Raw genomic sequence first — 70,891 nt, forward strand, 5'->3', positions numbered from 1 at the left:
TGTTATACAGAACCACAACGGCTTTTGTTATATAGTTAATTATTTTTCAGTGACTTAACTGTCATGCAAACAACCAGAGACAACCAGACACAAAAACGCAATTTCTAAAGAAGCGATAAGACGAAGATAACCAGAACACGAGGGCTTTGTTGTTTTTGCTCGCTGTTACGTTTTAACGCAACTGTAAAGTTCAGGTGACTTCAAACGCACGGGAAGAGCGCCTCTGATTGGCTGACCTATATTCCAGACGTCTCCGTCTGCGTTCTGATTGGTCAGCTGCGGTTTGTTTTGCGCCACATGACGTATAAGAAACTTCCTCACTAAATACAGTAAACAAATCTACGCATTATATTCGGTTGCGAGATATTGCGCACGGTGGCTTGATTGAATTTCGAAAATTACGAAGCTTTCGGCTAACACCAGACGTTTTGGTCATTAGAGCGGTTCGACAGGAGGGACACAAAGGAGGGAATTGCAGGAAAAGCGCAGCGTGCCGCACGTTTGTTTGGTTGAGTGCGCTCGATTAGCAAACGCTCAGGCTTCATGTCGTTGAGTTGAGCACGCTTGTCTTCTGGCGACAATACCGCGAGCAGCGTTTGCCTTGAAGAACTCATATTTTATATTTAGGTGAGTCTATTTTCATTGTTACGTAGCATATCAAATGGAGGCTATAGGCAGTTGTAATGTAAAACGGCTCTATTCATAATTTAGAGCCTGTATACCATGTTGACATTGATAGTTGTATATGTAGACGGTGTCGAAACGTAAATTCAGGTAACTGAAATACGTGCAACCAGCCGCGTTCTTTATTCTTGAGTATTGAAGGCTAAATGATTCATTTCCGCGAATCGGTTCTTTCGAGCAGTTCATTTCAGAAAACGATTTGGCGGTTATTTTAAGCTGTGACATTATTACCCTGGCCTTTGACATCCCAAAGTTTTTTTTTTGTTTAGTTACTTGGCATACATAGAATGTTATTATCGCATTTTCGCGTGTCTCGCCTTAGTTTAGTTATTATAAAATAGTAATTCAATTTTACATTTAAATAATACAATGCTATCACGCTTATTTGTTGATTAAAATTAACATACAGTGAAGCAAACTAGTTTACCGTAAGATTTGTAACATTATTTGCTATTCTGCTATTTATTTTGCTCTATCAGTCAAATCCTCACTACTCCAGATTATCCGGGTATCCATTACGAATCGGTTCTGTTCAGCGAATCATATGAGCATCCGACTCCTATGAACGATTCATTCACGATTTTCCAGCTGCATTGTGGTCTGTGTTGTAACATTGTAGTCCATATGAACCGAAACTAGAATCGTGAGCACGTCTGCGCAAAATTAGTAACTTTTCAAAAATGTAATAACCCAGTAAAGCTGTTATTTATTACAGCATGCCATAGTTATTCATTACCTCTCACCTCTGTTTACCCTCATGCTTGGCATGCCATATATGGGGTAACTACAGTGTGGGCAGCCAAGCAAAGTAGGTCATGTGGATGTTTCCTTTTTCCCTGCTATATCTCTGAAACAGGATACAGCGACATTAAAACGCTTTTCAAATGCACAATTGAAAAGACTGCCATAAATGTCACGTCCAGCATGCATAAAATCTCATAGCATTTGGTCTGCCTTGAAAATCGCAACATTAATAGCTGATGATGTCAATGCCATGCTTTCTAACTACGCATTTGGCAACCCCGCTAGGAGCTGTTTTGGCTGTCAAACCTGCTTTGTAGCCTTTCCCTCAAGTTTTCATGGTCATATTTAGACATGAGAAGCCATGTTGTCCTTGCAGATATGATCTGACACGGTTTTTGTTTGTGTTTTTCAAAGACATGGTGAAGCAGACCAAGGCCAAAACTTTCCAGGCCTACCTGGACTCTTGTCACCGGCGCTACAGCTGCGTCCACTGCCGTGCACACCTGGCCAACCATGATGACCTAATTTCTAAGGTGAGAGTTCCTTTACAGCTAGATTTGTGAATTGTGATGCTGTTTGCATTCAAGACTCACGTGTCTGTCTATTTTCAGTCGTTTCAAGGCAGTCAAGGACGTGCCTACCTGTTCAATTCTGTGTGAGTATCACTTCTGGAAAAAATAGCAGAGCTTGATTCACACTGTGATGGAAGAAATAGTTTAACTGTCATTTTGTGATTTCAGGGTAAATGTGGGTTGTGGCCAAGCAGAAGAAAGGCTGCTGCTGACCGGTCTCCATGCTGTGGCTGATATTTACTGCGAGAATTGCCACACCACACTGGGCTGGAAATATGTATGTATCTATCCTGTAGTATGACTGACTTTTTTTTTTTTTTTTTTTTTTTTTTTTTTTTTTTTTTTGCTAAAATGTAGGGATGTAACTATATCAATTCTTCTATCTAATGCACTTTGAGAGTCCAAAATTAAGAGCTCCAGCCCATGTTCTTAACAAAAAAAAAAAAGTCAGTGAATTAACTTGTACCTGAACTTTATAGTGGACTCAACCCTCTTTTTATTTGTGGTATACTGTCTCAGTCTAACTGGTGTTTTAGAAGCCAAAATTTTATATTATTGTTATTCCTATGAAGGTAATAGCCATATATTGTAAAAATTAAACTGTAAAATAAATGAAAATGAATATTTCATAGGTATATTATTTTTGCTTTACACTACATTAGGGAAAAGCAATACTTCTTTCCTAATCTCTACACTTGAAAGAGATATTTTGAATTTGGACTGCAGTAATGTTACCCATTAAACCGCTAACTGACAGCAACTCATACTGCACTTTTAAGATTTTAATTTGATGGAAAACTCCAGCTTCAGTGAAAACAGGCTTACAAAAATGTGTCTCACTACAAATCTAGTGAAATTCTGTAATCATCTGCCACGAAAATAAAGCATAACTGGTGGCCATTGTGTTTCCAAATGCATGCTAAACTCTCATCACAAGCAATAAATGAGTTCACTGCATTTATTGTGAACTGAGCCGTTCTGAGGCGCAAAAAACACAGAATCACGAGCTGATCACCTGAGCGACTTGCTGAAGGGATTAAGCCATATTTTGCTTTCAGTTTTAGTTCGTTCGACAGATACTGTGCCAAAGCATAATGGCCCAAAACACAACTTTAAAGACATTTTATGTTAGAATATTTTAGAAATCTACACTTTTTGCTCGAAGACCTATCGTTTCATATCGTCATGTGACCATGATAATATCGAGAGAGTTTTGCTGTTGCGATGCCATGATATTGATAATATCGTTACATCCCTACAAAAATGGCTTTGTTTACATTATTATCCTACAGTCTGATCACAATTCCTTTTTTTTTTCTTCTTTCCTTTACAGGAGCAGGCATTTGAGTTAAGTCAGAAGTATAAGGAGGGGAAGTTTATTATTGAATTATCTCACATGATTAAGGATAATGGCTGGGACTGAGGCCGTCAGCCTTTGCTTTAACTTGCTGTCACCGCTTGCAGCTTCTCCAAGAACGTCATGAGATATGCTTTCTTTTATATATGTATATCCATCTATGATCTACATTTATTATTGTGAGCACCTTTTTCACACTTGTATCCCAATGCACCAGTTTTTTTAGGGGGGGGGGGGGGGGGTCTTGGGTGATTGATTTGTGCGTTTGTCTCTTTTATATGTACTTGGTGGTATGTTTGTGTGTAAGAAACTGTGCTAAAATTATCAACCAGACAACCACTTAAATCCAGTTTCAAAGAATTTGTGATTTTTGTTGGGATTTTGACATAAGCCCTCAAATTCTCCCAATTAAGTGCAATTCATGAGGTTTGGACAATGTATGATCAGAATGCCAAGATCAGATGTGTTTTTATTCAGTTAATTTTTACTTTAAAGAACGAGGTATTTGTGAACGAGGTAGTGTGAGTGAAATTCTTTTACTGTTTGTGTGTGTGTGGCTTAGAGTGGATCATGTGCAATATGTGTGTATATGAGAGAGTTTGCATAAAGGATGATTCATGCCTCCAAATTCTGTTTTTTTGGTTGAATTCATCTTTTACTTTACCAAGTCACTGAGGAATCCCAACAGATGAACATCTGCTCATATGTTTGTGTGTGAGTGAACAGCAGGCTTGTTGCTATACAGTTGTCCACAGTTGACTGACATTCTTAAGACACTTCAATTACAGCTTATAAGGTGTAACTGGGATATTAATTTTATGTTTGTCTTGTTTCTTGCATTGTCTATGAGAAATGTTCTAAGTGTAGTCTAACATTGAGCAGCATGTACAGAGATGTTGATCTGATTATGTTAGAGCAGTCATGTAAATGTGTTTATGATTGTGTAGCAAATTATTTCTTTGAATGCTAAACTATTAAAGTGTATTACATTAACCTGAATTCTTTACATTAAAGTATGGGGTAAATGAAAACTGTTGTTGTGTTTGTTTGTTTTTTTTTTAAGTTGTGTAGTTTCTAATATTCTTTAATGTCAGAATGATGCATTATAAACTAAATACAATGGACAAAAATAAACATGGAAGTGATACATGGACATTTTAATGCACAAATCTTAAGTATGATGGACTTATATAATAGAACTTTTACGCGTAAGTCGTACACCTTGCAGAATCTGCAAAATGTTAATTATTTTACCAAAATAAGTGGGATCATACAAATGCATGTTTTTTTTTTTTAATTAATATGATTAAGATATTTCACATAAAGGGTGTTTACATATAGTCCACAAGAGAAAATAATAATTAAATTTATTAAAAAAAAAAGACCCTGTTCAAAAGTTTACATACACTTGATTCTTAATACTGTGTTTAAAGGTTATGAGTGTTTGTTCTGAACAGTTAAACTGTCCACTGTTCTTTAGAAAAATCCTTCAGGTCCCACAAATTCTGTGATTTTCCAGTATTTTGTTTATTTGAACCCTTTCCAACAATGACTATGATTTTGAGGTCAACCCTTTCACACTGAGGACAACTGAGGGATATGCAACTATTACAGAAGTTTCAAGTGCTCACAGATACTCCAGAAGGAAATACGATGCATTAAGAAGAATTTGACGATCAGGGTAAACTTAACTTATTTTGTCTTTTAGGAAACATGTAAGTATCTTCTGTAACTTCAGGGCCCGTATCCCTAAAGATTCTGAGAATCCTCTCAGAGAGCTCCTAACTTAACCTAAAAATTCCTTGCCAGGAGTTTTAGCTTAGAAGTGATTCCAGAACATTTACAGTGAACTCTGAGCAAGGAATGGATGGAAAATCCTATCTTAGTGAGGAGGTGTGGTTGACCCGGTTGCTAGGTATGAGTCATCATTTCAAAAGCCGTGATTGGTTGATCTTAAGTTTGATGAAAATGAACTTTTGGTGATAATGAGCAAAGGGTGTACCCTCAAATCAATAAACATAATTATACACTCTAATCTTATGCAGACTGTAATTGTAAATAATATTTCACATTCAAGAAAATATCTGGAAAATGAATAGTAAGCTGTAGGGGTTATAGCCTAACATTAGAATCTAAAATATGTGAAAACTTAAGCTCATTACACCCTGTTTAAATAATGATTAGTGTCTTATTTGCTCATATTAATATCCTAGCTGGCATATTTTGTACTTTCACTCCCATATGGACCCCATTGAAAACAAGATGGCCTATCTCAAGGGACTGTCCTTAATGAAGTAGAAATTGCAACGTTACAACTCAGTGTGGTCTTAACGAGGGTAACACGGCTCAGCTTTTATCAATGTCTGATGCTGGCTGGTCTATTTATGAAGGCTTGTTAACAAATATCCTAGAAACACAGAAAATGGAGAAAAAAAGGAATCGCAAGCCGAACTGGACTGAGGAGCAAGGTTTGTTGCTGGCCCAGTTGGTGAAGTAATTGCATCTCTAAGAGATCCACCACAAACATGATTCCTGCACGATCCAATCTGTAGCGTCTCAATAATTCCCTGTCATCCAGTGTTTGCAGGACATCTCTCCTGCCTCCTCTGTTGGCCATTTTGTGCAGCTGCTTAGGGGAACTCCTAAGCCACTAAAAGTCCTCTTCCCTGCTCTTAGCAGATCTCACCTTAGGAGCCCTTTTAAGCGCTAGGAATCTTGAGGAATAGCTTTTATATTAACTGGGATTTACGTGTCACTTTTAGGGGAAATTCTAAGAAAACGTCATGACTCTGAGAATTTTCTTAGAATTTGGCCGCTAGGAGCCACTTTTTGCACAAAAATTCTTTAGGGATACGGGCCCAGAAGGGCAGTACTAACTGAAAAAATACGATATTGAGGCAAATTAAGAAAAATGTACACATCTTCATTCAGTTCAAAGGTTTACACCCCTAGTTTTTCCTTCTGAAGCATCAGTGAGCTCTTGTGGACTAAATGTAAACATCTTTTATCTGAAATATCTTACTCAGGTCAGTACTAAATAAAAAGTAACATGCATTTTGTATGATCCCTCTTATTTTGGTAAAATAATTAACATTTTGCAGATTCTGCACTCAGAATCTCAACTGTATCCTATGTCTATGTACCTACTTAACCATATTTTGGGGACAAATTTGTACACAAAAGTGAGCAAAACCGCCAAAAATCTCCCTTTGGAGTTTTTTTTTGAAACGGTAAAAGTGCATAAAGTTTTTTTGTTAGGGGTAGGTTTAGATTAGGAAATGTATAACTATCTGTATATAAAAACAATAGACGTCTATAGAATATCTCCATTTAGATTGCTAAGTAAACATAAAGATAAAAATGACTTAACGCTTTTCACGAGCTGCACGAGTGCAAAGGGCACAACTCCGAAATGATTAATCGTTATATAACGCTCTACAGACGACGTGGTTTATAAATAAAATAGGCGGAAACAAGAGGCAGCTTTTCTGTCCTAATTATCAGAACCACCTCAAGTGCAACGAAACAATAAAGACTACAAATCCCACAACTCTTTGCGCACATCGGTGACGTGGCTAGTGTTACCCAGCAGACCGGGGCGATTTGAACTTCATTTTGGATGTAAGTAATACTCTGCTTCATTTGATTCCTTTCATACTATATTACTGGTGGATTTTACTTTGTATGTGATAAAACAAAAGCTGCTGTATTACAGCCCGTAAATTTACACCACGATGTCCGGGAAAATCAAAAGCAGGAGTGCTGCAAATGCCGACCCAATATCTAGCAATGTGTCCTGCGACGAGCGCATCTTACGGGACTGCCATCAGATGTACATCGACCCGGATAGCGGTAAGAAAACGTTCCCTTTAGCAACGACTACATTCTCGTGGATTTACGTGGTTTAGTAAGGTATTAGACCTGTTTCTAGGCGTGGATAGGAAGTGCTAACGGTAGCCGGTGAGCTAAAATGCCGGTTGGTATGTCAAGTATGCACTTATAAGGGCGAAAGATATTTCATTTGTTTGTTTTTATTACTGTGCAGTCATTACATTTACCGTTTAATTCGTTACCGTGTAAGTTTTAAGTTTTACTTTTCTGCTGTGATTGTCACTCAATGGGTGATGTCAACGGAAATGATATTCTGTAACTTACAAACCCCCTGACACCTCCTTTCCAGTCTAGTTTGTCTAACATCTCAAACCTTTGTCCTGTAGGACTGATATCAATCGCTCAGACTGTTGGGGTGACCTTGCTGCCTCCCCGGAAAAAGATAACTGTGATGTTGATGGGGAACCACTCAGCTGGAAAGAGCAGCTTTATCAATTGGTAGGCTAATAGACCAGCATGAAAACTCACTACAGTCATGCACTTAGATTGCTGTTAGACTAAGAAAGTGAGAGTTCAAACTAGAGAAAGTAAGAGTTCAAACAGTAACCAGTGCATTAATTGCTTTGCAGGTATGTAGAGGAGCACATCCAAAGAACAGGGGTCGCTATTGAGACACAAGGCTTCAGCTTTGTTACAAGTGGGCGAAAGAGGGAATCGCTCACGGTAAATGACCCCATAGGTGTCGGGAGTAGTTCACTTTCAGAACAAAAATTCACAGATGATGTACTCACCCCCTTGTCATCCAAAATGTTCATGTTTGTCTTTCTTTGGTCGTGAAGAAATGGTGTTTTTGAGGAAAATATATCAGGATTTCTCTCCATATAATGGATTTCTATGGTGCCCCTGAGTTTGAACTTCCAAATGCAGTTTAAATGCAGCTTCAAAGGGCTCTAAATGATCCCAGCAGAGGAAGAAGTGTCTTATCTAGCGAAACAATCGGTTATTTTCTAAAAAACATTTACAACTTGTATACTTTTTAATCTCAAACCTTTTATTTGAGGTTAAAAAGTATATAAATTGTGAAAAAAAAAAAAAAACATCGTTTTGCTAGATAACACCCTTCTTTCCTTGGCTGTGATCGTTTAGAGCCCTTTGAAGCTGCATTTTGGAAGTTCGATCTCGGGGGCACCCTTGAAGTCCATTATATGGAGAGAAAGCCTGAAATGTTTTACTCAAAAAAAACTATTTCCTTACGACTGAAGAAAGAAAGACATGAACATCTTGGATGACAAGGGGGTCAGTACATTATCTGTAAATTTGTTCTGAAAGTGAACTACTCCTTTAAGTTTTGTGTGACATGGTTTAGGCATGAAATTGGCATCATTGATATAAATGTCTTTCAGTTCGTATTGTATAATAACTGTTGTCTTGGTTTTAGGGAAATGCAACGCTCCATCTCTATCCCCATTTCAAACCACTGCAGGAGTTTAAAGGTTTGTTGATGAACTGCACTAAAAGCTACAAGCTTATTGAAGCTGTCTAAAATGTACGTTTCTGTCAATTTCAGGTGTGTCAGAATACCTCGGCACTGAGATTTGCACTTCACGGCAGAAACGTTTCAGCTTGGTGACCTTTGTTGACACTCCTGGTCTGGTGGATGGAGATATGAAGTACCCTTTTGACGTTGACCAAGCTATTCTGTGGCTCGGTGTGTGTTTGTCTTAAAGTTATCTGGAGTTAGTACTGTTGTAATGTTGATTTTAGGTCTAATGTAGTTTGTTTGTGATCCTGATACGTGTCTCTGTATTCTGATTCTGCTTGTCTACACCAGGTGAGCTCTGTGATCTGGTCCTGGTTTTCTTTGACCCAATGGGACAGGCTTTATGCAAGCGCACACTCAACATTGTAGAGAAACTTAATGAGAAGCAAGGGGACCGTCTCCGTTTTTATCTCAGTAAAGCAGATGAGGCTGGAGGAGAGTCTGATCGACAAGTAAAATACTCTTATACATGCTTGTTACCGTTATAAACATATTTTGTGTTCATGTGTTCTACCGTTCACGTTCAGAGAAGTCTCTTATGCTCACCAATCTCCAAGGCTGTAAAAACTAATATTGTGAAATAATATTACACTTTGTAATAACTTTTCTGTTTTAAAATGCTAAAATATTTAATAATATCAGTATATCTAAAATATAATATATTCCTGAGATTGATTTGAGCTGAGATTTGATATTTTGTGGAATAGAATTTAGTTTTTAAATAAATCTTTTGCAACATTTTAACTGACTGTACTGTTAGTTTCAATCAATTTATTGTGTCCTTAAGTATTAATTTAAGCAACAAAAAAGTATTATTTGTCAGTATTAAACTAACTCCAAGCATTAACAGTAGTGTACAGTGCCAGTCAAAAATTTGAACAGTTATTTTATTTTCTTACATGTCTCTTTTGCTCACCAAGCCTGCATTTAATTGATCCAAAGTACAGCGAAAACAGTAAAATTATAAAGTATTTTGACTTTAAAATAACTGTTTTCAATTTAAATGTATTTTAAAATGTAATTTATTTCAGATTTCAAAGCTAAATTTTTTGCTAATTTTAGCTGATTTGCTAATCAAAAAACATTTGTTTAACAGCTGAGTAAATTTCTTTTAATAATTAAAGTTCAGAAGAACAGCATTTATCTGAAAAAAAAAATGTATCATTATAAATGTCTTTACCATCACTTTTGATCAATTTAAAGCATCCTTGCTAAATATAAGTATTAATTTCTATAGTTTCTTTACCAAAAAAATTATAATGACTCTAAGCTTTTGAATGGTATAGTGTATAATGTTACAAAAGCTTTTTATTTCAAGTAAAAGCTGATCTTTGGATCTTCCTATTCTTCAAAGTATCCTGAAAAGAAATGTACTCAATTGTTTTAAATAATAATAATAATAATAATAATAATAAATATTTCTTTTGAGCAGCAAATCATCATATTAGAATGATTTTTGAAGGATCATGTGACACTGAAGGCTGGAGTAATGATGCTGAAAATGTAGCTTTGATCCCAGGCATAAATTACATTTTGAAATATATTCAAATAGAAAACAGTCATTGTAAATAATAAAAATATTTCAAAATTTTACTCTTTTTGCTGTACATTGGATTAAATAAATGCAGGCTTGTGAGCGTAAGAGACATTTAAAAACATGAAAAATCTTACTGTTCAAAACCTTTGGACTGGTAGTGTATGTAGATGTTCCATATGACTGTAAAGGACAAGATCTTTAGAGCAAATCTTTTTTTTTTTTTGGACTGTTAATAATTGCTATGTTATTGGTTATTTCAGAGAGTCATGATGCAGATTGTTCAGGAGCTTTGTAAGCGTCCGGGACTCAACAAGTGTGGCTTCGACATGCCTACCATTTATGTTCCCAACCCTAATAAGGTGCTTCACACTCTTTCAGTTCATCACTGTAAAGGTGACAACTTTCTTACTTAGTAAGTAAATAATACTGAAGTTTCTTTCCTCACTATCTCCGCCATCAGCCCAGTCGGTGTGTCAATCAGATTGAGGAGGTGTGTCGGACTATAGAGAAGACCATTAACCAGACTGTTCAGAACACGCTTAACTCACTAGAAAAAGACTGCAACCTCATTACTGAGGCCATCACTGAGAAACTTGATAGTGACAGGTAGTACATCATATTCATACATATTGTATAGACAAATGCCAATGTTTTTAAATGGTGAATGTCTAGTATTACAGTTGCCATTGTGTTTCATACTCTCTATAGGCAGTGCAGTATAGAGAACCGTCGGTCACGTTTTAAGGGCTGTTTGTTGGGCATGCTGGGTTTCACTGTGCCCCTGCTGCTGCTTGTCGCCCTGGTGCTTGGCAGCCTCTCCAAAGATATTTTGGAGGTAATGCTGGGTAATAGTGGCATAGAGGCACTCACGCTATATGTGGTAAGTAGTGTGTGTGTGTGTGTGTGTGTGTGTGTGTGTGTGTGTGTGTGTGTGTGGTAGGGATTCACTGTAGATACTGATGTAAGTGTGGGTTTGTGCATTTCAGGTTCCTGCAGTGAAGGCGTTTGAAACCCTGTCAGGGGAAGTGCAGCTGTACAGCTGTGCTGGACTGGTGCTGTTGTCCTTCTTCTTTATCCTCCTTGCTCGCTTTTCATTCAGGTAGAGAAAACAGATTATAAACTTTACATGCACAGTAGTTTCTATTTCAGCCAGAAGTGAAAATAACTTACTCAGCATCATTCTAAAGTTTGACTTTCTGGTGAGCACTAAAAGAGATATTAGTAACACTTTACTAATTTTGGAGAAAGGCTCATTCTCCGACTCCCCCTGAGTTAATAAGATAAGTTTTACCATTTTGAAATCCATTCAGCCGTTCTCCTGTTCTGGCGATATCACTTTTAGCATGGCTTAGCATAGATCATTGAATCCTATTAGACCAATAGCATCGCGTTCAAAAATAACCAAAGATGCGATTTTTCTAGGCTGATAAGATTAGGAACTACACTCCATGCATGCATTCTGTGTGATATTACTGCGCCTGCTTCGTCCATGTTACGGCAAAGCTATGCTAAAAGTGATATCACCAGAACAGGAGAACTGCTGAATGGATTTCAAAACGGTAAAAATCAACTTATTTTTTTTAATAAATTAAATAATATTAATGAATAGTTCTGTGGAGAAAAAAAAAAAACTTTCCTCCTAGCTATTTTGTGAATTAAAAAGTCTTCGAATGTAGTGCAAGGTTTGTGGACTGTTTATGATGAATATTATTTCTAAATGTTTTTAGACCTGCAGCTAAAGGGAAGATTAGTAGATGGTTTTTGTGAATTTAAAATGTAAATTTTTATTGTACTGATTTACTTATTCTGCTGCAGAGGGTAAGATTAATGCATTTCAACTAATTATTTAAAGGATTAGTTCACTTCCAGAATAAAAAGTTCCTGATAATTTACTCACCCCTTAGGTCATCCAAGATGTTCATGTCTGTCTTTCTTCAGTCAAAAAGAAATTAGGGTTTCAGGATTTTTTTTTTTCTATATAGTAGACTTAAATGGGGATTTAAGGTCCAAATTGGAGTTTAAATGCAGCTTCAAAGGGCTCTACACAATCCCATCTGAGGAATAAGAGTCTTATATAGCAAAACAATTGGTCGTTTTCTAAGAAAATTAAAAAAAATAAAATGTATACTTTTTAACCACAGATTCTCACCTTGCACTAGCTCTACACATCATGTAGTCATGTTGGAAAGGTCACGCCTGGAAGTACTGACAACATTTACAAAGTGAATGTGCCCTTTACATAAAAAGGTAAAACAACTATGTTGGACAATTTTGAAGTTGGAGGAGAAAATGAAATATTTTGCCCTACCCTACCTTTTTGAACCAAAGTAAACAGACAAAGAATTAACCACACATGACCTTTCCAACGTGAACTAGTGAACGCAGAACTAGTGTAAAACAAGCATTTGTGGTTGAAATGGGATCATGTAGAGCTGCATTAAAACTGCAATTTGGACCTTCAACCCGTTGGCTCCCATTAAAGTCCACTATATGGAGAAAAATCCTGCAATGTTTTCGTCAAAATCATTTTGCTATTTGCATCTCTTTTTCTCTATATTGCACTTTTAGGACCAAACCAACACTCTCTGGGAAACAAAAGAAACAGTTTCAACAAAAACTGGAGTATGTCCAGGATGTAGTGAAGCCCAAGAAGGTATAGTGTACAGTTGTGTTGACACATCTAAAGGCCGCTACAGTTATGATGGACTCAACTAATGACTCTCTTTTTATGTTGTGTTTATGCAGAAAAATCTCTATGAAGAGTATCTGCGTCAAAGTGTGGGTGATCAAGACATGAACTGAGAGGGGGAATATAGACTTCAAAGATCTGGATAGGATGAATACAGCACCCAGAAGTACCACTAAACTGCATCTAATCATTCCTGTAATGTAGCAGACACATAAGATATTTCATGGGCACTTGGTTACACACTACTGCTTGTGTAAGCTCTGTCTTTCAGCACTAAATACTGAAGGAGCTGAGGACCAATACTGTGTTTGTTGTTTTATTATTATTTTTAGTCTCATTGGTACTGTAAAGGTAAATTGAAGAGCATGTTATGAGATTGGGATTAATGCTCTGAAATATCCTATTGTTATGCAATAGCAGTTTTTAACGTCATCCTCCATTTCTCTATGTACCTAAAATACTCCTGTATTGTATGGTAAATTACCACAATGACTAAGGAATGAGAAGCCCGTAGATTCTTACAACGTCTGGTGTTTATTCACATCATGGTCAATTTTAATAGAAATATTGAAGCTTGCGTTTGTATACCACGGTTTCCTACATTTTTATGTCAACTGATTGCTGTTACGATAATAAAATAATAAATATGTGTGTTTGGCTTCATTGCTATTCAGAAATTGCCAAAGCAAGGACTCAAAGGATTGAAGGGTGAAGTTAAAGGGATAGTTCACCCAAAAATTAAAATTGTTTATCTGCTTACCCCCAGGGCATCCAAGATGTAGGTGACTTTGTTTCTTCATGACCTTTAAAAGTAAACAAAAACACGCACAGACAAATCCAAATTACACCCTGCAGCTTGTGACGATACAGCGATGTCCTAAGACACAAAACGATCGTTTTTTGTGAGAAACTGAACGGTATATAATTTTTTTACCTTTGATACACAGCCACGTCCAACTGTCATGTGCACGAGTTTAGCATCCGGCTCGTTACACGTGTATGCGCTCTGACGTAGTATACTCAAACCCCGGAAGCGATCTGTCGCGTGTATACGACACTCATTGTTTACACAGTGCACAGAGATTGTGGGTATAGCGGCTATTCAAAATGGTAATTACTTGTGCTTATCCTGATTTTTCAAACCGACTTATAGCTAAAAGATTACGTTTGCTTGCGCAAACTCATCCGGGACTTTTCACCGATTTCCCCTTACGGTGTTTGCGTATTCTACGCCAGAGCGTGTACACATGTGACGAGCCGGATGATGAGCTTGTGCTCAGAAAAGCTGGACGTGGCTGTGTATCAAAGGTAAAAAATTATATAAATACTGTTCAGTTTCTCGCAAAAAACGGTCGTTTTAATGTCTTAGGACATGAATGTATCGTCACGAGCCACAGGATGTAATTTGGATTTGTCTGTGCATGTTTTTTTACTTTCAAAGGTCTGGTGCCCATCCACTGCCATTATTTGGCTTGCAGACTGCACCCGGTTTTCGTTAAAAATCTTTGTGTTTTGCTGAAGAAACAAAGTCACCTACATCTTGGATGCCCTGGGGGTAAGCAGATAAACATCAAATTTTCATTTTTAGGTGAACTATCCCTTTAACACCCAATTCTTCTTTGTAATTTCAACAGAGATCTGTTGCATTAGTGTGTGTTCATAATGTAAAAATAATATTTCAGATTTGTTTTGCTGTAAATCTGAACCTTTTGATATGTGTCCATAATTGCCCTAGGCTCAGATTTGTAAAGTAAAATTCCCTAGTCAGGCCTATACTTCTAAATAATTAAATCAAATTAACCACAATTAGGAAAAGGCCCTGGTACAGACCAATGATCAATAGTTTAGCATATATGACCCTGGACCACAAAACCAATAGCCAAAAATAGATTATATGAGTCAAAATTATCGATTTTTCTGTTATGCCAAGTAAAGATCATGTTCCATGAAAATATTTTGTAAATTTCCTTCTGTAAATATGTCAAAACCTATTTTTGACTAGTAATATGCTTTGCTTAGAACTTCATTTGGACAGCTTTAAAGGCGATTTTTCTAAATATTCTTTTTTTTTTTTTTTCTGTCAAATTTTGCATCTCGGCCAAATATTGTCCTATCCTAACAAACCATAATTAAATGAAAAGCTTTTTTATTCTTTTTAGATCTTTTATTAATCTAAATTCCAGTTAGAAAAAAATTACCCTTATGATTGGTTTTGTGGTCCAGGGACACATATAATATTTATCATGGACATTTACATAGTGAATATACTTTTTCCCTCCCTAGTTAGCATCTGCCATAAGAATTTCTTATTTAGTTGATCATTTTATTGTGTTAAACCTGTATAAACATTAAAATTTGCTTGCAATCATATGGTGCACCATTTGCGAAACGTTCTTTTGAGTCGGTTCCTTGCCAGACTTGTATGAAATCATGATTCTTTTACTCTGAATCAAAACGATTGTGAGAAATCCTTGTTCACTTATCAGAATTGACCACAAAGGTTATTAAAATTGCATGCAAATTCATTGGTCACGAACAGTGGGAACCAGTACCGCCGCTCCCTATACGCAGAGTACGCAGTCTGCGTAGGGCACCAACTCCCAGGGGGGCACCATCCCAGCTGCTCAAAAAAAAATTTTTTTATTGTTTATTTTAGTTTTTATATAGCCTATTATAATAATAAATTAATATTAATAATATACATATACAAATAAACAAAAATATAAACGTATATATTGCATTTTTCTGTGAATGCAGAGTAGGCTAGTAAGCATGTGATTACGCACAGCGACGCGCCTTTACCTCTGTTTACGGCTGCCTATTTGGCCAAAAATGATGATAATAATTGATGAACAATATGCCTGGTCCTGGTAAGAGACATCAACAGTCCGGCGCCGAGAAACGACAGAAAAAAAAAAGCCCAAGATGAAGCCCGTGCATCACTTAGGTACGTTCATAATCCTGTGAAACTTTATTTTATTCTGTCGACGTTAATAGTGTTTTAATGTTGGTAATAATTCCACGACTAACGCATCTTTCTTAATATGAATACAAGCAGATCTAAGTAAACAAAATGACTTAAAATGCATTATATTAAAACACTGGGGCAATTATGATTACTAATTAATAATGACCATATGGTGCCATTAAATAACAGTATACATAATCTAATACAAAATTAACAGTTAACATTACAATTTTAATAGAAATGCCTGAAAAGGGCACCAAAGGCCTGGTAAATGCAGTTGTTACACTTACATGATGATCGAATTCCTTGTTTAATATTGACCAAACATTTAATTAAAATGTCCACATAATCTTTCCTATCATTTACTCAACAACAATATGTGGACATCATAACCCTTGTCAGCTTTATTGTCAAAACTGCCACATGTACAGTGCATGTACAGGTAAAAACATAGAATAAAAATATATTTAAAAAAATACAGACAAACACAAATATTATATATTCTATAAAACACAATTTACAAGCATGGATATGAAAGAAAGATAGATAAAAAAGGCAGATAACCATGGTTTTTATAGTAAAACTGCTTAATTTCCTTTTGTATGATTCTGAGATTATTAAATCAATCAGACAACTGTATTAATCATAGCTATTGGAGGTAACTCTTTTTTGTTGATAAAACTCTTGCTCTTGATCTTGCTATTTCGCTCTTTATTTACCTTTTTGACCAAAAATAACTTCCGTAATATTTGGGGGAGGGGCACAAAAGTAAATTTCTGCTTAGGGCACCCATTTGGCCAGCAGCGGCCCTGGTGGGAACCATTTTTCCTCCATCAGTCATCATTTTTTATCCGTTGACAACAGTAGGATTTTTAAACATGAAGTCGTAAATATTCTATATAAAAAGAATATGAAAGCGACAATATTATTTTATTGCGATTTCAAAGTATAAACAATAACTCTGCAGCAAATATAACGTTACTGCGGAAAACTGTTGTCATGGCAATAGGGATTATGCTGCATTTTAAAACCTACCCTCTGTAATCGACAACCTGCGTTGTTTATACAAGCGTTTAATCTTTCAGTCGTTTTTTGTCATTCAAATTGCACGATTAACCATAAGTTTTGCAAAATATTCAAAGCTTTATATTTGCATAAATTCTCCAATGCAGACCGCATGTGTAGTTCACGGCTTCTCGGGCTCTGTTTAAAATCCTAGTGAGCTGGCTATCTAGACAGCATAGCAGGCGCGTTCTCAGTCAGCTGATGCCTATGAGGCTCAAAAGCGCAGTCTATGTAGTCAGCTCACTAGGTTTTGAAACAAACCGAGTGTGTGTGTGACTCTAGGGAGGATTGTTAGGTAATATCCGCAGGATTGAACCGGGGAAAGTTGTTTCCTGAACTCTTGGTGCAGTTTTGTTGAAGCCCGGCCCTGCTGCACTCCACACAGGAAAAGGAAGACGGATGCGGGCGAAGGGAAGAATATCGAAACGAAAGGAAAATATCGAGACAAATGACGTGAAACCATGGAAGTCTCTGACACGACAACATCGCGCAGTGAGGAGGAGAACTATGGTATGAATAACCAGTACATGTTAAACTACAGTCTAATAATGGAGGTTTGTTTTGATATAAAGACATTTTGGACAATTATTGCGACGTTGTTGCGATAGTGAGTAATGAGCATTTGAGCTTGGCGTGCAAACATATCTGATTATGTAGCTGCCGAAGCTATTAAAAAAAACGAACAGACAGCATTAAAAAATGTGGGCATGCTTTGATGGCAATCTTATTTTCTCCTGATAACAACAGCAGCAAGTCAGTTCAGCAGAAATCAACAGGTGTTTAGAACCACTATTAATATTTGTTTGACAGATCCTGTATCAGCTTTGAATCCTGAGCAGGCGTTTGACAAATCAAATCAAGTGCTTTTAGTGTTAATCTGCTCTTGGCAAAATCCATCTTGTTAATGAAGTAGAGCTTTCATGTGGGTCTCTTATCTGTCACGCACCTGTTTTTAACGATTCTTTAAAAACAAGACGGAGGAGAAAGGAGACAAGGCTATTCAGAAGAGTTTCTGAAGTCCTTCTGTGTTTCTTTACTGTATACGCTGAAGCAGACCTGCAGACGGAGCTAATCGAGTGTCGAGCTCAGCTGGAGCACTGGCAGGGTGTGGCCAGGATCTGCGAGCTGAGCAAACAGGAGGAGCTGCAGGAACTGCAAAAACAATGTGACCAGGAGATTCAGTCCTTGCAGGAGGCACTGAGAGGTGAGGAGTGAGAGGGAGGGATTGAAGGAGTGTGGTCACCTAAGCTGGAGGTAAAGCTTAATCATGGAACTGCTGTGGAGAAAAGCCACAGATAGTTCACAGAAAATTAAAATACTGTCATTAGTTACTCACCCTCATGTCATTCCAAACCCATAAGACCTTAATTTACCTTCGGAACACGAATTAAGATATTTTTGATGATATCCGTGAGCTTTCTGACCCTGCATAAACAGCAAAACAACTGACACGTTCAAGGCCCAGAAAGGTAGTAAGGAAATCGCTAAAATAGTTAATTAGTGGTAAGTAATCTTAAATAGCGACGTGCGTTTACGTCAGTGCCACACATGCATTTCTCTGCTTGTAAACAAGGCGCACACATCCGGGTTCTGTGTTAGAAAACTGGCTTCTGCATCAGCAGCACCACACACATGGGTCATGCTTTTGTGAACATGCAGCGAAGACTGACACGGAAGAAAAGAAATTGTTGAATAAAGTTGTTATTTTTGTTTCTTTTGCGTACAAATAGTACTCGTAGCTTTGCAGCATTATGGTTTAACCACTGATGTCACATGGACTATTTTAATGATGTTCTTACTACCTTTTGGGCCTTGAACATGTCAGTTGTTTTGCTGTCTATGCAGGGTCAGAAAGCTCTCAGATTTCATCAAAAATATCTTCAGCCTGGAGTACACTACACTTTTTTTTTTTTTGTCCTGATTTTCCGCTGATCTACAGTCTGGAAAAGTTGACGCTAGTTGTCGAAAGTCAGAGCCAGTCTGCAGAATAGAGTTGACACATTACACAAAAAGTCACACAGTGTGTAATGGTGACAGACTCCTATTTGTTTTTTAGCTTCAGACTTTGATTCCATTCAGTTGGAGAGTATCAGATAGGTTTGATATTTTCAGCTGATTTTAGAACACATAACCCCGGTTTCACAAACAAGGTTTAAGCCTAGTCCTAGACTAAAATGTAAGTCTGAGCTGTCTCAACTGAAAGAAACTTGCACTGACTGATCTTAAATTATATCAGTGCTATTGTTTTGTCTTTAGATGTACACCAGTAATGTTTTTTTCTAAGGCACATTTATAAAAACTTCTTAAATGTCCTAAATGAACTTAGAGCTGCACGATTCTGAATAAAATGAGAATCACAATTTTTTTGCTCAGAATAAAGATCACGATTCTCTCACGATTCTGGAGAACTTTTTTATTTTAAAGATTTACCCCTGAACATTAGGTTATCAAACAGCAGTAAAATAGCAGTGAAATAAGACATAATAAACTTTGCTTTGAATTTAAAGAAATGTAATGAAAAATAATGTAATAATGTAAACAAAAAAAAAATCACCATTAAACATTAAAAAATAAAAGATTCTTAGCTAGAAACACTAGCCTATCAACATTTTATGGCCGTCACCATCCACTCTGTGGGATGACCAAGTTTACTTCACCATTTTACAAATAAATCCTAATCTAATCATGACAAACTATATATCGTTGGAAAGGTCTAAGGCTCCTAAATAGATATTTGACCTTTTTTGTGTTACAAATTATGTAGGAAAATAATTAATGACAAGAGTTTCATAGATTAATTTATGACAAGAGTGCACCTCAAAAATCTACTTCATAACAGGAGTTCTGACCTTTTTCACAAACAGACTTTCTTGTTGCCTTCTTCCCTATTACACATTAGAAATAATAAGAAATGATATATCAGATGAAAACTTGCCATTTTAAAATCAGACATTGCATTAACATGGAAAATGTACATCAAAATCATATTACTAAATATACTTTTCCATGAATTATAAAGATTTAAGATTCAATTCTTCATTTTCATGTCTCTGTTCAAAAATGGGAGTAACAGTTAAGGGGTTAATGGATCGTCGTGCTCATATATGGTTCCATTGCTCTGCTGGTCCATAAATCTGGCACGATCAAAGTACTACTCTTTTAATATTCAAAGTGCTAATAAAGACCGAATTTTCCAAGCATGATACAGAGCTATCTACACAACTACACAACTTATTATAGCCCACAAACTAATAACAGCCTAGATATTTTATGTAGCTTAATTTGCGCGCATTGGGGAGTCGCTCTCTAAATGCAAATAGCTTTTGAATGCGTTTTACTTTTGGTTTCATTTTAACGATCCCTCGAAACTCGCGGCACAATACAAGAGATTACTTGAACAAAACCATTTGAAAGTGGGTGGACACCAACGGGATTTTGAAAAGCGTGTCCCCAGTGGAAATTACGCCGCTGCGTGAGTGGAACTCTGCCGCTGAGTTATCATCTGATGTGAATGAATGCCGCGTTGTACAGTATATTGTGAAAGACGCGCCATGAATTGCATCTGACAGAATGTGCGCTGAAGATGAGGTTTAAATGGTTATGTAATGTTGGAGACAACGGCGAACCTGTCACTGCATCAGCTCACAGCAGTCTGTGCAGTAATTATGCTAGCGAAAGTTTTGTAAAATATAAATAAAATATAATTGGCTAAATCGTATAAGTTAATATGTCGGGCTTTACCGACATAATGAGCGTTGCATTATTCCCCATTCAAAACTATACGAGTGACACGTCTTGGGTATTCTATAGTCTTTGGTTACTATTTACAAAGTCGGTAAGTGTATGATGCCTAATCTTTCAAAAACTGTCCAGATTTTAAAAGTTGTGTAGTGTATTCCAGGTTTGGAACATGAGGGTGAGTAATTACTACGGAATTTTTATTTTTGTGTAAACTATCCATTTAAGAGAAGTAGTTCATCCAGAAAAAATAATTATGTCAATGTTTACTCAGTGTCATGTCATTCCAAACCTGTTTTTTTTTCTTCTGTGAAACATGAAAGGAGAACAGTTCTATCCATAAAACAAGATAGCAATGAAATGTTGTACCCAAAAAGTGCAAAACACCATGTTGAAGCTGGCATGAAATGGAAAACGTCTTCGTCTTTTCTTCCTTAATGTGACATATGGATGGGACTTGGTTTTTTTCCATCAGGAACTGATTGGATTTTGGTCACTTGTTTATTGTGAGTGACAAGTTGATGAAGTGGAGTGACAGGTTGTTCATGTGAGTCACAAAGGGAGGGATTGTTGCCTCTCCTTCACACTAATGCACTAATGTTTTAGATGAAAGGTTATGAGGGCACATGAATTTAAAAAGACTGATGATGTGCATGGATAAATCATGTGTATTCCATAAAAAATAAGAATAGTCTATTTTGATGTTATGGTGACTTTAACAGAGTCTATAAAGCTGTATTCTCAATGTTCTCTATAGTAATTCTTTACTGCGGGCCAGTCATTATGTAAGGAATAATTGACGACGGGCAGTAGAATTCTTAGAAAATAATGCACACCCGAGGTGGTAATGCGGTCACGACGCTAGGGCTGTTCGATTCCGAAAATTTTGGAATCGATTCCGATTCCGATTCCTGGTTCTGGAATCGATTGGATTCGATTCCAGAATCGATTCCTCACTGTTGTTTCGATTCTTTTTCGATTCTTGTTTTTTAGATTGGAGGAAGCTAATTTCGCAATAAATACAGGATGTAAAGGTCGTATAAAGTTACCTTCTCATAATATGAAGCTTCATTTGTAAAAAAAAAAAAAAAAAAAGATATATATATATATATATATATATATATATATATATATACTATTTTTCTGTAGCTCTGACTGATTTCAAATTGTAATTCATTGCCCAGGAAATTAGTCATAACCCACAGCTCAGCAGTGGACATGCATTTATTGCATGAATAAAACAAGACGTGACGTGTATAAAATGACAAAATTAGCAAACTATACACTGAAACAAAATAAACAGAACTTTAACAACAATACTGATATAAGAGCTATAATTTCGCAATAAATGCAGGATGATATAAGAGCTCGTGGCGTAGCTGTCAATCAGATGCGCTCTCGGCCACTGACGTGCTCTCTGCGTTTTCTTTCAGAGTTATCATTGGCTGATAGAAAGATTAAAAATAGCATTTATTTAAGATGTAAATAAGATCAAGACACGTCATGATCTATTCTGTCGTGCAGCGCTCAAAATTGTGGACATCATGAGCCAGTTCTCCCGTAAAATAACATCTGAATCGTTTTTTGAACTGGTTCATTTAAATGATCTATCCGAACGAATCTTTTTGTGGAAATGTATCAGACTATAATAACTATTAGCGAGCAAGAGGCAAATTAATGGGTGCTTCTCAAACTGAAGGCTGCATCCTTAAACTCAGACGAGTTTAGTAATGAGTCGTTTTTATTACGTTTATTTTCGTCAATCGACGTTTGATGACTTACAGCCGAAATATGCAGCCTTCATGGAATGCAGCCTTCCGTTTAAGAGGTAAGTTTTAATGAGCTGAAAACGGCTCTGAATGAAGAGTCGATTCCCCATGAGAGGATCGATTCCAAACGTTGGAATCGACTCTCGATTCCCAATGCCTCGGAATCGAGGAATCGATTCTTTTTGGAATCGATTCCCAGCCCTACACGACGCGAAGCGGAGTGGCCGTTACACCTCGGGTGTGCATTATTTTCGTAGAATTCTACTGCCCGAAGTCAATTATTCCGCTTATACTACAGTTACCACATCTCAAGACATCGATCAAGTGATATATTTCAAAACATTCGTCCGGTTTTTATCCTTAAAACACTATTGTGAGTAGGATTAATTTCTTACGCAGCTCATTCAACAGCTTCGTTGCTAGTTCCAAAACGTCATTTTAGAACTAGTAACGAAGCTTGGGCTGTTAATAGCAAAATAATGCCGTTAATAATGAAGTTTAGACAGACCGAAAGACAAGCAGACAGACGGAAAGAGAGATGGGAGAGAAACTTAAGTGTTTGACTTTACCTCTCTCATGTCTGTGTCTCTCAAGGGTGACTGGCAGCATCATCTCTAACAGTTAAACTTTAAGTTCATTTTCTTCAAGACCACGCCGTTGTTTCCTCGCGTGAGAGCTGTCATGTCGTTTTTAAGTCGTTAATCGTCAGAGCAGCGCTAACAACATTAGCGCGAATGCTAACGCGAGTGCAAACTGTACTGTTATGTGTGTGCGTCTGTGAGGTGAGTGAGAAGAGGGCGAGAGTGCTTTCCGTACATAATAAAACGTTATATATGGTGGAAAAAAACATGGAAATAATCTGTCGTGTTTATCCTGATGTTTACTGTATTTAGTTTGGCCAGTGTCATTGTGGGTTTTAGTTATTTTGCTGTTTTGGGCTGTAAGGACCTTTGAAATAACTGAAATCGTATGGCGAAGTGATATAGACATGCACTGCGGTCTAAAGCTGCCTGGAACTACGTTCGCCGTGCGTTTCCCTGAATATAATGCACACCTCTGGAACGTTCGTCAGCCAATCAGATTCAAGCATTCAACGGCCCTGTAGTATAATATTCAATAATGACTACATTTCAAATTGTTCATCACACAAAGCTGCCAGAAGACTTTAGACACAAAGTTAGACTTGACGAACTGATTTTATGATACTTTTATGAAGTTTCTTCAGCATACTGCATACAGGTTTGAAATGACATAAGGGAAAGTAAATTATTTTTGCGAATGAATTTTTCCTTTAAATTTGTCTTGCAATCAAAAGTACAAATTTGTTACCTGGTAGAGATTTTGGACAATCGTCTTTATCGCGGTTACACGCTCACCTGACATTGCTACGTGGTCACGAAAACTTAATGTTTGCAGGTGTTTTTAAGAATTGTGGTTTAAAAACAAGTGATTTTAAGCGGAATTAGCAGTGAAAGAGAACACATTTCCCTATATGCATGGCATGCACGGTCTGAGAGACTGTTTCTGAGCACTGTCAGAAAGGCACGCACACGTGAAGACAGTTCTTATCTTATTTTTGCCACTTCATAGGCCTTGAATGGTTAAATACACACACTTATATATGTCCTCGTAAACACAGTAATTTAGGTGTGAAAAGCAAACAGCTGAGAAAGAAAACACATGTGCAACTGTATATTGGATTCGGGCAGCTCTTAAAGTGACCGCAGTCTAATATTCCTGCTGTCTCATTCATGTTAATCAAACAACAAAAGAGAGAAAATCTCTCACTGCTCTTAGCTAAATCATTTTTGTCCCTTTAATAAAAATAAATATATATTTAATTTACACAGTGAAGGATATGCAATGTTTTTGTACATTTGATTTCTTTATACAATGCATGTAGCATTTCTTGTTTATGTTCAACTGTAGATTTTTGTTCTATTGCTTGTAATTAGTTTCTTATACTTATTTAATCACTGACTGTTTACTTCTCTTAAGTGAGTTTATTTTTTATTTTTGAATTAAGGCTAGTATAAGGATTTTTTACATTGACACTTGTGACAAACATTATAAAATTTCTATGGTATCAAAAATGTTAATATCATAAAGACCTTATTTAAGGTAAAAATAACTATATTATGATATATACATTCCCGTTAAATAAAATTACTCATATCGTGATATAAGATTTTAGTCATATCACCACTAGTTGTGATTCTGCAATATTTTTACCCCAATTAACAAAATAATAATAATACAATAATGCAGGGGGAAAAAAAGAAATACCTGCCAATAAAATAAAACTATAACACAAATGCATAAGTTATGAAGAAATAATAAAATGAATATAATGCTATTAATATAATAAGAAAATAGTCAGCCAATGTATTATCCAAAAAGGGACACTATACCTTATCCAAGGTCTTTAAGGAGCCTGTGAGTGAGAATCTGATTTTCTTAAGCTTCATACAAGTAAACACCTTTTTATTTCTAATAAAATGTAAGGATAGAATGTGTTTCCACTTTAAAGTAATGAGAGGTCTAGCTAATAAAGTTGTAAGACCAGAACCCTTTGCAGTGACATCAGAATGACCTTGTTATCTTTAATCAAAATGCTTTGCAAAAATGCTTTAATGCCAATCACGTTCAGATCTTTCTGAATGCAACAACATTCCTGTGTGCAACACACTTTTCACAATGCAATTAACAACCAAATTCTTGTGGCTCAAACAGTAGAGTATAGCACTAGCAATGCCATGCTGATGGTTTTGATTCCTAGGGAATGCATTACCTGATAAAATGTGCAACTTGAAAGTAGTGCAAGTCACTTTGGATAAAAAAAATCTGTCTAATGTCCAAATGTAAGTGCAATCGATTAAAATAAAACCAAACATTTTTTGTTTTTAAGCCGTTGCACTTAGAATTATGTTACAATTCAGTTGGATAAAATTTCATTTCATTTAATTTGCCAACTTGCATGTCATGAAATGGGATTTAATCCAAAGTATTGGAAGTGCAAGGGAATGTGTTTCAGCATTACTTTGTGACTGATCCCGATTTTTTCACATCCTGTTTATTTTCCCCCATCTCAGAAACGGCTGCTCAGTATGAGGCTAGAATATCTGTTCTGCAGTCAGAACGAGCACAGTGGAGGAGAGCCGCTTCGACCCGGGACACTAAGGTTTGTGTGTTTCTGTTATCTAAGTACCAAGGCCAAGACATAAGTACAGATGTTTTTTGACACAGAATGTGTCTGTTTCCCATTTTGAAAAATCTTTCTGTTTCTGTACTTGCGGTTTCTGTCACTTCTGCACTTTACACATCTCTTTGTGCATGCAGGGCATCTCTAAAAAGGGTAAGGTGGAGGGTACCTCTCCTCCACAGGGTGATTCTCCTCCCCCACGAGGTGCTGACCATGAGGGATCAGGGTCAGATTCTGATCCACTGGAGCTGATGGCGGAGACGTCAGATGCAGAGACAACAGGGCTTATGATGGACTACTTTCCCCAGCACTGTGACTCTGCCTCCCTGTCTTCTTTCTCTCTGGACACACCCTCTTTGCCCCGACATCTGCCCCCGCAAGATGACACTGCCTCACTGGTGTCCACAGGAACGCTGGTGCCTGAAGCGATCTACCTGCCACCACCGGGACACAGACTGGTCACGCATGCAGACTGGGACAAGTTGCAAGCACAAGTCAGTATACGTCTAGTTTTTCTAGCAGGTTTCCTGCGAGCATAGAAAGCTGCAACAGGAAATGTCAACCAAATTGTGGTTGGCAGGTGTAGAAAAGTCATGAAAAAAAGTAATGGAAGGATTTTCTAGTTAAGGTTGTCTCTAGAGTATTTAAAAGCTAGAAATCACTCTTCATGAGTGCAGTCCTTATCCAGTAATAACAAATGATTTGACTTTGTCAAAAGGTGTGGGACATTTCTAGCCTGTTGATTGTTCATCAGTGCATTCAGGATCATTAATTCACCTTGAAAATTAAAATTCTGTCATTAATTACTCACCCTCAAGTCATTCCAAACCCAGAAGACCTTCATTCATCTTCAAAACACAAATTAAGATATTTTTGATCTAATCCGAGAGCTTTCTGACCCTGCACAAAGAAATCTCCTGTGTCAGTTACGGCCACACGTTCGTAATATGATTTCGTCAAAAATATCTTAATTTGTGCTCTAAAGATCTTACGGATCTGGAACGACATGAGGGTGAGCAATTAATGAATTTTCATTTTTGGGTGAACTATGCCTTTAATGTCAGTGCATGATGTCACCATCCTCCAGCAAATTTGTTGAATCTGGTATCATGGCATTTTTAGCTTGTAGAGCTTCAAGAGGAGGTGACAGAGCTTCAAAAGCAGAAAGCTGAGCTGGAGAAAGAACTGGATGTGCAAAGCACAGAGACACAAAAACAGGTACAGAAACTCTTAGTTCCTGTCTTTTGCCACACAGACCACATAAAACACAGACAGAAACAGATGCATTGCTTAATGTTTTTGTGAAACAGTCATACATTGATACATTCTTGGAGAAGTAGAAAGTTCGAAAAGATCAGCATTTATTTGAAATAGAAATTCTTTGTAACACGATAAATGTCTTTACTGTCACTTCAATGTAATGCATCCTAAAATTCTTAGTGAACTCAAACTTGAATGGAAGTATCTTTTTTTTAAATGCATATCTACATGATTACTTTAAAAGGAAATCTGTTGACGACTTTTTGTCTTTTGCAGTTGTCAGTGCTTCAGTCTCAGGTGCAAACTTCTGAGACCCTTCTTCAAGACTTACAAAAGTCTTTTAGTCAGTCACAAAATGCCGTTCAGAGCAGATTGGTGAGTATCAAGTGAATGGTCCAGGAATCAATGGGCAGCAGGAATCCGTGATCCAAAATCTTGATTCAAGAGTCTGTGTGTACTTTTTTTCACGCAGGCAGAGCTTTCTTACTCTCAAAAGAGAGTTTGTAATGAGCTCTCCAAGTTGAAAGGTGAAGACACTGATGTGGATGAAAACAGCCTTCCACCCCAGAGTCCAACTCTAGAGGTATGTGAGTTTGTGTTTACAAGTGGATTTGATGAAAGGATTCTAGAACAATTGAACAAGGTGTGGAACAATTGAATGTTGTGTGCGTATTTGTCCTAATGAGTCATTAAGTCAGTGTGTATCTCTATGCATAGGCAGCTCACTGTGAGGAGAGGCTTCGTATTGAAATAGTCAACCTACAGGAACAGCTGGAAACACGCACAGAAGAGAGCGGTCTGTCTATATCATTAGCTTATATTACATTTAAGCATTTGGCTTACAGTCAAACCAAAATGTATTCAGACACCTTCAGAGCAAATTCATTTTGATAATGTCAGATTAACTTTGATGGAAAGGTATGTAATGAATTACAATCAACCAAAAATTCAGACAACTGTATGAAAATATTAACACAACTATCAATACTTTGTAGTTTGTGGTTTAAAAAGGTTGCATTAGCAATAAAAGAAAAAACACTTAAGCTAAACATGGTCAGGTCAAAGTGTCTGAATAATTTTTGGTCCCAATTTTTTTTATCAGTTTTACTGGTAGTCCACTGTATGAAGAATTTTTGGGTATATGTCACAGTTTACTTACTTTGCTACCCTCACTTACATAAATGAACTATAGTTTCCTGCACCCACTAGTAAAAAAAAGATATAAAAAAATTATATCTGGTGTCTAAAAAATATTTGGTTTGACTGTACACTTTTTTGCAAAGAGACTTTGCTTTCCCTTACTGTTCATAAAAAAGTTGAACAAGTTGAAGAAAATGAATAATTTGAATCGTGTCTGCCTTTGGTCCTGTTCGTTGAAGCTTTTGATTGCTTCTCTTCAATCACACATGTTGTCCTTTTTGTCTCTTCTCTTTATCTTTCTTGACAAATCTGCTCCTCCAGAAATTTTAGAAGGTAAGTAATGTGTACTTTTTACTTTTTGTCAATAGCGTAGATCTTAGTTGTTATAGTATGTGAAGAAAAGGGTTGATATTTTGTTGATAGTGTATTATAATGAAACTGTGTGTCCAGTGTCAGTTTGTGATTAAATTCTCTCTTCTTCAGTTAAGCTTGACAGCCTGACAGTAGAGACAGAGCGCATACAGGTCCAAAAGGAAAAGGTATGGCAGCTGTTAATAGTCAAGAGTTATTTCGTATTGAACTGAGTGGTATTCAAAAATATTCTCCACATCCTTTTAGTTATGTTGCTTTTCGCATATGAGTTTACTGTGTCTTGCTGAGATGCTCAGTCTATTAAGACATTTTTTAAATGTCAAGCGCCATTTGCTTGTTTGAAATTTAGTGACACTAGCTATGTTTCCATCATCCTATTTTGATGCTAATTTTGAACCAAAAACCACTGGAGTAGTGTTACATATTTTGTTGACTTGTGTACTTGCATTATCCCAAATGTTTGCAAGAATGTTTAAATCCAGAGAAATAAGAATTTAAGTAGTGTAACAAACCACATCATTGCGTCACCTGCCAATGACGTCAAACACCTTTGATTTCTGTAGAAAACATGGAAACACTAAAGACGCTTTATTTTGTTATGCGTTGTATTAGACAGGTGACGAACGCACAGAGTAGCATTATAACAGAACTTTCAACACACTCAAATGTATGTAGTATAAAACGGTGCAGTTTTCCCCCACATATGCATGACTTGAAGGAGCAGCAGTGCTCGACTGTGGCATAATAAAAGCTCTGCTGCTTTTAAGCCATGTGTGATCATCTCTTATTAGCATCCTCGTTTTGCTTCCACGGCTTTCAGCCCTATCCTGCTTCATACTACAGTGACGTTAATAAAACTTTAGTTTATTAGCTCATCCATGAACATGATTCATGAAGACGACAACTCCTATGATTCCACTCTCAATCACGGTGTCATCAAACTATGCCTTTGTTTCGTTGTTTGTTTTTAATATGTGCTCTCTAGTGGCAAAATTTACATATTGTGCCCTCAATTTTTTTAAAAAGATTTTATACTCACTTGAGGTGTTTTTTGACTTATGCGAAACACATTTGCCGGATAAATTCCTCCATGCGCCATGCATGATGGTACAGCATAACCTGACTAACCAGCAAACCGGTCTTGTTGCACAGAATCTGAAATGTTACGGTCATTCTTAAATGCCCGAGCAAAGTCTGTCGTCAAATTATTTCAGCATTTTCCAGCATTTGCGCTCCGGGCGTCCCGTGTTCGGGTCCCGGCTCGAGGACCTTTACCGATCCCACCCCCTATTTCTCTCCCACTAAGCTTCCTGTCAATTCTGATCTGTCCTATCACAATAAAGGCAAAAATGCCAAAAATAATATCTTAAAAAAAAAAAAAAAAAAAGTATTTCAGTATAATTGCCTCCCAGAACTTATATGATTGCATTCCCAAACAGCAGGCATCCACCTCCGAAAGCAATAATAGCCTTTATTGTGTTTGGACAGTTCGCTCTGAGGTGCAACTAATTTTATTATATATGAAAATTTTTAGATTCAGAGGCTTCTCCTACTTTTCACAGTGAAATTTTGTGCCAGTTTATCAGGAAGTGACAGTTTTGTTCTCTTTGACTTATTGGATGGAAATGATGCGATTAGTCAAATTTTGCATGGAAGTTAAATTCACAACTTTGGATCGAACGTGTAGGGTTTCTTTATAAGCTTAGGTTCTTTGCTTTTAGTCTAACCTGGCCTGCCAATTTCAGTGTGACAAATGAACCGGAAGTAAGGAAATCTGAATGTTGTTGTTGTTTTAGCATGCACTCACAAAATTAAACATGCACATCTTGATGTAATGTGACACCAATGTTGCATAGTGTTTGAAAAGTGTGTTGTATAGTGCATAGCTGTTTGTACAATGCAGTACGCTAATATTCCAATGTAAACATATCCATTGTCCCATCTGTGTGTGCAGTTGGAGGCTGAACTGCAGGAGTGTCGTGTGGAGGTGCAGGGTCTGCGAGTGGCGCTGTCTCACCTTCAGAAAGAGAACAAATCTCACATCCAGGAGAAGGTAGGTCTGCATCTTGGTGAGAATAGGTGAATATCATTGAATTTGATTATATAGTAGTTTGTTTACATCTCTCTGTTTTTCAGGCAACATTACAGCAGCAGTGTTTAGAGTATCGCAGTCAGGTGATCAGTCTGCGCTCTCAACTAGACACTATTCAAACTGTGCAGAAGGATTTTGTGCAGCTGTCGCAGTCACTGCAGGTACTTCACTGATTTAGGATCAGCATTGAGTTCATACTCTGTTGACATAATTCATCAAGTGTTGATGGTACACATAAGGCTGTATCCTCACTATATTATTCCTACTCTGATTTTGACATTGCAGACAAAAATCTTTGAGATCTGTGGCAAAAACTGACATTTCTCTTTGCATTCTCAGGTGAAGTTGGAGCAGATTCGCCAAGCAGAATCTTTGAACCAGGTGAAACGCATTCTAGGGGAGGAGCTTGAAGATACCGATTTACCTGCAGATGCCACATGAAACAGTATAAGAATAGATGACATTTTGGCCAACCAAAGGGACAAAAGAGACTATGGTGGGCAAGGACGTGGTCCTCAGAAAGGGCCAAGCTGAGGTGGGCTGCCTACATTTAAAAAGAAAACCTACAGTGACATGAACTAAACGGCCATTCCTGCACTCATGGGTTCGCAATTCTTCTAATGAACTCAATCCATACAAGAAAAAAAAAAACATGATTCCTTATCAATCTGGACAAACTGGAATTGCTAATACTTGAATTTTGTGAAAAGCTAATATACTGACTACTAGCTGTACTAGACTTAGTGCTACTGTAGTGTAAGTTTTATGCTCCTGGCCTAATCTGTATTTCCTAGGAGAAACTGACAGATATATATTTCTCATTTTCATCACCTGTCACCAGCAAAATCAAAACCAAAAAACACATTGGGGATGGATACTGGGAGCAATTGTAACTTTTTTTTAATATATATTTTTTCTTTCATAACAGACTACTACAGATCTACTTGCGATATAAGAAAAAAAAAATTGCCAAAGTACAAATAACCAACAGCATCATTAATAAACATATGATGAGAAGGACTATCATAATATTTAATATTATTCCATATAATATGTCGGAAATTGTTTCGCCTTTATATGGTACTAATTCTTTTAGCTGTCCTAAATAATGTTTTAAAGTGAAAGATTAAATACTAAATACATTATAATTGTGTGAAATGAGATGCAATATTTATACTACACTATTTTAATAAAAATGTTAGTGTTTTAAAGATAAAATCTTTACATTCATACAACTTTTTATAAGTAGTGTTACAATTGCCCCCAGCTTCACAGTTAAGAAATCTTTAATGATATCCACCAGCAAGTGTTAGCATATTCCTTTTGTTAACTTGAAGCCAACAACCAAGAGATAAAATAAATAATACATTAAAACCTTAGACAATGCAAGAAAATATAAACACAAAATATTTTTTGTACATTAAATGTTTTTTGCTGAAAGAAAAATTTAAAGTTACTGTTCTCAGACAGATTGAGAACTTAAGCTGAAAAGGTGCCATCACTTTAAACCGAATACATTTTGTGTGTAACAGTTGACCCCTTCTATAATACTACCTAGTACCTACCCTATAATTATTTGTGCATTCAATTTAAGGCCAAAGTCACTTTACTGGAAAGAGCCATCAGTTCATTATGAAGTATCTGGTGCCTGAGCCAATGAACAGTGGAAGATCAATGATATATTAAAGATGATAAAACACTAAATCTGATTGAAGGGGCTAATAAATGTTAATTCATATAATGTAGCACAATGTTAGTAACAAATCTGAGTGCATTACATATGTGTGAAAAATAAAGATTAAACTAAAAGACAGTAGCAGGTCACGCATGGTTTTTATACACATCTTTATTTTAAGAATAGCGTCTTCATTACAATATACTGTTCATAACCATATATATATTAAATTATATATATATTAAATTAAGTCTTAATACATATACATAACACGTTTTACTTAAATATTTTTTTCCTTTGTTCTATAAGGTTGTACATTTAATGGTTGATTTTCACTGGTTCACAGTGGTTTTCTTTCTCACTCCTGGCAAACTTGATTTTTCTGCTTTGGAGTTCTGTTCTTGCACATTTCTTCTTCGCTTTTTCAGTCCCACTTTTTGGACACTAGATTCTCATCTTTCTCTGTTGAAGAAAATAAATTATGTGAGACAGGATTGCTTGAAAGATAGTCCACAACACTGTTGTAAAGTTTAAATAATCAAGGCACACATTGCTTTGACGCACATAATCCTATCTGTATAGTTTTAGCAGTCATAATTACATTTTTACATCTTTAAACTATTTACTAACAATCTAAACTAACAATCTACTGTCTGCATTAGCCAGACAAAACCACATATATGAGGATGAGTTTAGCATCAAGACTGCATTTAATCTGCTGATAATATTAAGATTCTACAATCTATTGCTATATGGAGCACTAATGAACAGTCATTCGCTGATTCAGCAGTCATGAGGTCTGAGAAGCTCCATGACTGACATTAGAATATATACATGTCAATCAACAAGCCACAGAATGTAGCACAATTTGTCCATACGCAAACAGACACAGGGATGCAGGCAGACACGGACACAGCGGATTGTGGGATACCTTGCTTTGTTACAGGAATATGGAAGGGAACAGGATTAGGCTGGAATAAAATAAAAAAGGGGTTGAACAGGGGTTGAGTGAGGAGGAGAAAAGTAAAGAGGAGAAATATTTCCACCACCACAAGAAATGTAGTCCAGAGAGGAAGGTTCAGAAAAAGAGGACAAGAGATAAGTAAAGGAGCATATAATTTTAAAAGGGAAATGAGTCATCATAGGAATTTATATTTGCTTGTTATACAGTTAGTCAGGTCTTCGTTACATACAGTAAGTTGTTAAAGTGGTTTTAACCAATATTTAGTTATGTATTTGTATGCTACCTTGAATATGCTTAGTGTGTTTAGAGTTTAAATATCAATAATTTTTATTAACACAAAAATAGATTAATCATTTGTAAATCTGAAAAAAAAAAAAGCAGATATAGCAGATAGAAATATTTGAACTAAATTAGTGAAGATGTCTTTTAAACAGTTACTTACGCTCCAAGTAGTTGCGGGCAACAAACTTGAGAAGCTCATCAATAAGGATGACTGGGAAGGAAAGCTTCAGTACAACGATCCACTGTTCCAGGTTGAGATGGGTTAGCTTGAAGATCATCTGTGAGGGGAAAGACAGTGATTAGCAAATGACAGATTATAAAAAAACAGCTGAAAAGAATGATGCAATGAATTAATTTAATGAATTGAAGTGAAATTAATTATTTGCAATTAAAATTAGTGTTTGGGACATGACTTGGACATGAGAGAATTATCTCTTGGCTGGGCCTGATCATAGTCTCCTAAGGCTCCTGGGAACACTTCTTACATCGCCCCCTAGTGGCAGCCCCTTTAGCCTGCTTAGTAAAATTGCTAAACACAGGGGTGCCCAAATTCTGTCCTGGAGGGCCGGTGTCCTGCAGAGTTTAGCTTCTACCCCAATTAGACACACCTGAACCAGCTAGTCAAGCTCTTACTAGGCATACTAGAAACTTCTCAGCAGGTGTGTTAAGGACGGAGTTTAAGCACCCCTGGCTAAACACATAAACTAAATCGAATTCAGCATGCTGGATGGACGCAGTACTTACGGGCAGAGGATCCACATAGATGATCATGAAGTGCAGAGACATGGAGAGACTCATAGCTCCCACCAACCAGATATTACTCCATGGAGGCATACGGAGCAGAGACTGATTCTCGGATAAGCTGCAAAACCATACACCAATGTATGTTACAATCAGCACGAAAATAATTATGATCAGCTGCTTTATGATTGTTTAGAATTGTTAAGAACTGACCTGTTCAGAGCATTGCACATCTCAATGGTGACCAGGACAGACAAAGCCATTGTCATGGGTGGAGCTGCCTCAAACACCTCGCATTCAACGCCGGCAAAGTCCTCGTTGTCAGCAGTGCACTGCATGAAGTGGGACTGGGGACAGAGAATAGGTACAGAATTATTAGATTATTGTGAAATGTACCGCATTGTTACTGTTTTTTATAGTTCTCAATACTCATAAAGCACTAAGTATTGTATTTCTCACCAGCTGGTAGAAGGAGACCATGGGGCCATCTTCGCAGTAAATGAACCACCAGCCAGCAGCAGCGACAGTTGCAGCACCAACATAACCTGCAAAAGAGATCGAACAGAATTTGTAATGCAGTCTTGAGGAAATTAGGAATGGCACAGTATCACGGAATACACAGTGAACCTAGAATGGATCAGGGATGGAGCAAAAAATTTAGAAAGCAGCACACCTCCAATGGCCAGGTATCTGAAGAAGAGCCAGCCAGAGATGAGGGGCTCCTTGGGGGAGCGGGGAGCCTTGCCCATGATGTCCAAATCAGGAGGGTTGAATCCCAGAGCGGTGGCTGGAAGACCGTCAGTCACCAGGTTCACCCACAGAAGCTGAACTGGGATCAGAGCCTCAGGAAGACCAAGAGCAGCAGTCAGGAAGATACTGAAGAAGATGCAGAAAATAAATCAGGTTTAGAGTTAAGAGAGTGGAACCTATTCCTGGTTCCAGAGGGTAAATATATAAAAGAGAGACTGTGACTCACCACACGACCTCTCCGACGTTGGAGGAGATAAGGTAGCGGATGAACTGCTTCATGTTGTTGTAAATGGCTCTGCCCTCCTCAACGGCAGCCACAATGCTGGAGAAGTTGTCATCGGCCAGGACCATCTCAGAGGCTGACTTGGCAACAGCAGTGCCAGAGCCCATGGCAATGCCAATTTCTGCCTTTTTCAGGGCAGGAGCATCATTCACACCATCACCAGTCTGGAGAGCGTGCAGAGGAGGTAGGGAATGGCAAGAAAGTCAAGCATGTTATATATGTTTCTGAGAAAGGGACCAAGATCCTATTTGGGCTTTTGTCCTTACCATGGCAGTGATCTCATCAAAACTCTGAAGGAACTCAACGATCTTGCTCTTGTGGGAGGGCTCGACACGAGCATAACAGCAGGCTTTACGCACAGCCTCCCTCTGCTGGGGTAGTGGAAGGTCATCAAACTCACGTCCAGTGAAAGCACGGCCTGTCACATCCTCATCATCGCTGAAGATTCCAATACGGCGGCAGATAGCCACAGCGGTACCCTTGTTATCACCTGGAAAGAAGAATTATTGCATTATTTTATATATTGTGCATTTTTATTAGCTGTTCTGTGCTAGTCAAGTTACATTGTGGAAAAATAAATGCAAAAAAAAGTCACAGAGCAACAAACAGATCGTCAGTCTGCCTGGAATGCAGCAAACTAAGACCAGCAAAGTGATTCAAACAGTGACATGTTTTGGTGCTGTTTCAAGAAATATCAGTACTGATTTGAGGATCGAACATGACTCACCTGTGATCATGATCACACGGATGCCAGCAGCCCTGCACAGCTCAATGGATCCAACAACCTCTTTACGAGGAGGATCAAGCATACCAACGCAACCCACGAAGGTGAGATCAGTCTGTGATGAAAGCAAAAAAAAGGAGGGGTTAGCTTTATCAATATTTTGGAGCTTATGTGTGAATGTAATCTGTGTCTAATGGATGGTGCTAGAACATCCAACCACACCCTAACCCTACCCATAACTCTATCCCTCCACCCCATTAGATGTCAAGAGAGGAAGAACTGTAAGACTCTGCAGTGAGTACTACTTGCATAAATACCTCATATTCAGCAAACTTTGTGGAGTCCTCCAGGTTCATTTCATCCTTTCTCAGAGGGTTGTCACAGGTAGCCAGTGCCAGGCAGCGCAGGGTATCACGGCCAGTTCCCCATTCCTTGATCACAGCCATGATCTTATCCTTAACTGAACCAGTCAGGGGTACACGGGTGGTTCCAACACGCACATAGGCACATCTTTCAATCACACCCTCAGGAGCACCCTACAACAATAATGTTTTTGATTTAGATTTGCTTTAGGGTATTAAATTTTACTAGGCCATTTTAAGGATTGGTCTTACCTTGACAAACATTTTGTTTCCAACAGGGGCCTTGGAGGACTTTGCGGGGGAGCAATAGACGGACATGGACTTCCTGTCACGGGAGAACTCAAGGGTAAATTCCTTCTTCATGAGCTGCTTGATCACCTAGGAAAACGAGAAGAAAATTTAATTGATATGAAGTTTCAAACATTTGGTTTGGGAGGACCCTAATCATTCAGTCCTGTTAATCATCAAGAGCATATATAAGCAAAAGTCAATGCGACAACTCTTCCGGCATCACTCTACCTCACCATCTCCACCTATATTTCTATTATTCTCTTTCTATAGCCCCTTATACACAGCGTGTTGATGCCAGAAAATTGCCAGAGTCCTGGGCGCGATCCCAGAATGGGGAACCTAGTAACATTGCCGGGATCAGTGTCACAATGAGCCCTGTGTGAACAAAAGGCATGAACATTGCGGGGGCAGTCGTGGCCTAATGGCTAGAGAGTTGGACTTGTAACCCAAAGATCGTTCAAGTCTCAGGTCCAGCAGAAATTGTTGGTCGGGGGAGTGAATAACCAGCACTCTCTTCACCCTCAATACCATGACCAAGGTGAGACCCTTGAGCAAGGCACCAAACCCCCAACTGCTCCCTGGGCGCCGCAGCATTGGCTGCACACTGCCCATAGTGATGACGCACATTATCACGCGACTCTTTTAACGGGAGTTTTGAAAGCAGATCAATGTTTTTGATGAAAAATATGTGAAATGAAATGGAGATCAGCTTAGTGGAATGGTATGAATCACATTATAGCAGAGATAGGCAACGTCGGCCCGAGAGTGCCGATATCCTGCAGAGTATAATCAACTTACCCTGTAAAAAACTTCACCTGCCAGTAGCCTTAGTAATTCTGAAGACCTTTATTAGCTTGTTAAGGTGTGTTTGATTAGGGTTGGAGCTAAACTCTGCATCACATCGGCACTCCAAGACCAATGTAGCCTATCACTGCATTATACGTTACATCCTAATGTCACGTGTCTTTATGAGATGTTTGTGAATGCACGCAGATTCCGGAAAAACACTGGCAATAAGAATGAACCAAAATCATGGGACACATTGTCCATGTTACCATGTATTTTCCAGAATTTCTGTTTGAAAGAGGCTTATGTAATAATGGGGGTTTGAACTCAGAGCTCAAGCCGAGCCTCCATCGAGGACAGCAAGCCAACTTCGTTTACCATTAACCATCAGGACTTGATGGACAGGCGAACTCGTGAAATAATGTTCCATATGGAATTAAATTATAATCAAATCTTGGAATATGAATGAAGTGTGTAGCAATATCACTCTCATAGATATCCTTTTGATATTTCAGTCATAAATTAGGACTAAAGATTTAAACATTGAATTGCAATAGGGACACAATACAGCTTAACAACGTAAACTTGGAGAGCACCGAAGAGGCTGAGATACTTACAGTGCAGCATGTGTTGGCTCTCTCCACCTTGGACAGACCACGGACTTCAGTGTTGAACACATTCATCTTTTCAACCAGGCAGCACAGGGCGGTCTCTGTTGCTTCACCCACTTTCTCATAGATTCCTTTAGACTGTAAAACAAAAGAGATAGAGTTCAGCTGTTGCTTCACAAATGGAAGATTGTTTATGAAAATTGAATAAATGTTTGTTTACCTCATTGTAGTCCAGAGAAGAGTCGTTGCATAAGGCGCAGATGGTTGCCAGCTCAACAAGGCCATCATACTGGCCACACTTGACAGGATATCCACCCTTAGTACTGTACGGTAAAGTAAGGAGAATGGTGAGCCTCATGGTGTTTGCATCGGAGTCACTTGATGAATATGAAAATACTTACACTTCTCCCTCTGGTGTGTACTTGGATCCAGAAATGTCATACTGGTCAAGAGTCACAGATTCTCCCTCCACTTTCTCAATGACGAACATCTAAATACAAAGAGAACAGAATGGTTTTGTGGTTGTAGAGCAGAGGTTCTCAACTCTGGCCCTCAAGGTCCACTTTCCTGCAGAGTTTACCTCCAACCTTGATCGAACTCACCTGCCTGTAACTTTTTTAGTAATGATGAAGAGCTTGATTAGCTTGTTCAGGTGTGTTTGATTAGGGTTGGAGCTAAACCCTGCAGGAAAATGGACCTCGAGGGCCAGAGTTAAGAACTCCTGCTGTAGAGGATTGGTATATTGGTGTTTGCTTGATTTCTTTTGGAGCAAGACAATGTTTTTCACAAACCTTTGTAACACACATCTGGTTGGTGGTAAGGGTGCCAGTCTTGTCTGAGCAAATGACAGATGTGCAGCCCAGAGTCTCTACAGAGGGAAGAGAACGGACAATGGCGTTCTTCTTAGCCATACGGCGGGTTCCCAAAGCCAAGCAGGTTGTGATGACAGCAGGCAGACCTGTTTAGAAAACAAAAGTTTCAAATACACACCGTTGTATACATAAAATCTGAGTCATGAATCATGTTTGAATTTTATTTTTGATTTCACACCACTGTACCCTGATTTCTATCATGCTCATGTATTCTCACCTTCGGGGATGGCAGCTACAGCAAGAGCCACAGCGATCTTGAAGTAATAGACGGCACCGCGGATCCAGGATCCACCATGGACGGGGTCGTTGAAGTGGCCGATGTTGATGAGCCAGACAGCCACGCAGATGAGGGAGATGACTTTGGAAAGCTGCTCACCAAACTCATCAAGCTTCTGCTGCAAGGGGGTCTTCTCCTGCTCAGTGGCAGCCATCTGGTCACGGATTTTTCCGATCTCGGTGGAGACTCCGGTGGCGACCACAACTCCGACAGCCTTGCCAGCAGCGATGTTAGTACCCTGGGAAAGCGAGTGGAAGAGAATGTTTCAGTGCTAATGCTGGAGAAAGAGGAGAGGGACAACAAAGAGCTTAAGACAGGGAAACCCACAGAGAAAAGCATGTTCTTCTTGTCCTGGTTGACAGCCCTGGGGTCAGGAACAGACTCTGTGTGTTTAATCACACTGACGGACTCACCTGAGAATAAATTGAGAAAAGAGGTTAGAGAAGGATAAAGATATACTCAATATTTTTGTGAGTATTTGATAAGACTTTGTAAGAAACAAACCAGTGAGGATAGACTGGTCCACACGCAGAGTTGTGGAGCGGATGGCGGTGATTCTGATATCAGCGGGGACCTTGTCACCAACTACACAGAAAAAAAGTAGAGAATTAAGAAGACATATATGAAGAACAATTCAGAATTAAAGCTCAAAGTAACAAATTACAGAAAAACTTTTGAGGGGCACTTGTTATGACCGATCATCTATTTTTTTTAGTTTTTTGTTTAATGGTTTGACAATGATTTATAATTCTTCTAGACTTTTAGAGGTCCACCTCTCTACTGAGTTTAACCAAAGACTTTGTAAAGACTTGTGTATGGGAGAAAGTGTAACACGCAATATAGTGGAATAGTCCTATTTTCTTAATAAAGGAGGCAATCGACAATTGGTAAAGTCATTGCATCACTGCAGCTGCCATTAGAAGCTCAGGTTGCTATAAAAATCAGCTTTCTGCGATGTACACTATGACTGCGCATTTGCATTGGCTCCACTAGCCTGAAAAAAATAAGCATTTTTAATTCTATTTGAGTGTAAGTAACAACATTTATGAGAGAGATGTGGTTAGAATTCATTGGTAATTTCAAATGTGAATACCACTATACCAGTGAAATAGTTAACAGATTTGGTGAGTTTTATGTTTCCCAATCAAAGAGATAGGAGCTACTCTTGAATGCCCGAGAGGCGTTTCAAAGATGGCTGCTGAGTGAAATATCTTTTCTTAAAGGGACTTTGGTTTAGCTTTAACCCTTTACTTAAACACCTGAACCAGCTAACCAAAGTCTTCAGGACTGTAATGTTATGATGGAGCTACTTTGTATAAAAATGGCACACTAGATTTGACCCCCAGATCTAGTCTAAAGATAATGCCGCTGTCAATAATGTCCGGTGAAAGATTAGAGATTTAAAAGAAGAACCTGATCAAGGGGCAAATGCATGAAAAAAAAAGAATGACAAGGACAAGTTGACTTTCAACATGGTGTAAACAAGCGGACTAGAGAGAAAAATGAGTGATGGGGAAGGAACAGGTGGAAGAGGGAAAGAGAAGGGGCAAGGGATGAAAGAGGGCAAGTAGTGGAACAGGTGCTGGGATGTATTTATATACAGGCCTTTTCTTTGCCCGTGCTCTCACGGGTTCTTTCAGCCTTTTCTGATCCCATCACTCTATATTCTTCCTCCCACTGTCACACACCCCCCCGTAATTGCCTTAAAAGGACGCTCACACTTTCTCAAGGGCATAAGTCCCATATAGTCCTGTCGCCTCTGAACACGTGTCCCGTTACTTGACATCATTGTGGCTATGCAGTGTAACAGTTGGCTTGAAGGTGTTGCTTACTCTGCATTTCCATTTTCAGACCATTGCACTATTCTTGTGAGTTATGTGACTGTTCTGTGTTAATGATGCTCTGCTGTCACACTGGTATACCTGATACTTCCACAATGTCTCCAGGAACAATCTCTCTGGCTTTGATCATCTGCACGCTCTTTCTGTCAGCGCGGTAGACTTTGCCCATCTCCGGCTCGTACTCCTTCAGAGCCTCGATGGCGCTCTCCGCATTGCGCTCCTGTGAAAACACAGTTCTAGATCAGTTCCTGCTCCCCCTAGGATTTTACACCTTGACGTCTTTCTCCTTCCAAGGGTGTGCATACTTTCCAAATGACTGTTGTGCCAGCTGTATGGACCCTTGATGAAACCTGATCGTCCTTTAGTATTTTTGCCGTTGGACCTTTGTGAATTCTCCATGAATACTGCTGTGCCTAACCTTTAACCTCTGATGCCATTTACACCACTCTGAGTTCTAATGCTTGCATTCACTGTGTATTTAAATAGTGGCCCCAAAAATAGTTTTGGACTCTTATGTTACTCTTGATTTTTTTTTTGTCTTTTGTATTAGATAACTTCAAGATATCTACTTGGTATCTGCAAACAAATAATGCTAGAGCTTTGCTTAGTGAGAGTTAAGCTTACTTAGTAGCAATTTTCAAATATTTCTTTACAAGGTGAACAAGGTTATTTTACCAGTAGTGGCATTTATGAGGTCTGTTTCTCTCAATTCATATATATTGTTGCTTTTGGTGTCCAGAAAATTTTTGAGGCCACTGTTTTGGGGAAGTAAAATGAATCTGCATATTCACCTGCCATACTCCAACAACAGCATTAGCAATAAGGATGAGAAGGATGACAAATGGCTCGACGAAGGCAGTGACTGTTTCCTCACCTTCCTCAAACAAGGCCAGTACCTGATGAACAGAAAGAGACAGAGAGTGTGAGAGAGACGTCCAAGATCCAAATTGGAGGTAAAACAAATATTAGCAAATAATATCCAATTCACCTCATTAGAGTCTGGTTAAAGATACAGTGGATGTGTGTGAAAGCGTGTGTACTGGTACTATGTTATGAGGAATGTCGCCACAAATATAGTGATACTACTCAATTTTGACCTTGTGGGGACATGTCCCATGAGGAAACAAGCTTATGAATGAAGTGTTTTGTATGAGGGATAGGCTTAGGGGAATGAAAATACAGTAGAAAAACCATTACGCCTGTGGAATAAAACCATAATGATAGGAATATCTCTGTGGGTGTATGTGCATACCCTCTGAAAGTTAAGTCAAGTCAGTGTAACACCCCCACCAACACTTCATCTGTTCATGAAGTTATGGTTGAAGTGTACAGCTGATCCTTTTCCAGTAATTCTCATGTGTGCACAGAACACGCATCCCTCAATTTATGGCACGTTAGCACCTGCTGTCTGTCTTTCTCTCCCTCACCTTTACAGTCTCTCCACCAATCTGTCTTTCATTCCTTCCATCTTTGACCTTTGTGGGTGGATTCAGTTTCTTGGACTGGCTTAAGACCACCTTAAAATAACACTCTTTTCCTCCCTCTGTCTTAATCACTCGCTCTCTCTCTCATTTCTTTTTGTCTCTCTATTCTTTCCCTGTCATTGCTTCTCCTCAAAGCTTCTATCCTGGCCTTCTAAGGCCATAATGACAGCTGCGATAAGGCCCGGTGAAGGCCTGAACAAAACAGCAGAACTAATGCTGTCTGCTTCGTTTATTTCAAAACAGAAAGAAAGAACATCACTTGTTCGTTATCAGAGCGGCAAGTACTCAGATTTCAAGAGTGAGGGCATTTATATGCCTGTGGCCGAGATGCCTAGCACTCATGCACTCGTGTTGTTTCACGCAACTATAAGGGTTCCATACTACCCGACAAAGACAAACAGCTGGATTATTGTCTACCCATTATATACTCTAGGCTGAAGGGTCACCGTTTGGCTTGATTGACAGGAGCGGATGGGAATGTGGGAAATGTGTCCCTGTCCTTCACATTCACATTATTAATCATTGACTGTACCTCTAAATGAAACCCCGTCCATTCACTAAAATGGCTGTAAACCTAACCTAAGTCAGCATAACCTAGGCTATGAATTGCTGAATTACTGAATCTTTACCTGTGTAAAGTGAGGTTTCTAAAAGATGTTATGTAGTTTCTGTTTACATACAAAAGAGATGCAAGCAGCCAACAGCAGGATCCTGACCAGGAGATCTTCAAACTGCTCAACCACCAACTCCCAGATGGTCTTACCTGAGAAAGAAGGTAATGTTTGATTTTGATTTATTTGTTTTTATATTTAGTTTGACAAGAAAGTTAATATGACCAATTGGTAAGCACACCCCAAGCATGATCTTTGTTTGACTGGAAAGAGAAGTGCATAAATTAAATTGCATATTTTAAAGCAATTGATTTCCCATCTATAATAAGAGTTAATGGAGAACTTACCTTCTTCAGCAGGAAGCTCTGTGATTGGTCAGTTTGGCCCAGTAGACAAGATGAATGGCAGATGTGGGTAGAAACACAACATTAGAATAAGCCATCAATATCTTTCCCATCAACAATCACCATAACATAGCATATTATATAATAATGATATAACACTTGAATCTGAAATGAGCTGAGCTCGCACATATCAAAGTATTCACTTGGTAGTCTAGCCATTTGTCCTTCTGTTTGACCTTCTACTAAAGTCCCTGTAGGCTTAAAATGGCCCCTGAGTTTCAGCTGTCACTTTATTGCTTTTCTACCTTCTTCCCTTTATCTTCTAATCTTGCTTTTTCAACATAATGTCATTATGCTGCATTTATAAGTGCATCTGTTCAGGCTCATTTTGCCTTTGGCTCAGAGCTTTAATTTCTCCTTTGCAGGATGTAAAGTTCTTGAAAACACTTCTAAAGATGTATGCTGTCTTCTCTAAGTTTTGAATGCTGAAAGTTTTGAGCTACAGTATAACACTTTCTGTCTAAGTTGGGAAATCTTTCTACCTCCACTTCAAAACAGCCTGTTCTGTAAATTCATCCCAACTTTGTTTCATTGTAATCAAACATCCATTCAAGTTTTTCAGATGCCTCTTTCATTTGTCCAAGCTTTCCTCACCGTTGAATCCGAATTTGGCTTGGTTTTTCTTGACCTGATCTGGAGCGAGGCCTGTGCTCTCGCTCACGCCGAAGTAGGCCAGGCATTCTGCTGAATCCTTGGTGTGTGCGTTCTCCATCCTGTCTGCTCAAAGGGGAGACTTCAAAAAAAAAAAAAACACAAGAGATGTAGATGAGTTGAATTCCTACCCAGAGCAATGCAGAAAATCCAGTTTTAAGGCTTTTTACAGGTCATTGAGAAAAACTGAGAGCAAAAGATAGTACGCACCAACACTTTTTTTTAAAAGTGTAGGATAGGGACAAAACAGATGGCCCCTTGATTCTCTCTCCCCTCTCTCTTCTCTCTCCTTCTCCTCCCTCTGGAGCGCAGGGCTGACAGAAAGTGCAAACTTCCACCCATCTCTGTAGAGTTTTATAAAGACACCAGGCAAACCATCTCCCAGGTCACACCCAGAGGAGGCCCCCTATTGGCTGAGATCTGACAAATATGGTGAGGAAGGGGCATGGCCTTGGGAAGAGAGATGAAGGGGTGTGATTGGAGCAATTGGGTGACAACTGCAGCGGGGTGAGCAGCCTTGAAAGCGGGGTTGAAATTGGGGTCTGTTTTTGGAACAAGGATGGAGACTGTGAATGGGGAATTGTGGTGCTGGTGGGGGTCGAATGAGTGATTGCTCAAATGGTTTTTGGATGTTGATATGCAGTAAGGGATGACCAAGGGCTTGGCTTTTTCTGGGGATTAAAAATTTACAGGGCCTTGTTATAATTACGTGGTACAGGATTAAAATGTATCCATTCTATTAGAACGTGAAGGTGTGAAGATGTGTTTGAAAATATATGAAGGTCGTCAGATCATCGGAGAGGATTAGCACTTGTGATGAACAGCTATGGAAAAAGTGTGCGAGGCTAAAACAATTCTTCAGACATTGCAAATGTGCTGTAAAAAAGTCTGAGGAGGGAATCATTAGCAAGAGTACATAAAGAGGGAAAGAAACAGTGAGACTGTTAAGATATAAATGTTAGAAATGGAAGAAGTTTGTAGATCTTTTGTCTTGTTGACAGACTGTTTGGAAGAATAGACAGTGACAGATGACTGGTTAAATCATTTTTGCCAAACCAATTCAAGAACAGGAAGAAACCATTGTACGGTTTCAGCCCATTTAATGGCCATTAGCAGACTTAATTTTTAATTCAACTAGATGCTTTCAGTTAATTACTGTAAATGTGGTAATTATGGTGAATATAGGTAAAGTAACACAATGGGTGAAGTTGGGTACAAGCAGAGCTGGGTAGTAACTGATTACATGTAATCTGGATTACGTAATCAGATTCCAAAAATTAAGTACTTGTAATCAGAGTAAGTTACATTTTAAAATACTCATAATCACACTACAGTTACTTTTTTATGCATTACATGATTACATATTATTCAAACAATAGGAATAAGCTATTCAAAATTCATTGATTCTCCCTAATTTCTTTTTTCATCCAGTTTTGTGCACATTCACACATAGACTAGTCATTAGTCAGGTGGCGACTACAGCATTTGACCACTAGATTTACAAAAATTATTTCAGGTTTGCATCAACTACTGATGAACACATTCATTTTTAATTTGAGTTATCACTATGTTTTTTTTTAACCATGAATTATTAAGCCTTGGGAAGGCTTTTGTCTTTCAGACTCATTCAAATGCATATATTCACATTATTTCTTATTTATGTAATGCAGGCATTCCAAAACTTTTGGCATCTAAACCTTATTCACCAAATATACTTTAAGTATACAGTAGTCAATATTTGAAGTGGATCAGAACATTTCATGAAAGTTGTCCTAAAATCAAACTTCAACTTTGAACTTTTATGATCCACTTCAAATGTTGACTACTATATGTTTTACTTTAAGTACCCCTGAGATAAAATAAATATTTCAATAATTAAGCATCACATTTGCATGTTCACAGTTTCTTTGATGTTGATTAATATTTTTTTAGTAAGTGTTTTATTTTAATTGTTATTTTAAAACAGACTTTGTTGTAAAATGATTTATTTTAATTAAAAAATGTATTTAATTAATTGTTAGCTTTTTATTAAACTCCTTTACAAACCCGTAGTTTTAGCAACTTTAATGTGATATAATGTTTCATGCACTTTATGTTGTAAATTACAACAAATAGAACATATTTTCTTACTCTTTGCATTTTTTACATCATTGTGGTACAAGATAATCCAATTAAATCAATTTGATAAACGAGTTAAATCAAAAGTAATCTAAAAGTAATCCAAAAGTAATCTGATTATATTACCTAAAATGTGTAATGTAAAGGGTTACTGACTTCAATTTTTGTCATGTAATCTGGTATCAGTAACGGATTACAATTTGTAAGTAATCTACCCAGCTCTAGGTACAATTATTGTGTGATGGAGATATTTATTTGTTTAAAATGATAGTGTGTGACTAGGTTAAGGTGACGATCATATTTTAAGACATCGAAAGTGACACAATCAGTTGGTCAGTTAAATCAAGTCACAGGCTCATTTGCTTTCGAGGGGTTCATGCTATCATCATTCTTATGTCACTTGAAACTTAATCCACACCATTAGACTAACATGACACGTCATTATTTATTTCTATTTGGCCACATTTATTTAACAATGCAAAAAGGTTGATCATTTTGGCGCTTGGTCATGTAGGCCTACACACACTAGAGCATTATTAGACTATCAGATGGGTGAGTAATTGTCTCAAAACATCCTTCAGCCCCTCCTTTTATTCACACCTCATGTTCATGCCTACATGAAGTGCCTACAGTTTGTGCTTCCCTTCAGCTGCTCCTCTGCCCTTTGACTTTTGGATCATATGGGCTTGTAGTTTCCAAGAGTAGGAACATTTAATTCCCCCATCAGATACATAATGTTTTCATCCATCAACACTTGCACACAAAACATGTTTTTTTTTTTTAAATAGCACAATCATATTGTTATTTTTAATTAAAACTAAAACTTTTTTTAACTGTGCAAATTGAAGTAAAATATTAATATTTGATTTAAAAAAATGTATAAATTAGAATTGAACCTTATTAGAATTAACTAACTGAAATAAAATAATTTAAGTACTTTAATTACTAAAAAAAATGACAAATGCATAAAAACACTCAAATTAAAACTGAAAATCTAAAAATAAAAGCTAATTTTAAATGAATTAATACTGTAACACTATATAAATAATACAATGAATTTAATGTATTTAACAGTACTTTCATGCTGGTTTACATATAATGCTCAGTATATTCTCTGAAATCCATTCTTCGTTGAAATATAAGTGTGAAGACTTGTTCTTCTCCCCTGACTATTGTTATTTAGGTGTTACAGTGGAACTAGACCCTGTTGTCTGTGTCGGTGGGGGGCTGGTGGTCCTTTCGGTTCTTGTGTAACTGTAGATTGAGCAGCAGTTGTGTGTGTCCTGTACAGTATAAATAGATCCGAGTGACGTGGATCAGCAGTAGCTCAACCCAATTGTTGGATTTTTGTGTTTATTTCAGGGATGGAGGAAGGGAGGTGACCCTCACAGCTCTTGCGTGGCTGCAAAAAACGCAGAGCATGAGGGGTACAGCAGCTATTTAGCCATTCAGGATCATAGTAAGTGTTAAGGTTACAGTTCACACACAGGCCTCAGACATCCTGTGCATTTCATTTGTCTTTCTTGCCTGTTCTTTGTTTCTTTTCACAGTACGTAAAATATTTTTCCCCACTGACTCTGTGACTTTTAAACTTTGACCTTTTGTCCCCTCTCTGACCTGGGCCTCATCAGGTGTGCTTGTGTGTCATGATTCTGACATCCCTGTCGCTGCACAGAATGTTTCCCGGCGCTGCTGGCATGTCTGCGCTCATGTTGCAGCACAGGTCAAATTGCTGCAAAAATGCAGTAGATTATTTCTTACCATTCACAGTGAATTTCTTACGTTCAAAATTACTAAATTACAAAACATTCTTATTTGAATAATACACTGAATTAAACTCCCTGATTCATGATAGATGTAAGTAATATATCATTTTAAAGCACAAACAGCACTGTTTTGTTCAAAATATTGACACTTTGATGAAAAAATAATAATAATAATGCTTAAAGGAGTAGTTCACTTTCAGAACAAAAATTTACAGATAATGTCCTCACCCCCTTGTCATCCAAGATGTTCATTTCTTTCTTCAGTTGTGAGGAAATTATGTTTTTTGAGTAAAACATTTCAGGATTTCTCTCCATATAATGGATGTCTATGGTGCCCTGAGTTTGAACTTCCAAAATGCAGCTTCAAAGGGCTCTAAACGATCACAGCTGAGGAAAGAAGGGTCTTATCTAGCAAAACGATGGGTTATTTTATAAAAAAAAATTACAATGTATATACTTTTTAACCTCAAATGCTTGTCTTGTCTAGTTCGGCAAGACGAGCCTTTGAGATTGATAAATATAAGTGTTAATGTTTTTAGAAAATAACCAATCGTTTCGCTAGATAAGACCCTTCTTCCTCGACTGGGACCATTTAGAGCCATTTGAAGCTGCATTTAAACTGCATTTTGGAAGTTCAAACTCAGGGGCACCATAGAAGTCCATTAAATGGAGAGAAATTCTGAAATGTTTTCCTCAAAAAACACCATTTCTTTACGACTGTAGAAAGAAAGACATGAACATCTTGGATGACAAGAGGGTCAGTACATTATCTGCAAACTTTTGTTCTGAAAGTGAACTACTTCTTTTAAAGGATGCATTAAATTGATTAGAGTGACAGTAAATACAGTTGAAGTCAAAAGTTTACATACACCTTGCAGAATCTGCAAAATATTATAAAACACAACTTCATTCTATTCGAAAGTTTACACCCCTAGATTCAGAAGGAAAAACAATGCATTAAGAGCAACAAAAATGCTGAAAAACCAAAGAATTTGTGGAACCTGAAGGCTTTTTCTGAAGAACAGCAGGCAGTTTAACTGTTCAGGACAAACAAGGGACTCATGAACAACTATCACTAAACAAAAAAACAAAACAAAAAAACATTCAGGTAACAACACAGTATTAAAAAATCAAAAAACATTTTTAAAAAATTCAACTATTATTTTCTCTTGTGGACTATATGTAAACGTCTTTTATGGGAAATATCTTATTCCGGTCCGTACTAAATAAAAAATAACATGCATTTTGTATGATCCCTCTTATTCTGGTTAAATAATTAACATTTTGCAGATTCAGCAAAGTGTATGTAAACTTTTGACTTTAGCTGTACATGACAAGATTTCTATATTTAAATAAACGCTGTTTCATTCTATTCATCAAAGTATCTTGAAAAAAAGTACCCCGGTTTCTACAAAATATTAAGAAGCATAACTGTTTTCAACATTAATAATAATAACAATAAGAATTGTTTCTTGAGCGTAAAATCAGCATATTACAATGAAGACTGAACTGAGCTATAATAAAAAAATATAAAAATAATAATATGAAAATAGCTGCTCAGCCTAGTGGGATTGAACATGAATAAATTATACTTTAAAATAAGTTATTTTATATTGAAATAAAATTTTACAATATTACAATTGTATATATGGCACATGATAATATAATATAATTCAAGGATGATCGTCTGCTGGTGAAGTGATTGACGGGGCGGCAGGATGACTTAGGGTTGTGCTGGAGAGAAATGAGACACATGGAACTGACAGGTTAGTGCCGGAAGATTTAAGAAATAATATTTGCTCATTTTATGAGTATATTTATCCTTCTGTAGCTCTGTCATTGTGTATGCGTCTTCCTTTTTAGGGCTGCACTTGGCCCGGGGAACATACAGAGACGCTGCTGATGACAGGAAGACGGATCAAGGGAAAGAGAAGAGGGACTCGGGAAAGCCAAGATGCTAGGATGAATTGAAGGTTAAATATATACAGTGGTGAGTGAGATGAGTTTAAATTGGATTTTAGGGAAACAAATATAAAAAAAGAAAAATCAGATCAGAAGTGACAAAGTGAAATGTGCATTTGAGGAAGTAGAGAAAGAAGATTATTGTCAATTCTATAATACATTATTTTCAAACACATTACTGTGGCCTTTCTTTCCTAATCCATTTTTATTCCTAAATGAACATGAATGTATTAGCAAATGCAGAAGCCAGTGTGATTTGACACATCTTACACACAGTATACAGTATGTTATGTACATGTGTGTGTGCCAAACAAGTGTGTGACAGGTGTTGGACAGGAATGGTGTTAAATTCTCAGCACTGTCCCTATTCTTGGTTATTTGAATTTGTGGCTCCGAAGTATGGTGCCGTAATCCAGTCTTTAATGACTAACGCCTCTATATACGCACACAGATGGCACATGAATACGTTCAAGATCATCTAGATGAACCCAGAAATGCACTTTTTATTGTTATTTGACATTCATGTTTTGTACAATCACATTAGTAAGGGATCTATTGCATGCTTTGAAAAATGTTCCTATAAAGCATAAAAATGTTTTGTCAGGTAACCTAAATTTGCCAAATGTGGCAACATCTAAGTTAAAATTATTAAATTAATTTCTATGTTAGGTTACACAAGTTAAATTACATGTTTAAAAGTTGTTGTTTTTTTTTTTTTTACTTTTTTTTTATAGTGTTATACTGTACATTGTATTTCTTATTTTATCTTAGCAGCAAATGCAATAAAACATTTTCCTTATTTTTTTAAGTCGGGTGATGGTAACCTATGAATATAGGTTATAAGAAATTATTATAAGAAAAAAAAAGTTTTTTATTTCACAATTTAGGCTTTGTTTCTTGCAATTCTGAGAAAATGTCAAAATTGTGAGACATAAACAAATAATTGTGAAATGTAAATGTGCAATTCTAAGAAAAAAGTCAGAATTGCGAGATATAAACTCAAAATTCTGACCTTTTTTCTCACAATTCCGAGTTTACACCTCACAATTCTGAATTTATTTATTAGAATTCTGAGTTTACGTCTCAATATTCTGATTAATAGAATACAAATTTTCTCACAATTGTGAGGTTAATATAACTCACAATTCAGAGTTTATGTGAGTATATCAGTACTGAGAGGGAAAAAAGTCAGAATTATGACATAAGTTACAGTTACTATTATTATTTTAGTTCTGTGGCAGAAACGGGCTTCCATACATTTTAACCACTGATGATTTAATGTGTTTTGACACGTCTCACTCTGAAATAATAGATGCACTGACCGTCATAAAGACAGGCACAAACATTATTTATGTGGGTGGTTGGGAGCTGTCAGATGAAAGAGAATATTTCTGAGCGAGTATGTCAGATGTCACAGCTGTGAAAAAACAGTTATCAGCTTTTACAGTGAAGGAACATTTCTAAGGGAACAGCTTCTTATCACTATTAATAATAGCAGGGTTGTCCTTGGGTATTCTTGAAAGAAAAGAGGGCAGAGGATATCCCAAAGAAAACCCAACACCCTCACTCAATAACCTCTCTCTCTCTCTCTCTCTTTCTCCTGCTCTCTCTCTCTCTGGCCCCTTCAAGTTATATTTAGTTCGGCTTTAGGGGTGTCGACCTCTTGCTCTGCTGCAGACTCTAGCCTTACAAGGCCCAGCCACAAGTATGGTTGCTTAGCAACCCTTGATGTTTTCACCTATGTGAATGAGTCCACCAGTGTGCTACAGTAGCAGCTAATCATCATAATCATCCTATAAGCATCAACAACATCAGCAGCAGCAGCAGACTGAGCACGTGCACCTCGTGTTTGGTGATGCTCCTGTTGCTAGATGTGCTATTATATAGACGTTAATAATTTTATCAAATGTTTTTGTAGATTTGAATTATTTATTTTGTTCACATTTCTATTTTATTTTCAATTTTCTTTATACGTAGTTAATAGCAAATAGGGGTGTAACGATACACCCCGAGCCGGTCGAAAATCGATACAAATATGTGACAATTAAAATTGGTTGAGATGTTAAACGAATTGTGACACAATTGGGGGTGGGAGTTTATATAAATATGTGACCCTGGACCACAAAACCATGAGGGTACATTTTTTGAAATTGAGATTTATATAGCATCCAAAATAAATACGCTTTCCATTGATGTATGGTTTGTTGGGATAGGACAATATTTGAAAATCTGGAATCTGAGGTGCAAAAAAATCTAAATATTGAGAAAATCATCTTTAAAGTTGTCCAAATTAAGTTCTTAGCAATGCAGATTTTGATATTTTTACGATAGGAAATTTACAAAATAGCTTCATTTAACATGATCTTTACTTATATATATTCTAATGATTTTTGGCATAAAAGAAAAATCGATCATTTTGACCTATACAGTATATTTTTGGATATTGCTACAAATATACCTGTGCTACTTAAGACTGGTTTTGTGGTCTAGGTTCACATATATCTCTGAGGGAAACTGACTGTCTTCAGAAAAGTTTCGGTGGCATTTTCTTTTCCTCTTACCTTCATATAATGCATATTAACGCTGTGTTTATCCACCTTTTACTTTCAATTTTCATTTGTACATTTTATGGATTCCGGTCTCGGCTATTTTTAGCTGTACAAAACAGCTTGTTTTGCTGTTTGATATTGTTATTCTCCAGAGATGGGACCAAGTCACACATGTGCAAGTCTCAAGTCTTAACCTTCAAGTCTCAAGTAAGTCCCAAGTATTTTTTTCTTGGGCAAGTCAAGTCAAGTCAAGTCAAGTCAAGTCCTGTAGTAGGTCAAGTCAAGTCCAAGTCAAGTCACCTTATTATTGTAATTTTACCTGCAGAATCTGTTCTTAATAAAGTGAAAAGACAAGATATAAATAACTGAGTAAATTACAATAATTTGGATTTGCATTGTAAATACTCATGTTCAGTAAAATACATCATGGAATCAAACTAAATTGTAACTTCATAAAATCATTTATTTTTCACTTCTGCCAACAGTGTTTAAAATGTTTTAAATTTCCAACGAGTCCATAAAACAAATAACAGCTTAACATCTCCTCTGAACACCTCTCTCTCTCTCTCTCTCTCTCTCTCTCTCTCTCTCTCTCTCTCTCTCTCTCTCTCTCTCTCTCTCTCTCTCTCAAACACAGAGTTTACGTACAATATTAAACTTTGTTACATTTCTCCTTTCTCTCTCACACACTCACTCACACACTCTCTCTCTTCTCTCTCTCTCTCTCTCTCTCTCTCTCTCTCACACACACACACACACACACACACTTTCTCTCTCTCTCTCTCACACACACACACACACACACACACACACTGGTTTACATGTTTTATGGGGACATTCCATAGGCGTAATGGTTTTTATACTGTACAAACCGTATTTTCTATTGCCCTACACCTACCCTACACCTAAACCTAGCCCTCACAGGAGACTGTGCATATCTTTTACATTCCTCAAAAAAACGTATTCTGTATGATTTATAAGCCTTTTGAAAAGTGGGGACATGGGCAATGTCCTCATAAGTCACCCTCTCCTTGTAATACCTATGTCATACCCATGTTATTACACCAATTTGTGTCCTGATATGTCACAAAAACAAACACACACACACACACACACACACACACACACACACACACACTTTCTCTCTCTCTCACACACACACACACACACACACACACACACACACACACACACACACACACACACACACACACACACACACACACACACACACACACACACTCACTCTCTCTCTCTCTCTCTCTCTCTCTCTCTCTCTCTCTCTCTCACACACACACACACACACACACACACACACACACACACACACACACTTTCTCTCTCTCTCTCTCTCTCTCTCTCTCTCACACTCACACACACACACACACACACACACACACACACACACACTTTCTCTCACACACACACTCCTCTCTCTCACACACACACACACACACACACACTCACTCACTCACTCACACTCTCTCTCTCTCTCTCTCTCTCACACACACACACACACTCTCTCTCTCTCTCTCTCTCTCTCTCTCTCTCTCTCTCTCACACACACACACACACACACACACTCTCTCTCTCTCTCTCTCTCTCTCACACACACACTCTATATTTATTTAAATTAATGAATGAATTAAGAAAAAGAAAGAAAGGCTTATTGTATCAGTGAAATAATTTTAACTATTTGCAAATAATATTTTATTTTTAAATATGCATGCATTGTCTCTAAATGAATAAAGGACATTATAACATATTTTCAATTCAAAAGGGCAAAATGTAATAAATAATTAAAAATGTTAAATGTTTATCTAACTACTTTTTACCAGGCATTCGTTCACCTCTTTAATAATTTTGTCAATGATGATAGACCGCTGAACTTTTAGTCTTCCTAACAACAAACAGAGCGGTGCGTAATGGAAATCATTCTAATACGCTGATTTATTATCAATGTTGAAAACAGTTGTGCTGCTTAATAACCTGTGATACTTTAATAAAAGATCAATAAAAGGTTAAAAAGAACAGCGTTTATTTAAAATAGAAAGGTTTTCTAACAATATACATCAGAGCAGCATCAAGAATATCAAATATTTTGCAGTGAACCTCTTATTTGCATCTTAAGTTTATTGCTGCCAATAACAATGACAGGTTTGTGAAAGTGTAGAACTTGGTAAGCTCGCGCAAAACACATTTTCAGCACAGCGACGCATTTGCACTCCTCTGATTGGCCAATGCGTTCAACAGACATGTCTGTGATTGGCTACAATGCTTAACGCTGCAAAAGCACTGCGCAAGTACCTTTAATTCAAAGGGGAAAATATATATAAAAACTGTAATATGCACTTTTCATGATTAGGTAATCGCGGCAGCTGCAGTCTTATTCAAATTTGATTTTCTGATTAATTGTTTTGCTCTATGAGAAAGACAAGGTAACAAAATATTCGGGGCTTTACTATAAACATTCGGGGTTTAAGCCCCCTTAGCCCAGCCCTAGCGCCACCCCTGCTACAGAAACGCGTTTTTTTGACGGCCTGCATGGGGCAGCGAGCTAGCTGATCGTTAGGAAAGATTAGATGAATGTGATCATTTATATTTGGGCCATTTTTTAACAAATAGATAAGCACTTACTGGGCAGAATGTCTCTTCAGATGACGGACGAAATTTGAAGGTTGTCGTCTGGCTGTCTGCAATTTTTATGTGGCATGTCTTGCAAAGCGCTGTTCTTCTTTTTCCATCTTGCGAAACATTTTTGAATCCGAAAGCGATGACCCTCGGTACCCCTCCGGCTGACATGTTGATGTGAGAGAGGGCATGACTGATTATAGTGTCGTGATCCAGTCATGACAACGCTATTCTCAGCCTGCGCTCCAGCTGGGTAATCGACTATATTTTATATTCAAACTGAAAACATGATGTGATTAACACTCAAGTCATTCAAGTCATCGTGTCTCAAGTCAAGTCAAGTCCCGAGTCTTTAACTTCCAAGTCCGAATCAAGTCTCAAGTATTTTATTTTTTGTCAAGTCAAGTCACAAGTCATAAAAATAGCGACTCGAGTCGACTCGAGTCCAAGTCACCAAGTCACAAGTCCCCATGTCTGTTATTCTCTCATTGTTTCCCTATAGCTCACCCACAGGATGGCTTCTGCGTTGAAAAAAAAAGGTGGATAAGCGCGACTGCTTTGTTAACAGCGGTAATCATGGAAATGCTGTATTGCTGCTGTTCAGTAAGCACCACCTGCTGTCAGTGAGTGAATCTGCATTTTCATTTAGCCCGTCTGCTGTTTTTGTTTCGTACAGATGTTTTATGTAGTATAGTTTCACAACTTTGAAGTCAGACCGTTCTGTTTTTGCTCAGATTTCTAAGTTGTACAATCTAATTTAGATTTAAAAACTGACCATGCTGCATATATGCAGCATCTTTGTTTGGGTTGTGATTAAAATTAAAATTAGTGGTTGCCTCTAATTTCAAATGGAAAAAGCACAGACAAAGCCTTAGTTTATATGAAGAGATTTCTTTTGTGTTATTATTATTATTATTATTATTTGTGTTTTAATATTTCAGTTTAGTTTTGTATTTTGATGTATTTTTTCCAAGCAATAGTAAAAGAATACTTTTTCATTTATAATTTGTCTTAAATTGTCTTAAATTTCATATCGTAAATCAATATCAAGAATCGTATCACATCGTGAGTTTAGTTTTTTTTGTGTGTGTTTGTTTATTTTATTTTAGTTTAGTTTAGTTTAGTTTAGTTTAGTTTAGCTTAGTATTTTAGGGCTGCCAACTTACTGGTATCATTTAAAGATATTTAACCGCTAAATTTCTTGGCACAGTCTAGTTTTATTGCCAGTGGCATTTTCATGTTTAATGTACACTGCTGCTCAAAAGTTTGGGATCAATAAGATTTTGGTTTTTAAAGATGTTTAATCTGTAATATTGTGAAATGTTATTTAAATTTAAAACTGTTTTCTATGTGAATATATTTTAAAATATAATTTATTCCTGTGATGTCAAAGCTGAATTTTCAGCATCATTATTCCAGTCTTCGGTGTCCTTCAGAAATCATTCTAATACGCTGATTTATTATCAATGTTGAGAACAGTTGTGCTGCTTAATAACCTGTGATACTTTAATAAAAGATCAATAAAAGGTTAAAAAGAACAGCATTTATTTAAAATAGAAAGGTTTTCTAACAATATACATATGTATGTTCACAAGTTTGGGATCAGTACATTTTTATTCTTTTTTTTTTTGAAAGAAATGAATACTTTTATTCACCAATGAAGTGTTAAATTAATAAAAAGTGATAGCATAAATTTACATTGTTAGAAAAGATTGATATTTTGAATAAATGCTGTTCTTTTTAACTTGTTATTCATCAAGGAATCCTGATAAAAAAAAAAGAATCACAGGTTTTGGAACCTGTGACACTTAAGACTGAAGTAACAGCTGATGAAAATTCAGCTTTGCATCACAAGAATACATTTTATTTTAAAGTATATTAAAAAAAGATTTATATTGTAATAACATTTTTTTCTGTATTTTTGATCAAATATAAAAAGCCTTGATGAGCATATGAGACTTCTTTAAAAAAACATTACAAGACTTACTGATCCCAAACTTTTGAGCGGCAGTGTATATAATGTTCTAAAACTAAAATTCATTTGTGACCGTTTTCATTTTAACTTTTGTAATCATGAAAATGCATTTTAGAGTAGTTTTAGTTTTTTTTTTTTATTGAAATGAATGATAACACTTATTTTACATGTTTTGCCTGACAAGTCTGTTTTAACACAAACTCTAAGAATAAAAGTTCAACTTAAGTGGGCAAAGACTAGGGGGCGAATTAATTTATTACATTTATTTACATTTAATTTTAAGCAATAACAATTAGATTAGTTGTGCTTTCACTATATATTCTGCCAAAAATCTTCCTTAGCATTATAAATAGTAATGGTAAAATGTAAGTATATACGGATTTTTGCATATGTGCAAGAATGAGGACCAAATGTGAGCATGCCGAAACATGACAGAAAGACAAAAGTCTCAGAAGTAGCTGTCACAGGCTTGTTTACAGTGACGTTGTTGACTGGTTGTAAGGCTAGAACTCACACACACCTGTGTCACTCACTGACATACTGTATTACAGTCCTGCTAGGATCCAAACACAATGTAGACATTTGTGCATAGTCTCTTTTTTAGCTGCCATTTTTATTTGCTAAAAGGAAATAATTTAACCTGGTGGTTAACAATTTATTTTACAAATATTCTAGCATATATAAATTCAGTTGGTTTATGAGCGTAAGCATCTATATGTGGTTGTAGTATGTGTAAACAGCACTGGGCGGGATCAGCGTATAGGTAAACAGTGTGCATTCTGCATGGGTGTGAGTATAGAAATACATCCAGGCATCTATTTGTCTAATAATAAATGAGAAGGTGCAGTTGTCCACTATAGAGTTACAGTATTTGTTCCCATACAATTAGGATGAGATTTAGTGTTACTATGGAACAAACAAACAGCTTAATGTACTGTATATGTGTGGGGATGCACCAGGATGTTTTTGAAAGCATGTCATGCGTCCATGCTATAAATGCACGCCGATCCTCTTTACTGACCTGCTCGAGGGTTTTTTATTGGTCTTCCATTCTTGAGGTTGTATTTTCTGTGGTGGGGCATGTTTTGATTGGCTGTCCTTGTCGTGCCAGAGACACTGCTAAAACTTAAAGGGCCTGAAATGCTGTACTTCACACATGGTGGCTTCACACTCTTCCTGACACATGCATATGGTTTATTGGCTCCAGTCACAGCAGAGACACACATGCCTGATGCCAACATAATTGCCCTAATCAGCATCTTGAATCAGTGCTCATTATAACTCATCAGCAGCTGTTACAATGACGGTCAAATGTGTTACTGATGACTAAACTAATGGCCTCAGTTCAATTTAAGGAATGTTTTGGGTTCAGTGAAAGTTAAGCTCAGTCAAAAAACGTTTGTGACATAATGTTGATACATATCTCCTTTTCTTTATAATGTGGTTTTAGTGTGAAAAAAAAAAATCCCAGAATATTTATCCACTCATGTGCATAAACACTTGTATACATGCTTGCAGTCACGTGGACAGTGTCACCTGTGGTCCTTGTCTTGTTTTAACTCTTGGGGATGTACTGAACGTCAAACTTCTTGTTACAGTGAAACAAGATATGAGCAGCAAAGCAAGAGTCATCTCATGTACTTTTGTGCGCCTTAGGAATGTGTTCTTCAGTTTGACATTCAATATCACTTTGGTAACTCCAGATGGTGTTGTGCTCAGATGAATTGCATAATTTCACTATTAGTAATTAAACATCTTATGTGTGTGTATATGTGAAGGACTGTGTGTTCCATATGAAGAAGTCAGTTAATTAGTGTTGGAAGGGTGTTTAGATGAAGTGTCGTTATTTAAAGTCGAGAAAGATTATGTCATAGGTTTTTTCTTTTGTCGCTGTACTCATGCCCTTCAACTAACAAACCTTCCAGCAGACATGAGGTCCAGGGATTTGCGGTTGTCTGTTTTACAGTCAGGACATGCTGACCCCTGCTGCTTATGTCAAGAACTACAGGATAAATGTGAAGATGGATTTTAGTCATTATAGAAACAGCACCTTTTATGAAGTAAATTGGTAGAATGCTTTTGTGGCTCCAAATGAACTACAGATTTTTTTCAGCGCACTGATCAAAATATGATTGAAAACTTTATTTCCTCTATCATATTATTGATTTTACCTACAGTTGCAATCAAAATTATTCAGCCCCCTCGACCTGCAAGAGATTTTGCTGCAGAGAACATTTTGTGAAAACAATTCAACAAAGGCATGAGTAAACTATTGAAGAAAGTTTATTAATACACATTTGAGTAATTCTGAGAACGTAAGTTGATGAATAATGACAAAAAATCGAATTGGCTCTAAACATTCATGTTCAAAATTATTCAACCCCTGAAAGTAAATTTGGTGTAGAATCTTTTATTCTTTAAAACCACCAATAAACATTGCCTGGAAGTGCTTAGATGCTTCTGTCACCTTTCTGCTGCAATCTTGGGCCATTCCTCCCCTGAAAAAGCTTTCAGATCACCGATAATCTTTGGTTTTTACTTTGCCACTGCTTGCTTCAAATTCAACCATGTATTTTCAATGAGAAGTAAATCTGGAAACAGAACAGACCACTTAAAAACATTCTATGACAGATTCCTAAACCAAGCTTAAGTAGATTTGAACGTATACTTTAGGATGATTGTCCTGCAGGAAAGTCCATTGATTATTAGCTTTAGACTTCGCACAAAAGGCATCACAATGTTTGCCAAAATGGTCTTATACTTTCATAAATCAATGATATCCTTTGTATGGTCATGTTTTCCACTTCCTGCTACAGTAAAACAACCCCATAACAGGACTGATTCACCTCCATGTTTGATGATGGAGATGGTGTTCTTCTGCTTATAAGCTTTGTCATTTTTGCACCAGACATACTGCTGATCTATACGCCCAAAACGTTCCAGTTTGGTCACATCACTCCATAAAACAATCTTCCAGAACTCCACAGGTCTATCCAAATGAATTTTAGCATGTTCAAGGCAGCCTTTTTGTTCTTCTTGGTGAAGAGTGGTGTTCAGCAAGATTCCTCAACATGAAGACTACACTTGTCTTGTGTTCCTCTTGTACACAGCATTGAAATATTTTTCGTCCTTTCGTTTGGTCATCTCGCAAGTCTTTGGCTGTACATTTCTGTACATCTGATCAAACATTTTATGATATTGTACTTTTTTGTTCAACAGCCTCAAAGGTTTTCTGGTTCAACACACATTAATCTAAGGAATACAGCTGCCAGCTGTGTCTCTAGGGACTTGTAATGTCTTAGACATCTTCATGTAGTTTTAGACTTTCTAATATAGCAAACTATTTCTTCTCTATTGATTTTGTGTGAGCTCTGTTGACTTTACCATATTTGCTACTCCCTATCATGGGCTAAGAGTATACTATGTGTAACACCCCAAGCTAATTCCATTTTGAATAAGTTTGTAAAGGCTTAAGGCAATTTTTTAAGACAATTTTGTTCCTGACCATAAAAATAACTGTCTTAAAACAGCAATGTTGAATAGGGGTTGAATAATTTTGGCATAGCTGTGTTATTAAAAAATCCTATAACTCAAAAACATTAAATTATATATTGACATTATCACTTTTTAATATGCCAGAAAACTGATGCAATTTAGTACTGGATCTTCAGAAAGAGCAAAAAACATTTGTAAAGTACTGCAGTCTCTGGGGGGGTTGAATAATTTTAATTGCAACTGTATGTACTGAACATTTCGTCTCTAACAGTGACCCATTACAGAAGTGAGTTCACTTTTTGCTTATCGCTCGAGCGATATGCAAGATATATATCTTGAACAGACAAATAAATACACATGAAATTAAGCCAAAATGCCAGTTTGGGCCAGTATCCTTGTAAGCGCAGTCTTAACTGAGTTTTAAAAAAAATGGTTTGTAAGCAACAACGGCTTGCTGTCTGTCATTCATTTCGGTTTAGACCAATGGGAAAATTAAAGGAAATTTGTTGTAAATCTTAACCAATAGATGAAAAACAAGCTAATGTACATTCTAATAATTTCAACACTTCAGAAAATAAGGTAGGCCTCTCTATATAAAATTGTTTATGGAGCAGATAAAATGCCTATAATTTAGCTTAGCCTCATTTCGTTTCATAAGTTATTTAAATGTGTTTATAAGTACTTTTTTTAAACTCAGTCTGTTTTAACACAAACAATTCTAAAAACAAAACTAAAGTGGGCTGATTAATCTATTACATTTATTTAGTGTAAACAATAACGATCTGCGTTTCTTTTTTGAAAAACGCAGCCCATAGTAATCAGTGATTAGTTTTCATTAGGGTAGTCCTGTTGAAAAAAAACAGCATATGCTGGTTAGGTATGTTTTGATGCTGGTTTATGCTGGTTTATGCTGGTCCTTGACCAGCTAAGAACCAGCATTAACCAGCACAGGACCAGCATAAACCAGCTAAAAAAAACAGCATCCCAGCACCAAATCATACCTAACCAGCATATGCTGTTTTTTTTTCAACAGGCGGACTGAGTACAGTAGAGACACTCTCTGCTTTTTTCATCACTACACAAACACAAGATGCTGAAATGCTAGGGCTGTAACGATACGCGATATGAAACCGAAATCGCGACACTCAGATCCACGATCCTGTGTCGCGGTGTGATAAGGGAGAATTGCGACATACCCTGTGACTACCTTTCCAATCATGTGACGCCTGCCTGCAAAAATTGAGCTAGTTGAAGAAGAACGTGAGGAAACATGGCAACCAACCCAGAGATTGCGGACCCTCCCTCCTCTTTTAAGTCAGCAGTATGGCAACGTTTCGGAGCTGTATGATCCATAAAATACGGAGAAAGGCTATTAATAAAGAAAAAAATCCAGAAACTGCGTGTAGTATAGCCTGCGCAGTAAAAATACAATTAAGTGTAAAATGTCATATTAAACTGTGTCTGACATGAAAACCACGCTAGTCATTGTCCCATAAAATGACAAATAGCAAATAACACATATAGTATTTTCATTACGTTTCATTTATTTTGTTTTTGTAAAGTAAAAGGAGACCTTGTTGTTTGCAATACGTTTACCCCGAGACCGCGTCGCGAACACCAGCTCGAACGCAAAACACTTTACCCATGAGAGAAAGGGCAGGCGCGCAGAGATTCCACCGCTTGACGCGTCCCATGTGAAAGGGCTTTTAAACGGTCTTCAGACAGAGCGCGAACACAAGCACGGGGCCGTTTGAGAGCAGCGTCAGCGTGTACCGGATTGAGTCCAAAGAGCAAATACCCGTGCATGTCACCCGCACTGCACCTGACAGATAAATATTATTCCACCGTTACGTCAGTTATAGCGGTTCACCCGTCGGGTAGGACTCACACACACAAAGAATCTTGCATCGCTAGCAGGTTTAAAGAATTTGACATCTTGACAATTTTATCACTATCATGTTAAATAAAATAAAAAAAAAAAAAAAAACAACAGTGACAGACAGACCTAGTTGTTAATTTTAATACAGAAGATTTTTATTAAACCTTAAAATGTGACTTTGTATGTAAAGCTGATAGAAATTGAATTTTTTTTTTTTTTAATAAATCTGTTGTTTGATTTTCAGTTTCATGTTTTAATTTTTGTTCAAAATATCGTGATACGTATCGTATCGTGAACCCAATATCGGGATACGTACCGTATCGTGACCTAGGCATATGTGACCCTGGACCACAAAACCAGTCATAAGGTAAAATTTTACAAACCTGAGATTATACATCATATGAAAGATCAATAAGCTTTCTAATGATATATGGTTTGTTAGGATAGGACAATATTTGGCCGAGATACATCTATTTGAAAATCCGGAATCTGAGGGTGCAACAAAATCAAAATACTGAGAAAATCACCTTTAAAATTCTACAAATTAGGTTCTTAACAATGCATATTACTAATCAAATTACATTTTGATATATTTATAGTAGGAATTTTACACAAAATCTTCATGGAACATGATCTTTAATTAATTTCCTAACGATTTTTGGCATAAAAGAAAAATCAATAATTTTGACCCATGCAATGTATTTTTGCCTGTTGCTACAAATATACCCCAGCGACTTAAGACTGGTTTTGTGGTCCAGGGTCACATATCCTTACACCCCTATGAAATGAAGTGATATTTCACATGATATTTTTTTTTTTTACTTATGTACTAAAATATCATACATTGATAATAGTAGTTAAGGTGCATTTTTGCCTTTTGTCTCTTTTTGTGCATTTTGAGACACCCATTCTTAACGGTGGCTAACCATTAATAGCAAATGTAATAAATTACAAAATAATAAATTACAACTGTGCAATTTTATTTTAAATTCAGATTTATGCACAATGTCGTAAAATGTCTGTTCGTAGAGCACAGAGTAACATTTGCAATGATATATGTTAAGTTTAACAATCATAATAGAATAATAAGTTATTCATTGTGGAAGGGACATGGTGAAATTAAAATCTCAAAAAAAAAAAAAAACTTGCCAATATCTTCTGAAAGGAAAGACGCACACATTTCAAATGTCCCACGATTAAAAGGAAACACTAATACACGTGTGAAGTAAAAATCATGGCTTGGGGTTCCAGTGTATGCAAGTTATTTAAGGTGTTGTCTCAAATGTACTCAGTCTACCCTACATATTTTGCCAAAAATCTACCTTAGCATTATAAATAGTAATGGTAAAATGTACATTTATTCACATTTTTCCAAATGTGTGGTAATTGGGACCAAATGTGAGCATGTGAAACATGACAGAAAGTCAAATTCTCAGATGCAGCTGTCACAGGCTTGTTTACAGTGACATTGTTGACTGGTTATAAGTCTAGAACTCACACACACCTGTGTCACTCACTGACATACTGTATTACAGTCCTGCTAGGATCCAAGGACAATGTATCTTCTAGGACTTAATATAGACATTTTGTTCTCTTTTCAGTCGCTATTTTTTTGCTGAATGGAAATTATTTAACATGTTGGTCGATTACAATCATTTAATACTACAATTTATTTTACAATTATTCTAGCAGATGTATATTCAGTTGGTTTATGAACGTAAGCATCTATATGTGGTTGTAGTATGCGTAAACAGCACTGGGCGGATCAACTTTGAGGTAAACAGTGTGCATTCTGCATAGGTGTGAATATGGAAATACATTCTATTTGTCTAATAATAAATGAGAAGGTGCAGTTGTCCACTATAGAGTTAAAGTATGCCAGTAAATGAGAAGGAATCATTATTTAAGTTTTTTATTTACCTGTATGTAAGCACTGTGCAGTGTTAATGTTCAAACTGTGTATTTACAATGTTAAAGTGGCTGACAACAATAAATATTCTTATTAGGAATAAAACTGCCTCACTTTTGAACTGTGCAGAGCTGTAGCTGAATAGTTAGGCCTACTTCGCTACTGTATTTTAATGTTGGTCATTATTGTGGTACTTGGAGAACCAAATATTTTCTGATGTGGTACTTACTGTAGTATAAAAAGTTTCAGAACCACTGCATAGAGTTACAGTATTTGTTCCTAACAATTAAGATGAGATTTAGTGTTACTATGGAACAAACAAAACAGCTAAATGTACTGTAAATGTGAGAGGATTATGGAGATGTACCAGGATGTTTTTGAAAGCATGTCATGTGTATTTTCTGTGGCGGGGCATGTTTTGATTGGCATTCTTTTAGTGTGCTGAAGCTGCTGTGAAAATGTAATTTCCTGTAAAGAATGCATCTAATCTAATCTTAAAAAAAAAAAAAAAAAAAAACTACACAATTTAAAATACTAACAATTTTTATTTACAGTTTCACCACAAAATTCGTCAACATGAAACAGTAGAAAACATGAACGATAAATAATTTAAAATCCCTTAGAAAATTTCAAGCTTATTTTTAGGTAGAAACATGCCGGCAAAGTAACATCAAGTTGAATACTTAGCAGCAAAATAGAGTGAACTAATATAATGTGCAACGATAGTACAAACTGTACATAATGTATGAGGTGTGAGCATTAGAGGAAAATAAATCATAATGGAATGAGGCCTCAAAAAAAAAGGGAAGAGTCAAAGAGAAATGTTTTATCAGTCCCTGCACCATTCAGATCCTGAGATGTTTTAATCCACCTCTTCAATAGTTGGCCCCTGAGCACCAGCCCCTGATCCTCCTTGTGCCTGAGCTCCAAATCCTCCAGCTGGCATCCCTCCTTGGTACAATTTAGTGATGACTGGATTGCAGACTTTCTCCAGCTCCTTCAGATGATGTTCGAACTCCTCCTTATCAGCCATCTGGTTGTTTTCTAGCCAGGTGACAGCCTCGTTACATTTCTCAATAACTTTCTTCTTGTCATCCTCACTGATCTTGTCTTTTAGTTTCTCATCTTCCACACTGCTCTTCATGTTGAAAGCGTAAGACTCCAGAGAGTTTTTGGCAGCAATCTTCTCTCTTTGCATATCATCTTCTGCTTTGTACTTGTCTGCTTCCTGCACCATCCTCTCAATGTCCTCTTTACTCAGTCTGCCCTTGTCATTAGTGATGGTGATCTTGTTCTCTTTTCCAGTGCTTTTGTCCACCGCTGACACGTTTAGGATTCCGTTGGCATCGATGTCAAAGGTCACTTCAATCTGTGGGACTCCACGTGGTGCAGGAGGAATTCCTGTCAGCTCAAATTTACCCAGCAGGTTGTTGTCTTTTGTCATGGCCCTCTCTCCCTCATAGACCTGGATCAGGACACCAGGCTGATTGTCTGAGTAGGTGGTGAAGGTCTGGGTCTGTTTGGTGGGGATGGTGGTGTTGCGTTTGATGAGGGCCGTCATGACTCCACCTGCGGTTTCAATGCCCAGAGACAGTGGCGCCACATCCAGCAGCAGCAGATCCTGGACATTTTCAGATGTGTCTCCCATGAGGATGGCGGCTTGAACCGAAGCACCGTAAGCCACTGCCTCATCTGGATTGATGCTCTTGTTCAACTCTCTGCCGTTGAAGAAATCCTGCAGAAGCTTCTGGATCTTTGGAATTCTTGTTGATCCACCAACCAACACAATGTCATTGATCTGGGACTTGTCCATCTTGGCGTCTCTCAGGGCTTTTTCCACAGGATCAAGTGTTCCTCTGAAGAGGTCTGCGCAAAGCTCTTCAAAGCGAGCTCTGGTGATGGACGTGTAGTAGTCGATGCCCTCGAACAGTGAGTCGATCTCAATGCTGGCCTGAGAGCTGGAGGAGAGGGTTCTCTTGGCTCGCTCACATGCTGTACGCAGCCTCCTCAGGGCCCTCTTGTTCTGACTGATGTCCTTCTTGTGCTTCCTCTTGAATTCTTCAACAAAGTGATTCACCATGCGGTTGTCAAAGTCCTCTCCACCCAGATGAGTGTCTCCAGCTGTGGCCTTCACCTCAAAGATGCCATCTTCAATGGTCAGGATGGACACATCAAAGGTGCCTCCGCCCAGGTCAAAGATCAGGACGTTGCGCTCTGAAGCTTTTCCTTTGTCAAGGCCGTAGGCAATGGCTGCAGCTGTGGGCTCGTTGATGATTCTGAGGACATTCAGTCCAGCGATTACTCCAGCGTCTTTAGTCGCTTGCCTCTGGGAGTCATTGAAATAGGCAGGAACTGTGACAACTGCATTTGTCACCTTTTGTCCCAGATAAGCTTCAGCAATCTCCTTCATCTTCACCAGGACCATAGAAGAAATCTCTTCAGGATTAAATGTCTTGTTCTCTCCTTTGTATTCAACTTGAACTTTTGGTTTTCCTCCATCACTGACGACTTGGAAAGACCAGTGCTTCATGTCAGACTGCACAACCGGGTCATCAAACTTTCTGCCGATCAGCCTCTTAGCATCAAACACAGTGTTGTTGGGGTTCATGGCCACCTGGTTTTTAGCTGCGTCTCCAATGAGCCTCTCAGTGTCTGTGAAGGCAACATAGCTGGGTGTTGTTCTGTTTCCCTGGTCATTGGCGATGATCTCCACTTTTCCATGCTGAAACACCCCCACACAGGAGTAGGTGGTGCCCAGGTCAATTCCAATAGCAACTCCTTTTGCGGATGACATGTTTGATTTCTTTTTATGTCTACCTGTATTCATCAAGCAAAAGAAAAACAAAATCACTGCAATGTAAGATCACTAATTTTCACCATTAATGTTATTTTTGCAGTTAAACTTTTATTATGAATAACTCTTTTTTTTGCATGTTCGCTGTATATTAATAATAATATTATTTAATAATAATATTACACACTTAAATATAACGCCTGTAAATAGATTCCTAATTAGTAATTCATTAGGCGGCTGTTCAACACACATGTATATCGACACTTAATCGTGAAACAGATAAGTATAGGATGAAACATAATTTACAGTAAGCATTGTACGTTTGTGGCATGCGTACTGAAACGCAGCAGAAATAAACGAACAGTGGTAGACTACTGGTAGTATTAATCATTTTTCAACTTACCTTGTATGAATTCTGTCACGAGTAATTGTGGCTCGTCGTCTCGTTCTTTCCGATCTCTTCCTAAGTATACACCGTCTGATGACCGATCTGACCGTGTTTTATATCTTCCAGGGTAGAGCTGCTGAAGTTTCTCGAAAGTGCCAGCGAGTTCGACCAATCAAAACGCGGCACAGTAGAACGGCTCCACCCACACAGTCGTGTCATCTCATAGACTGTTCTAGCTATTTCTAGAGTTTTCTGTAATGTCTTGGGTCTACGTGAGATCGTAAAATTATAGTGAACCTCTTAATCTGTAATAGTGTTTTTTAAGCTACTTTAATACCTTTTTTTAGTTTATGTTACGGAAATGTTTTTAAAAGCAAATAGGCCTACAAATAGCCTAACATCTCTCAGGTATTTCTATGTTAGAAACTTGTTTGTTATATTCGATTATCAAGGCAAAAATCAAAGATTGTAGTGGGCCTAATAAATAGCCAATTAACCAATGTCTGTCATTTTTTGTAATTATATAAATACATTTGTAATTTAATTTTGAAGATAATTAAATGAATGACTGAATCTTAGATTGCAACAAAAGTGTAATAAGAGGTTCTTTGTCTAGTTAATGCCAAACTAATCTATTCAATTTCTTTGATAATATAACTGAAGCATTTTTGTGGAATAAAACTGCTTTCCAGTACCTAGTTTCTCTTATTTTGTATTTGTATTTTCTTTTACTTTCTTTTTCTTTTCACTAAATATAGACACGTTTTTCTCGTCTGAGGGAATTAGGGTGTGATTTACAGTAAAGCTAGAGATGATTCTGGAACGTCGGAGACTTTGTTGCAGTCATTCTGCTCTATTGTCAACAGAGGTCTCTGTTGCCTGCATTATTTTGCTTTTCTCTCAAGACTGTTTCTATTCCTTCTGAAATGCTCATTGTGGAACACGACAAATGCGCAATTTATTACAAATGCGCAATTTATTTAACTTATGGGCTGTAAAATGAATCAATGGCCTCAATATCAATCCAGAACTTTTCAACCTTCACTATATGGGTGGATGTTCCCTGTTAAATAATCCGATAAGGACATCATTTAATTAATCAGCAAAATGCTCTTAATAATATTGTATTTAGATATTTAGAATAGAATTCATGAAATACTTTATTAATATGCAAAATGTGAGTAGGAATACAGTTTTATATCTATTTGTCTAATAATAAAATGCAGAAGGTGCTGTTGTCCACTATTAAGTTAGAAAATAAAATTTGCTTCCATGCAATTAGTCTGAAGAGATGACTGGTTTAAATAAATAAGGAATAAGCATAGTTTTTTTTTTTCATATTCAAGTTAAGTGTCAATGCCATATATGTATGCAGATCCTCTTTACCGTTCCACTTATGTTTTGATAAGGGTATTTTATTGTTCTTCTATTCTTGAGATTGTTCTTTCTGTGGAGGGGTATGTTTTGATCTGCATAAATTCCTCCTGTCCCACCTTTTCTAAGAAAAAAAAAATCTTGGTTAGAGTGAGACACTTGCATGACCATGAGGCCAATTCATAAATCTTAAAAGATTACAGTCAAAGAACAGTAGAAGTCTACACTATCAAAAAAAGTCCAATTTTAATACTATTAAAAATAAAGGTAACTACACATTTTGAGGTGTTTTCCTAGAATATCTGTCTATTTATGAGTCATGCTAACAAACACATTTGTAGTCACATGGTCATGATGGACAGTGTCACCTGTGGTCCATGTCTTGTAGTAATCTTGGTTATAATTAACAAATCATATGGTCTTGCACACTAGATGAAATGTATAATTCCACTAGTAATTGAACATCTTATATATGTGTATGTGTATAGGTGAGGGACTGTGTGTTCCATAAGAAGTCAGTTAGTGTTGGAGGGGTGTTCAGATGAGATATCTGTATCTAAAGCCAATGAGATTAATGCAGGTTTTTCTTTTTTCTTTTTTTGCTGTTATCATGTCAGGGTTCAAAGAAGAAGCCCTTCCAGAAGGCATAAGATCCAGGCATGTGCAGTTGTCTGCTTTACAATCAGGTAATGTTGACCCCTGCTGCTTATCTCAGGATCTACAGCATAAATGTGTAGCAGGATATTAGATATTACCTTTTACCGTCTGAGTCTTGTTTGAGCATGCCATTTACTGGTCTTTTCATACAAGATATGTTAATGTCAGTTTTATTTACAATTTTACCACTACATGCATTAACATGTAACTGTAACACAACTCGAATTAAAACTATATAATTTAAAATCACCTCTCAGGAAAGTACAAGCTTATTTAAAACATAAGAGCTCTACAGCATTTTGTTGAAAAGTTGAACGTGTTTTCATTCTGCTCTTTTGTCAATAAAAGTCCAAGTTCTATTTATAATGGGTGTTATTTTGTATTTAAGATAATAACAAGAGATGCTATTTTATTTTCATTAAGGATGACAACGCTTTGTGGTACATACGGGCCAAAATACACTAGAAACATGAAGAGACAATGAACTGATAGGTTAGCAAAAGACATATTTTTAAAGTTACTTATTTTTCTCTGGTTGGCGTATTTTAAGGCAAAATTCTCGAAGTGTCCAGAGCTTTTCCCTTCATTGAGTTGCTTCAGTGACAGCTGACGTAACGCTGGCACGTGACTGCCTGCAGTGTTTTGATTGGTCTGATTCGCTGGACGCTTCCAGAAGTGTGTAGAGTTTGAACGGGTGCGCGCTTTAGTGTATTTAAAGAGCGGATGGCAGACACTAACGAAACTGAGCTGAATAGGAGCGAACTGTAAAGCGAGCAAAACACAGTCTGACCCGACTTTCTCCGCGACGAGGTGTACATTTATTATATTTAAGAATCTACTCTACGGTAAGTCTACTTTTATTTTATAGTAGGGAATAGGCTAAATATATTGTGTAATTTATGTGTATAGATTATGAATTTATATGTAGGATACATTTTAAGTACATGTAGTCTAAATAAACTATAAAATGATATTCACTAATAGTCAGTTTTCACAGAAAAAAAAAGCAATGAACAGAATATGAAATTTTTCTTCACAGAATAATTTCTAGCAATTTAAAATCATTTCTGATTCTGAGTGTTATTTTTTGTGTTCTACTACAGATACCTCCAATCAAACATGTCATCAGCAAAAGGAGTTGCTATTGGAATTGACCTGGGCACCACCTACTCCTGTGTGGGGGTGTTTCAGCATGGAAAAGTGGAGATCATCGCCAATGACCAGG

At 37.2% G+C, this 70,891-nt stretch overlaps 6 protein-coding genes across 8 annotated transcripts in view; 4 read left to right on the plus strand and 2 right to left on the minus strand.

Annotated features, from left to right (window-relative positions):
* The first annotated feature begins 287 nt into the window (after positions 1-287).
* ypel3 (yippee-like 3) lies at positions 288-4,371 on the plus strand. Of its 2 annotated transcripts, none has more exons than XM_073833248.1 (5): positions 288-627; positions 1,843-1,961; positions 2,040-2,083; positions 2,169-2,277; positions 3,334-4,371. In XM_073833248.1, exons 2-5 carry the CDS (start codon positions 1,845-1,847, stop codon positions 3,421-3,423), a joined length of 360 nt encoding a protein of 119 aa, XP_073689349.1. In that variant the 5' UTR covers positions 288-627; positions 1,843-1,844; the 3' UTR covers positions 3,424-4,371. The 2 variants fall into 2 exon arrangements, with proteins under 2 accessions (XP_073689349.1, XP_073689350.1); XM_073833249.1 differs by lacking the exon at positions 288-627 and adding an exon at positions 1,479-1,492.
* Positions 4,372-6,922: 2,551 nt separating this feature from the next.
* LOC141319422 (uncharacterized) lies at positions 6,923-13,603 on the plus strand. The gene is made up of 13 exons (XM_073833252.1): positions 6,923-6,978; positions 7,073-7,209; positions 7,575-7,686; positions 7,818-7,911; positions 8,627-8,681; positions 8,756-8,896; positions 9,020-9,180; positions 10,526-10,624; positions 10,726-10,871; positions 10,974-11,145; positions 11,252-11,364; positions 12,834-12,918; positions 13,011-13,603. Exons 2-13 carry the CDS (start codon positions 7,092-7,094, stop codon positions 13,065-13,067), a joined length of 1,353 nt encoding a protein of 450 aa, XP_073689353.1. The 5' UTR covers positions 6,923-6,978; positions 7,073-7,091; the 3' UTR covers positions 13,068-13,603.
* Positions 13,604-16,839: 3,236 nt separating this feature from the next.
* rabep2 (rabaptin, RAB GTPase binding effector protein 2) lies at positions 16,840-32,373 on the plus strand. Its single transcript, XM_073841384.1, has 13 exons — positions 16,840-17,497; positions 18,039-18,191; positions 25,587-25,675; positions 25,834-26,190; positions 26,819-26,914; positions 27,233-27,331; positions 27,429-27,539; positions 27,674-27,752; positions 28,418-28,429; positions 28,580-28,635; positions 30,423-30,521; positions 30,605-30,721; positions 30,900-32,373. Exons 1-13 carry the CDS (start codon positions 17,449-17,451, stop codon positions 30,999-31,001), a joined length of 1,419 nt encoding a protein of 472 aa, XP_073697485.1. The 5' UTR covers positions 16,840-17,448; the 3' UTR covers positions 31,002-32,373.
* Positions 32,374-32,388: 15 nt separating this feature from the next.
* Positions 32,389-44,520, minus strand: atp2a1 (ATPase sarcoplasmic/endoplasmic reticulum Ca2+ transporting 1). 2 transcript variants are annotated; one of them, XM_073841372.1, is made up of 25 exons: positions 44,380-44,520; positions 44,113-44,251; positions 43,462-43,479; positions 43,184-43,266; positions 41,811-41,915; positions 41,101-41,239; positions 39,683-39,763; positions 39,506-39,591; positions 39,119-39,416; positions 38,821-38,987; positions 38,431-38,519; positions 38,250-38,352; positions 38,036-38,167; positions 36,594-36,719; positions 36,297-36,515; positions 35,983-36,094; positions 35,522-35,745; positions 35,199-35,419; positions 34,896-35,098; positions 34,682-34,767; positions 34,436-34,569; positions 34,226-34,343; positions 33,642-33,759; positions 33,167-33,206; positions 32,389-32,697 (listed from the first exon to the last, which is right to left on the minus strand). In XM_073841372.1, the coding sequence occupies exons 2-24, from the start codon at positions 44,228-44,230 to the stop codon at positions 33,202-33,204; spliced, it is 2,985 nt and encodes a 994-aa protein (XP_073697473.1). In that variant the 5' UTR covers positions 44,231-44,251; positions 44,380-44,520; the 3' UTR covers positions 32,389-32,697; positions 33,167-33,201. The 2 variants fall into 2 exon arrangements, with proteins under 2 accessions (XP_073697473.1, XP_073697466.1); XM_073841365.1 differs by lacking the exon at positions 33,167-33,206.
* Positions 44,521-64,978: 20,458 nt separating this feature from the next.
* LOC141335835 (heat shock 70 kDa protein-like) lies at positions 64,979-67,905 on the minus strand. The gene is made up of 2 exons (XM_073841395.1): positions 67,651-67,905; positions 64,979-67,270 (listed from the first exon to the last, which is right to left on the minus strand). Exon 2 carries the CDS (start codon positions 67,245-67,247, stop codon positions 65,316-65,318), a length of 1,932 nt encoding a protein of 643 aa, XP_073697496.1. The 5' UTR covers positions 67,248-67,270; positions 67,651-67,905; the 3' UTR covers positions 64,979-65,315.
* A 1,952-nt stretch (positions 67,906-69,857) lies between these two features.
* Positions 69,858-70,891, plus strand: part of LOC141335846 (heat shock 70 kDa protein-like) — a 2,994-nt gene continuing 1,960 nt past the window's right edge. The window contains exons 1-2 of the mRNA XM_073841405.1: positions 69,858-70,511; positions 70,770-70,891. The exon at positions 70,770-70,891 is cut by the window's right edge and continues 1,960 nt beyond it. Coding sequence (XP_073697506.1) covers positions 70,786-70,891 — 106 coding nt within the window. The 5' untranslated portion in view covers positions 69,858-70,511; positions 70,770-70,785. The remainder of the gene's footprint in view (positions 70,512-70,769) is intronic.

Source organism: Garra rufa, chromosome 1 (assembly GCF_049309525.1).
Source record: "Garra rufa chromosome 1, GarRuf1.0, whole genome shotgun sequence".
In the NCBI taxonomy this organism is placed as follows: domain Eukaryota; kingdom Metazoa; phylum Chordata; class Actinopteri; order Cypriniformes; family Cyprinidae; genus Garra; species Garra rufa.

What these genes read in the sequence shown, in the direction of transcription:
- LOC141335835 (XM_073841395.1), bottom strand. Translation starts at nt 67,247, where the DNA reads ATGTCATCCGCAAAAGGAGTTGCTATTGGAATTGACCTGGGCACCACC.
- ypel3 (XM_073833248.1), top strand. Translation starts at nt 1,845, where the DNA reads ATGGTGAAGCAGACCAAGGCCAAAACTTTCCAGGCCTACCTGGACTCT. An exon ending in GCCTACCTGTTCAATTCTGT is followed by an intron (nt 2,084 to 2,168) that starts GTGAGTATCACT and finishes TTGTGATTTCAG; the next exon opens with GGTAAATGTGGGTTGTGGCC. An exon ending in CCACACTGGGCTGGAAATAT is followed by an intron (nt 2,278 to 3,333) that starts GTATGTATCTAT and finishes TTTCCTTTACAG; the next exon opens with GAGCAGGCATTTGAGTTAAG.
- atp2a1 (XM_073841365.1), bottom strand. Translation starts at nt 44,230, where the DNA reads ATGGAGAACGCACACACCAAGGATTCAGCAGAATGCCTGGCCTACTTC. An exon ending in CTTCTCTGGACTACAATGAG is followed by an intron (nt 38,168 to 38,249) that starts GTAAACAAACAT and finishes TTTGTTTTACAG; the next exon opens with TCTAAAGGAATCTATGAGAA. An exon ending in TTGATGAGATCACTGCCATG is followed by an intron (nt 35,420 to 35,521) that starts GTAAGGACAAAA and finishes CACGCTCTCCAG; the next exon opens with ACTGGTGATGGTGTGAATGA.
- LOC141319422 (XM_073833252.1), top strand. Translation starts at nt 7,092, where the DNA reads ATGTCCGGGAAAATCAAAAGCAGGAGTGCTGCAAATGCCGACCCAATA. An exon ending in ATGTTCCCAACCCTAATAAG is followed by an intron (nt 10,625 to 10,725) that starts GTGCTTCACACT and finishes CTCCGCCATCAG; the next exon opens with CCCAGTCGGTGTGTCAATCA. An exon ending in ATGTAGTGAAGCCCAAGAAG is followed by an intron (nt 12,919 to 13,010) that starts GTATAGTGTACA and finishes GTGTTTATGCAG; the next exon opens with AAAAATCTCTATGAAGAGTA.
- rabep2 (XM_073841384.1), top strand. Translation starts at nt 17,449, where the DNA reads ATGGAAGTCTCTGACACGACAACATCGCGCAGTGAGGAGGAGAACTAT. An exon ending in CAGTGAGGAGGAGAACTATG is followed by an intron (nt 17,498 to 18,038) that starts GTATGAATAACC and finishes TATACGCTGAAG; the next exon opens with CAGACCTGCAGACGGAGCTA. An exon ending in GGGACAAGTTGCAAGCACAA is followed by an intron (nt 26,191 to 26,818) that starts GTCAGTATACGT and finishes TGGCATTTTTAG; the next exon opens with CTTGTAGAGCTTCAAGAGGA.